We start from the raw sequence: 71,432 nt of genomic DNA, 5'->3' as shown, positions 1-71,432 counted from the left end.
TACTTGTGGCAACATCGTGGACTGAGCAGGGCCAGGGATAGATGTTCCACCAGAGGAGGTGACTTCTGTCCTGGAGACCTCAGCAGCAGTACCAGCGGAGACTTCTGAAAGAACAATACTTGCGTCAGTGGGAAAGCTGGTATTTTGGGAGATGCTGGTCTCCCTTAGTCCAGGAGTCAAGGAATATGTTGAATCTCTCTGAATTTTTGTAGTTTCAGAGGAAACAGACATTGATGTGGAAATAGTTGTATGCCCCATGGTGGAGGTGGTAACCATTGAAGCTGTGGCCTTGGGTTTTTCTGAGTCAGCTAGGACAGAGGATTGTGACTCATTTTCAGAACTGGTGGTTTCCACCTTAGTCACTGCTGTGCTTGTGAAGGGATGCATGTCTGTGGTGTCTTCATCTGTCATCAGTATCTCATTTGAGATACTGCTCAGATTTGGAGGTGAACTGGCTCTAGGTTCTGGGCTTGTGCCCAACATGTCCGTGGTCATCACTAGGCTGGAGGTGAGCAGTGAAGTCATAAGAGAAGAAGTGGTGTGAATGGTCTTTGGTAATGTTGAGGAAACAGGAGAAGGTGAAGTCATGGCAGGTAAAGACATCAGGGAAGAGGAGAAGCTTGTTTTTTCTATAGAAGGAGAGACTGTCTGTGACAGAATCTTGGGATGCTTGTTCATGAGAGTGTCCCTCTCTGAGTGTGGAAATTCCTGATTGACACCTGAGTGTGTTTCTGCCCTGGAGGGTATAGTTGGTGTGTCCAAGATAAATATGCCCTGTGATGTAGATCCAAGAAGAGGGTCTGTTTGAGAGATGATGGTCATTTTTGCAGATTCTGTAATTCCAGGGGAGATAGGCAGCCTGGAGGTCACTTCAGTGGAGATGTCTGGTGACATGGAATGATCAGGGCTCGGAATGGATGTTCTTCTAGAAGAGGCAACTTCTGTCCTAGAACTCTCAGGCATAGCACCAGTGGTCACTTTGTAAAGGACAGCACTTTTCTCTGTCGATAAGATGGGCTCCTGGGAGGAGCTGGTATCCTTCAGCCCATGGGCCAGGGAGGATGTTGACTCCATCTCAATACTTATAATCTCAGAGGATCCAGGTATGGATGTAGAAACACTGGTGTCCCTTATGGTGAAAGAGGTAACCATTGGAGAGGTGACTTTACGTGTTTCTGAGTAGGCTGGGACAGACGAATAAGATTCCTTTTCAGATGTAGTGGTCTCCACCTTGGTTACTGCTATGTTTGTGGAAGGATACATTTTCTCTGTATTTTTAATGTCTTCAGAAGTAGTCGGTATCTTATCTGAGGTGCTGCCCAAATTTGGAGGTAAACTGGCCACAGATGCCAGCATATCTGTGGTCTTGACCAGGCCAGAGGTGGGAAGTGAAGTCAGATGAACAGGAGAAGAAGGCCTATCCACTTGTAATGTAGTTGGAATAGGGGAAGGTGAGGTTATTGCTGATGAAGACAGAAGGGAAGAGGGAGAGCTGTTTTTTTCCATAGAGGGTGGGCTTGTCTCTGACACATCTTCAGGAATTATGCTTGTAAGAGTGAACACATCTAATTGTGAAAACCCATGAGTCATAGCTGAATGGGTCTCTGCCTGTGAGGTTGTGATTGATGTGTCCCAGGTAAGGGTATCCTGTGATGTAGCCCCAGGAAGACCTGTTTGGGTGGCGATGGTCATTTCTTCAGATTTTGTCATGCCAGCAAAGGTAGAGAGCACAGTGACAGATCCTGTGGAGATGTCTGGTGACATTGTGGACTTTTCAGTGCCTTGGATGGATGTCCTGCTGGAGGAGGTGACTTCTGTTCTGGAGACCTCAGTAGAAGCGGCAGTGAGTGCTTCATCAAACACAGTGCTTGTGTCTGAGGATGAGTTGATTTTCTGGGAGGTGCTGGTCTCTTTCCTTCTAAAGATCAGGGAGGAAGTTGTCTCAGACTCAATCTTTGTCATCTCAGAGGATCTAGACATTGACGTGGAAACTATTGAGTCCCCCACGGTGGAAGTGATAACTACTGGAGATGTGGCTTTATATGGCTCTGAGTCTGGTGAGACAGTAAGATGGAATTCATGTGGTGAACTCGTTGTCCCCACATTGGTCACTGCTCTGTTTATAGAAGGATGCATTGTGTGTGTATCTGTGGTGGCTTCTGAAGTGGCTGAGGTGTTACTTAAACTTTGAGGTGAATGGGTCACAGGTTCTAAGCTTGTGTCCATGTCTGTGATCTTTGCCAATGGAGAGGTGAGTACTGAGGTCACAGAAACAGGAGAAGAGGTACTGTGCACTTGCAATGTGGAATTTACAGGAGAAGGTGAGGTCATCACAAGGATAGGTGCCTGAGAAGAGAGAGAGTTGGCTTCTTCTGCAGAGAAAGGGCTTGTCTTCGACATATCATTGAGATCATTGTTCAAGACAGTGGTTGTTTTTAAATCTACAAAATCCTGAGTTCCAGCTGATGGAGTCCCTGCTGGAGTGGCTATGGTTGATGTTTGCAAGGTCAATTGGTCAAGAGATGTCACCCTAGAAGGACCTGTTTGTGTGGTGATGGTCTTTTGTGTAGATACTGTCAAGGGAGAAGAGTTAGAATGTCTACTGCTAGCTTCAGGTGAAATGTCTGAGGACTTTGTTGACTGAGCAGAAGCTGGCATGAATGTAGAATCATAATAGGGGACTTCTGTCCTGGAGACCTCAGTAGCAGCACCCATGAACACACTGGAGAAAACAATGTTTGACTTTGTAGTTGAGTTCATCACCAGGGAGGTGGTGTTCTCTATCAATTCAGGAGTCAGGAAGGATGCTGACTCTCTGTCAATATTTGTAGTCTCAGAAAAACCAAGTGTTGACATGGTAACAATAGTGTCCTCTGTCATAGATCCAGTAACATTTGGAGATGTGGTCCTGGATGGCTGGGAGTGGACTGAGACATAGGAATGTAGTTCATGCATAAAACTGGAGGTCCCCATGTTGTTTTTTGCTGTGTTCTCTGAAAAGTGAATCGTCTCTGCATTTGTCGAGGCATCAGAAGTGGGTATCTCACCTGAGAAGCTACTTGCACCTGGTAAGGAGCTGGTCACAGGTTCTGAGCTTGCATCCAACATGTCTGTGGTCTCCACCCCGCCAGAGAGGAGAAGGGAAGTCACAGGGAGAGAAGAAACGGGGCTACTTCCTGAGAGTGTGGAATAAAGAGGTGAACGTGAGGTTATTGCAGGTAAAGGCACCAGCAAAGATGGAGAACTGGTTTCTGCCACAGAGGGAGGGCTTTGCCATGACACAGTCATAGTACCTCTGCTCCTAGTAGTGGTCTCCTCTGAGTGTGAAAATCTCTGAGTCACAGGTGGGTGAGTCCCTTCCCAGGAAGCTGTGCTTGATGTGTCCAGGGTAAGGGTAGCCTGTGAGGTAGTCCCTATAGGACCTGTTTGGCTGGTGATCGTCATTTCTGTGGATCCTGTTGTAACAGGAGAAGTGGAGAGGCTAGTGATGGTTTCTGTGGAGATATATGGTGACATTTTGGAATGATCAGGCCCTGAGATGGATGTTCTGCTAGAGGTGATAACTTCTGTCCTGGAGACCTCAGTAGTAGCAGTAGTGGGCACTTCTGAAAGGAAAGTGCTTGTCTCTGTCACAGTGTTGGTCTCCTCAGACATGCTGGTGTCCTTCAATCCAGGAGTCCAAGAGGTTGTTGATTCCATCTGCATTCTAGCCTCAAATAAAGCAGGAATTGATGTAGAAACTCTTGTATCCCGCATTGTGAAGGTGGTACCCATTGGAGATGTGGCTTTGGATGTGTCTGAGTCAGCTGAGACAGAAGATTGTGATTCATGTCCAGACCTGGAGGTCCCTACATTGGCCACTGCTGTGTTTGTAGAAGGATGCATGGCTTCGGTGCGTGCAGGGTCTTTGTAAGTGGCTGCTCTCTCATCTGCGGTGCTGCTCAAATTTGGAGGTGAACTGGTTACAGGCTCTGGGCCTGTTGTGCCCAGCACATCTGTGGTTGTCACCAGAACAGAAGTAGGAAGTACAGTCACAGGAAGAGGAGAGGAGGGGATGCTCTCTGGTAATGTGGAGGGAGGAGAAGGGGAGGTCCCGGCAGGTGAAGACATCAAGGAAGACGCAGAGCTGGCTTCTTCCACTGGGGAAGTTGTCATCCATGACACATCTCCAGAAGTTCTGCTCCTAAGAGTGGTTATCTCTGGGTGTGGGAATCCCTGAGATGCGGTTGAATGAGTCTCTCCCTGGAAGAGTGTGGTTGATGTGTCCAAGGAAAGGGTACCCTGTGATGTAGCCCCAGTAATAGTTGTTTGAGTGGTGATGGTCATTTCTGCAGATTTAGTCATGGTGGGGGAGGTGAAGAGCCTGGTGGTCATTCCTGTGGAGATGTCGGGTGCCACTGTAGACTGATCAAGCTCTGAGATGGATGTTCTGCTAGAGGAGATTTCTGTCCTGGAGGCCTGAGTAGTAACACCAGTGGGCACATAAGAAATGGCAGTATTTGTCTCTGTCGGTGAGCTGGTCTTCTCAGATGTGATGCTCTCCCTCAATGTAGGGGTCAGGGATGCCATTAACTCTGTTTGAATTTGGCTAGTCTGAGAGATATCAGGAGTTGATATGTAAACACTTGTGTCCCCCAGGGTGGAGGTGGTACTCGTTGGAAGTGTGACTCTCGATGTCTCTGAGTCAGCTAGGACAGAGGATTGTGATTCATATCCAGACCTGGAGGTCCCTACATTGGCCACTGCTGTGTTTGTGGAAGGATGCATGGCTTCCATGTGTGCAGCGTCTTTGTAAGTGGCTGCTTTCTCATTTGCGGTGCTGCTCAAATTTGGAGGTGAACTGGTTACAGGCTCTGGGCCTGTTGTGCCCAGCACATCTGTGGTTGTCACCAGAATAGAAGTAGGAAGTACAGTCACAGGAAGAGGAGAGAAGGAGATGCTCTTTGGTAATGTGGAGGAAACAGAATGAGATGTCATGGCAGGTGAAGACATCAGGGGAAACACAGAACTGGTTTCTTCCACAGGCGGATTTGTCATCCTTGACACATCTCTAGGAGTTCTGCTCCTAAGAGTGGTTCTCTCTGGGTGTGGAAATCCCTGAGATGCAGTTGAAGGGGACCCTCCCTGGAAGAGTGTGGTCGATGTGTCCGAGGGAAGGGTACCCTGTGATGTAGCTCCATGAGTAGTTGTTTGAGTGGTGATGGTCATTTCTGCAGATTTTGTCATAATGGGGAAGGTAAAGAGCCTCATGATCATTCCCGTGGAAATGTCGGGTGCCCTTGTGGACTGATCAAGGTCTGGGATAGATGTTCTGCTAGAAGAGCTTTCTGTCCTGGCAGCCTGAGTAGTAGCAACTGTGGGCACATAAGAAAAGGCAATATTTGTTTCTGTTGCTGAGCTGGTCTTCTCAGACATACCACTGTCCCTCAATCCAGGGGTCAGGGATGTCACTGGCTCTGTTTGAATTTGACTAGTCTGAGAGCTATCAGGAGTTGATATGGAAACACTTGTGTCCCCCATGGTGGAGGTGGTACCCATCGGAGATGTGGCTTTGGATGTCTCTGAGTCAGCTAGGACAGAGGATTGTGATTCATGTCCAGAACTGGAGGTGCCCACATTGGCCACTGCTGTGTTTGTAGAAGGATGCAAGGTTTCTGTCTGTGCACTATCTTTGTAGGTTATCAGTCTCTCATATGTGGTGCTGCCCAAATTTGGAGGTGAACTGGTTACAGGCTCTGGGCTTGTGGTGCCCAACACATCTGTGGTTGTCACCAGAACAGAAATAGGAAGTGCAGTCACAGGAAGAGGAGAGGAAGGGATGCTCTCTAGTAATGTGGAGGAAACAGGAGAAGGGGAGGTCACAGCAGGTGAAGACATCAAGGAAGAAGCAGAGCTGGTTTCTTCCACAGGGGGAGTTGTTATGCATGACACATTCTCAGGACCCATGCTCATAAAAGTGTTCACCTCTGAGTGTGGGAATCCCTGAGTCATGGTTGAATGAGTCCCTCCCTGGGAATGTGTGGTTGATGTGTTCAAGGGAAGAGTACCATGTGATGCAGACCCAGGAGGACTTGCTTGGGTGGCGATTGTCATTTCTGCAGATTTTGTCATAATAGAGGAGGTAAAGACCCTGGTGTTCTCTCCTGTGAAGGTGTCAGATTGCATTGTAGACCTATCATGATCTGGAGTGGATATTTTGCTAGAAGAGATGACCTCTGTGCCAGAGACCTCGGTGATAGTACCAGAGGGGACTTTGGACAGTAGAACACTCATGTCTGTGGAAAAGCTGGACTCCTTAGAGGTGCTAGTCTCTGTTAGTCTAGGAGTCAAGAAATATGTTGGCTCTCTCTTAATGTTTGTAGTCTCAGAGGAACCATGCATTGGCATTGATGTGGAAGGAGTGAGATCTCCTACAGTGGTGGTGATAACCATTTGAGTTGTGGCTTTGGGTGTCTCTGAATCAGCCAGTGTAGAGGAATGGGATTCATGTCCAGAGTTGTTGGCTTTCACGTTGGTCTCTGCAGTGTTTATGGAAGGATCAATTTTCGCTGTGCCTTGACCATCTTTAGAAGTAGCCAGTACCTTATCTGAGGTGCTGCTGAAATGTGGAAGTGAACTGGTCACAGGTTCCAAGCGTGTATGTAATATATCTGTGATCTTCACCAGGCCAGAGGTGAGAAGTGAAGTCATAGGAGAAGAGAGCCTATCCTCTGGTAAGGTAGAGGAAACCAGGGAAGGTGTGGTCATTGCAAGTAAAGACAGAAAGGAAGAGCGGGAGCTGGTTTTATCCACAGAGGGAGGACTTGTCCATGATACATCCATTGGAATTCTGTTCATAAGAGTGGTCCCATCCGATTGTGAAAATCCATGAGTCACAACTGAGTGGATCCCTGCCTGGGGGGTTGTATTTAATGTGTCTGTGGTAAAGGCATCCTGTGATGTAGCCCCATGAGGATCTGTTTGGGTGGTGATGATTATTTCTGCAGATTCTGCCATTGTAGGGGAGGTAAAGAGCCTAGTGATGGTTTCTGTGGAGATGTCTAGTGACACTGTGGACTGATCAGGATGAGGGATGGATGTACTGCTAGAGGAAGTGACATCTGTCCTGGATACCTTGGTGGTGACACCACTGAGCTCTTTGTAAGGAACAGTGCTTGTCTCTGTGGATGAAGTGATCTCCTGGGAGATGCTGGTCTCCCTCAGTTTAGGAGTCAAGGAGGAAGTTGTCTCAGTCTCAATTCTTGTAGTCTTAGAGGATCTAGGTATTGATCTGGAAATCGTGGTGTCTTCCATGGTGGGGGTGGTAACATATGGAGATATGACTTTAGATGGCTCTGAGTCAGCTGAGACAGTGGAATGCAATTCAAATGCTGAACTGGTGGTCCCCACGTTGGTCACGGCTATGTTTATGGAAGGATGCGTTGTCTCTATATCTCTGGTGGCTGCTGAAGTGGCCAATGTGTCATCCAAAGTGTGGCTCATACTTTGAGGTGAACTGGTTGCTTTTTCTAAGCTTGTATCCACCTTGCCTGGGATCTTTATCAGTGAAGAGGTAAGAACTGAGGATATAGGAACAGGAGAGGAGGTACCGTGCCATTGCAACGTGGAAGCAACAGGAGAAGCTAAGGTTGTGACAAGAACAGGTACCCGAGAAGAGGGAGAGCTGGCTTCTTCCACAAAGGGAGGGTTTGTCCGTGACATGTCCTTGGCATCATTGTTCATGGCAGTGGTTATTTTTGAGTGGGCAAACCCCTCAGTCACCACTGAGGGAGTCCCTGCTGAGGTTTCCAACGTTGATGTGTCTAAGGCAAGTGGAATCTTTGATGTAGCTCTGGAAGACCCTGTCTGGGTAGCAGTCATGTGGGTAGATATTGCCATGGGAGGAGAGTTTGAAAGTCTACTGCTGGTCACTGAAAAAATATCTGGGGACTTTGTTGACTTAGCATGAGTTGGTATAAATGTTGCATCAAAAGAGGAGACTTCCGTTTTGGAGGCTTCAGTAGCAGCTCCCACAGACACACTGGAGAGGATGATGTTTGACTCCTGGGTGGTGCTGTTTTCTCCTCGTCCAGGAGCCAGAAAGGATGTTGGCTCTCCCTCAATGTCTGTGGTCTCAAAATCAGATGTTGATGTAGAAACAAGAGTGTCCTCCATGGTGGAGGCAGGAATGACTGGAGATGTGGTTGTAGATGGTTCTGAGCTAGCTGGGAGAGTGGAATGCAATTCATGTGCTGAACTAGTGGTCTCCGTATTAGTCACTGCTTTGTTTATGGATGGATGAATTTTCTCTATATCTTTAGTGGCTTCTGAAGTGGCCAGTATCTCATTTGATGTGTTGTTCAAAGTTTGAGGTGAAATGGTCACGGGTTCCACGCTTGTGTTCAATTTACCTGTGGTCTTTATCAGTTCAGAGGTGAGAACTGAAGTCATAGAAACAGGAGAGGATGTACTTTGCCCTTGTAGTGTGGAAGTGGCCGGAGGTAAGGTTGGGACCAAAATAGGTGTCAGGGAAGAGGGAGAGCTGGTTTCTGCCACAGAAGGAGGGCTTGTCCATAACACATCCCTGGGACCTTTGCTCATGGGAGTGGTCTTCTCTGATTGCATAAAATCTGGAGTCACAGCCAATGGAGTCTCTATCAAGTAAGGCATGGTTGATGTGTCCAAGAGATATGGACCCTGTGTTGTGGCTCCAGTAGAATCTGTTTGGGTAGTGATGGTCACTCCCGAAGATTCTGTCATTATCAGAGAGGTGGATGGGTTGGTGCTCACATTTGTAAATGTGTTGGTAGAAGTTTTGAAGTGATAAGGGCTTGGGATAGATGTTCTGCTAGAGAAAGTGACTTGTGTCTTGGTGACTTCAGTAGGAGCATCACCAGTAGACACATGGGTAATGACAGTGCTTGTCTCTGTAGCAGAGCTGGTCACTTGGGATGTGCTTCTCTCCTGAAGTCCCAGGTTCAGAGAGGATGCTGTCTCAATCTCTGGGGTCTCAGAGGATCCAAACATTAATGTGGAAGCAGTGATGTCTCTCATGGTGTGGGAGATAACCATTGGAGATGTGGCTTTGGATGGCTGTGTATGGACTGGGACAGGAGAATGTTCAGAACTGGTTGCCTCCACATTTATCACTGCTGTATTTTCAGAAGGATGAATCAACTTTGTATCTCTGGTGGCTTCATAAGTGGATAATGCCTCACCTGCTGTACTGCCTAAATTGGGAGGTAAACTGGTCCCAGGTTCCAAGCTTATCCTTGACAAGTCGGTGGTCTTCCCCAAGCCAGAGGTCTCAGGCCAGAGAACTGAGGTCACAGGTGGAGTAGAGGAGGGACTCTGTCCTTGTGATGTCAACAAAGTATTGGAAGGTGAGGTTGTGGCATGGATAGGCTCCAGGGAAGAGAAAGAGCTGGTTTCTTCCTCAGAGGCAGGGCTTGGCTGTGATGTATCCTCAGGACCTTTGCTGAAGAGAGTGGTCTCCTCTGAGTGTGTAAATCTCTGGGTCATAGCCAATGGAGTCCCTGCCCAGGAGGCTGTGGCTGATGTGTCCAAGGTAGGTGCACTTAGTGATGTAGTGCCAGGTGGACCCATTTGCCTAGTGAGAGTCATTCCTCCAGATTCTGTCATGGCAGGGAAGTCAGACAGCCTGGTGATGGTTTCTGAGGGCCTGTCTGATGACCTCATAGATGGGGCAAGGAATGAGCTGGATATTCTCTCAGAGGAGGAGGTAATTTCTGTTCTAGGTCCCTTGGTGATGGCACTGGAACCTGGCAAAGAGATAATACTTGTTTGCATGGTTGAGCTGGTGTCCATGTAAGGGTTGAAGTCCCTCAGTTCAGTAGTCAAGGAGGAATTAGGCTCTGTTCCAGCCCTTGTAGACTCTGGCCATGTAGTCGTTGATACAGAAAAAATGGCTTGTCCCCTGGTGGAGGCAGTAACCACTGGAGATGTGAACTTGGATGACTCTGAGTGGGCTAGGACAGTGGAATGAGAAGGATGTTTGGAACTTGTGACCCATGACGTTGTCTCTACTATGTTTGTAGAAGGGCCAATTGACTCTTTGTCTGTGGTGGACTCAGAAGGGGCATATGGGCTCTCATATGGGCTGCTTTTCCAATTTGAGGATGAAGTAATTGCAGATTCCAAGCTTATGTCTGATGTATCCGAGGTCCTTAATAAACTGGAGGAGCTGGTAACCTTCATGGTCTCTTCTGGATGTGTAGAAGTTATGGTGGGAAGCTGAGTAGAACTCTGCTCTGCCTTTTTGCTTGTGAAGTCTGGTCTTGAAAAAGTAACTCCAGAGCTCCTTACCATTGCAGCTGGTGTGACTCCACTTGTAACGTCTCCTGTAGAGAAGAGCAGCTGTGAGGTAGTTGGGCTGATCATCATCTCCGAAGTCAGTTCTTGAGGAGTTGTGGCCCCATGAGGAGCCGAGGTAGTGACTGTGGCCGATGACAGAGATTTCCCAGTGTCCCAATCAAGAGTGGATAGAGAATCAAACAGAAAAGTGGACAGGGGCATATTTGGGCCAGTCTTTGTACTGGCATAATTAGTAGAAGCCATTGAAACAGGCACATCTCCTGTTTCTGTTCTACTGGGAGTCCAACTTGTACTTGAAATGTCAGCAACTGAGGTGCTCTGGATTTGAGAAAAATTTGAGATGTGAGTAGACACAGTTGTAACTGAAGGACTCAATGTTATTTCACGTGTACTGCTCTCTGTCTTTATGGCTGAAGCATCAGAGGATGGAGTGACCAGCCTGGTTCCAATGATAGTAATAAGGCCATTGGGAGTAGACGTGGGGTCCAATTCAGTGCTTGAGGCTAAGAATGAAGTTGTACGCATTGTAGAAGTTGTTCCAGGAGAACTTGTCACTTTCAAGTTTGAAGCCATGTCTGTGACAGTCCAGGAATCTGATGCAGCTGTGGAGGACCAGGTGGGAGTGTGCTCTGTAGATGTGCTCCTCTCTGTGGCCAGGGTGCTGTCCATGGTACTCACACTCCCTTCTGGGCTAGGTGTAGTAGTAAAGATTGAGTTGGTTCCTATGGTAGTGATGGTGGTGGTGGTACCTGGAGTAGGAGCTGTGGCTACACCAGTGATGCTCACTTCCACAGGAGAGGAGGTCTGGGATAGTTGCCCAGCAGTAGGGGCAGTGTCACTAGTCACTACACTTATGATGGCCATCAGAGTCTCAGGCCCTGTTGAAGGGGATGTGACAGACGATGCAGAGCTTGTTTTTCCTCCTGAGGCATTGGTGAGGCTGGTAATGCCTTGGTCTCCAGAGAGCAGAGATACTAGTGAGGTGGTTTGTGCTGTGGAGGTGATGTGTAATGTGTTTGTGACATCAGGAGATGCACCAAGGGTGCTGTCACTCCCAGATGTCTGATATGACAATGAGCTAGTTGATGAAAAAGCCTCATCCACAGATGGACTTGTCTGTTGTTCAGCTGCCATTGTCTTGTTACTCAGGACAGTGGAGGGAATAACTGTGGTGCTGACCCATGTCTTAGTTTTAAATTTGGAGTTATCTACCACTGAGCTCACAGAGTTTGGGCTGGTTAGAGGGTCTTCAAGGATATTGGAAGATGTACTCAGAGAGACATGTGTGTCCATTGTGGCCCCTCCAGTAGAGTCATGCCACACAGAGAAATCCATTCCAGTCATCTTTGAAATCAGTTCTGGACTGCTTTGCTGACCAGTTCCTGTGGTGCTTCTAGCAGTTGGTGACTCTAGGGAGACAGGGGACATTGTGGCCAATGACTGCCTGGTCCCTCCTGGAGTTCCAGAATAAAGGTTGGTCCAAGCCTCAGGTGGGGATGGGGAGAGTGAGACCCTGTCTGTGGCCACCATATTTTCTATTTGTGACTTGGTTGGTGATGTGGCTTCTGTGGGCAGATGAGAGAGGCTGGTGCTACCACTTCCAAGGTCTGTGGACTGAAGAGTGACTGGTTCCACTGTGGTTTCCATGGGAACAGCTGTTTCTGGAGTCTTCCAAGGAGAATTGCTTGCAGTGGACTTAATCTCTGGGCTGATGCTGAGTTCCTTGGAGCTCACGGTTTTGAGGGCTGTAGACATTTCTGGGCTTCCTGGGGATGTGCCTGTGATTAGAAAGTGAGTTGGTGGGGTATCTGCAAGTGGTACAGAAGATGAAGCTTTTTTTGTTTGTTTGACACTTTCATTATTACCTCCTGGAATTTCAATTAAAACTATTTCCTCCTTCCATGGGAAACAGAATGTTGAGCTTTTAATTCTCACACTTTAAGCCTCTGGACACCAGGGAAATACAGTAAACATTCCAAGGGAGATGGTAAAGTTAGAGCTTTGACCATCTAGCTTGCTCAGGAGAAACTGTCACCTAGAGCTCAGTTTTTACCCATGCTCCATGTCAAAGGGCTCTTTGTATAAGGGAGGATGTGATGAGCCAGGTCTTCGCCCATGCAAGAGGCTACCACTAAATTATTTCCACTTTTCTCTTTGGAACTTGCTCTTGCTAAACCAGTTTCAGCTTAAAACTTTCAGCCTCCTCTAGGAATCCCCAAATCTTAGTTCACTGCAAAGCTACTTAAGGATTTAAGAAGAAAGGGGATGGGGGAGATGAGCTCATTCTTTCTCTTTACCTTCATTTTCTTTCAAATTCATTCTTCCCTCTTAATCCTTTCCCAGTCCTTCAGAAAAATAACAGGAGTAAGAAAAACCTGACATCCCAAGAGCACTCCTGGGGACCTTTTTTCACATTTTTCTAATTTGGCACAGCCAAGGACTTCAATTCATAATCCTTTCCTCTGTAGTAACAAAGAAAGGCAATATTTGCCATCTAAAGTTTACCTGTGTCCTCCCTGTGAACACAGCGATGGTCTCTGATTTAGAAAGATCCTTCACTCTGGAGCAGAAGCAAGTACAGAGAGAATTAACTCTGTAGCATTCTCTCCTGCTGAATTACTTCGCTATTGATCATGTAAGTTAGTAAGTTGAAGCAACAGAAGTGTTCAGTTAATACATCCATGGGGGAAAAATGATCAATATCCTCAGAGAAGAGTGGCAAGAAATCAATGGAACCTATTTTAAACCTAGTTCTTGCCGGGTGTGGTGGTGCAAGCCTGTAATCTCAGCCTTAGGGAGGCCCAGGTGGGTGAATCACTTGAGTCCAGGAGTTTGAGACCAGCCCAAGCAATATAGCAAGACCCATCTCTACAAAAAAATTTAAGAAACACACACACAATTAGCCAGGCTAATTGGTGGTGGGCACCTGCAGTTCTAGCTGCTGAGGGAGGCTGAGGTTGGAGGATCACTTGAGCCTGGGGAGGCTGAGGCTGCAGTGAGCCATGATCATGCCTGGGCAACAGAGGGAGACCCTATTTCCAAAAACAAAAATGCTGTTTAGGCTGGGCACAGTGGCTCACACCTATAATTCCAGCATTTTGGGAGGCTGAGGTGGAAGAATCTCTCGGAGCCAGGAGTTTAAGACAAGCTTGGGCCAGATAGTGAGACCCCACTCTACAAAAAAAAATTAAATAAAACACAATAAGCTGGGCATAGTGCAGGCCTGTAGTCCCAGCTACTCAGGAGGCTGAGGCGAGAGGATAGCTTGAGCCCAGGAATTTGAGGCTGCAATTAGTACAGTGAGTACTGCAGTGAGTACACACCACTGTACCCCAGCCTGGGTGACAGAATGAGACCCTGTCTCAAAAATAAAAGAAAGAAAGAAGGAGAGAAAGGGAAGAGAAGGGGAGGGGAGGGAAGGGGAGGGGAGGGGAGGGGAGGGAGAGGGGGAGAAGGAGAGGAGTGGAAGGAAAAGAAATGTTGCTATCAATTTACTTATAAAATAATGAAACTGAAGCCTTGTCTATTTTTCTTCCCAGAATCGACAAGCAGCAATTCTAGTTAGCAGCAAGCTATCCTCCCACCTCACTCTTACGAATAGCTCAGACTACAGGACTGTACTATGCCCAGCTTATAGTTTTTTAAAAAATTATTTTTATAGAGATGGGGTCTCACTACGTGGCCGAAACTGGCCTTAAGGCTTGGGTGAAAAACATAAAATTTAAAAATATTAAAAAATTTAGGGGAGAGGAATTTCAAAAGAATGAGAACCAAAAAAAAAAAAAAGAAAGAAAAAGAAAATGAAAGGAAGGAAGGAAGGAAAAAGGAAAGAAAAGAAAAAAGGCTTGGGTGACATTAGCAGAGCAGGAATGGAAACAAGATCTGTATTTACCTGCTGGACTGGTCCCTGTCCCCTCTGATAGGGAAGGCCATGTGGAATTTCCTTGTGCTGGCTGGCTTGACATCTTTGTGGTGGGCACTAGTTCATCAGTTGCTGAAAGAAAAGGGCAGTAGGAAGGTTCAGCTCTCCATTATCTCAGAATGCCAGTTTATGCACTTTCTTTTTCTTTTTCTTTTCTTTTCTTCTCTCTTTCTCTCTCTTTGAGATGGAGTTTCACTCTTTTTACCCAGGCTGGAGTGCAGATGGTATGATCTCTGCTTACTGCAACCTCCACCTCCCAGGTTCAAGTAATTCTTCTGCCTCAGCCTTCCAAGTAGCTGGGATTATAGGTATGCACCACCACGCCCAGCTAATCTTTTGTATTTTTAGTAGAGATGGGGTTTCACCATGTTGGCCAGGCTGGTTTCAAACTCCTGACCTCAGGTGATCCACCCTCCTTGGCCTCCCAAAGTGTTGGGATTACAGGCGTGAGCTAGTGCAATCGGCCTTATGCACTTTCTTTACATTGACTGATGTTCCTATTTTGCTTCAACTCAGAGGCTCTAGAGCCCAGTGAGTGAGCTGGACAGCTGCCCAGGTGACCTTCCATCAAACCTTCTAACAGGACATGGTAGAAAACAGACATCAGGCACTGTCACGGGAAAGACTGACAGATCTCAGATGGGAAGGGGTTCATTTTACAAGTAATCACAAATTAAAATGTGACAAGTGGCCAGGCACAGCCGCTCACCTCTGTAATCTCAACACTTTTGGGAGGCCAAAGTAGGAGGATCACTTGAGCCCAGGAGTTTGAGACCAGCCTGAGCAGGATAGCTCGATCCCCTCTCTACAAAATAATTTTTTTAGTTAGCTGGGCATGGTGGTGTGCACCTGTAATCTCAGCTTCTAAGGAAGATAAGGCAGGAGAATTGCTTGTGCCCAAGAGTTCAGGGTTGCAGTGAGCTATGATTGCTCCACTGCACTCCAGCCTGGATGAGAGAGTGAGCCTGTCTCTTTAAAAATAAATGAAATAAAATGGAGTAACATTCTGTTTAGAGCATGAATTCTTAACCTCTTTTTACCATAGGCCCCTTTGACAGGCTTGTGAACCATATGAATTCCCTTATAAAGTAAAATAAAAATATAGAATAAAACATTAAATAACAGAACAAAATATTAGATTACAAAGGAAATCATTGTGGATAAAGAAAACCTGGTACACATACACCTTGAAGTACTATGCAGCCTTAACAAAGAATGAAATCGGGGCTGGGTGTGAAGGCTCATGCCTGTAATCCCAGCACTTTGGGAGGCTGAGGTGGGTAATCAAGACTATCAAGGTCAAGAGATCAGGACTATCCTGGCCAACATAGCAAAACCCCATCTCTACTAAAAATACAAAAATTAGCTGGGCGTGGTGGTGTACACCAGTAGTCCCAGATACTTGGAAGGCTGAGGCAGGAGCATTGTTTGAACCCAGGAGGTGGAGGTTGCAGTGAGCCAAGATCGCACCACTGTACTCCAGCCTGGACGACAGAGTAAGACTCCATCAGAAAGAAAAGAAAAGAAGAGAAAGAGAGAGAGAAAGAAAGAAAGAGAAAAGGAAAGGAAAGAAAGAAAAGAAAAAAGAATGAAATCATGTTCCATAAAGCAACATGGATGGAGCTGAAGGCCATCATCCTAAGCAAAATAACTCAAAAGCAGAAAATCAAATACTGCACGTTCTCATTTATAAGTGGGAGCCAAACACTAGGTACATGTGGACATAAAGATAGAAATAATAGACACTGTCACTCCAAAAGAGGGAGGGGGAGCTGTAAGTAAAGAGAGATAGTCCTAAAGAATCTAGATTTGACTAAAGAAAGATCACTATAATATGCTTCAGATAATTTTGACCCAAAATAGGTTAATACATATATATGCTATATGGGGAAGTATCTAAAAGTCGACGTCATCTCAGGGTTTCAGTCAGCTATTTGGTTATTGAATGTTTCTAGAAAAATAATGGGTCATTTGAAGACCTAATGATTTGAGTTTTGTTTGGCAGAGTTAATGTTCATATGTTGTTGATGTGATCATTTAGCTTATACTTCAATTACCAGGGGGCTCTATGAACTGTTTTGTAAATTTGGAGATAGTTACTTTGATGCAGCTGTAGAATAAAACAGAATACCTAACTAAATAGACTTTCATCTTTCCTTCAAAGCAAGAAATAAAAATAATCATTGCAAAGAAAAAAAGGGAGGGGGGCTGCAGTGAGTACAGTGAGTAATGAGTGAGTACACACCACTGTTCTCCAGCCTGGTTAGTGAAAAACTATGGGATGCAATGTTCGCTATTCGGATGATGGGTTCACTGGAAGCCAAAGCTCACCACTATGCAATATATCCATGTAACAAACCTGGACATATACCCTGAATCTAAAACTTAGAAAACAAAGTTATATTGAAATGTTGTTATCGAGATCTTAATAAATATAATAATAGAGACACTTCTTTTACTAACTCATTAAATAAGATCTATTGAAAAGCCTAATAACAACCATAATTATGAATAAAGTCATACATGATATTTAAAAGTGTCTGCAAGGCCAGGAGCAGTGGATCACGCCTGTAATCCCAGCACTTTGGGAGGCTGAGGCGGGTGGATCACCTGAGGTCAGGAGTTCGAGACCAGCCTGATCAATATGATGAAACCCCATCTCTACTAAAAATACAAAAGTTTGCTGGGCATGGTAGCATGCACCTGTAGTCCCAGCTACTCAGGAGGCTGAGGCAGGAGAATTGCTTGAACCTGGGAGGCAGAGGTTGCAGTGAGCTGAGATCACGCCATTGTACTCCAGCGTGGGCAACAGAGTGAGACTCCATCTCAAAAAAAAAAAAAAAAGTGCTTGCAACAACTGCAAGAGGATGTAAAAGTGTCTGGAATTTTTATTGTTAGCAAAGGCACAGGCACTGCTAGGATTAATGTGGTTTGTTTTGCTACCTCTACTCATCAATAAAACAAATGCTAAATTTCAGTTCAAGGTTAGGAAAAATAAAGATGTAATTTACAAATACCACATGTTCTCACTTATAAGTGGGAATTAAACTTTGAGTACACATGGAGAGTGGAGTATACATTGAGGGTGGAGACTGAGAGGAGGGAGAGGATTTAAGAAAAAAAAAAAAACCTGCTCTTCCCTTTTGCGGCCATCAACTAAGCAGGAGCTGCCAAAATGAAGTTGAATCCCTTTGCCTGCAGGAATGACAGGTTCCCTTGTATTTAGTCAGAGTTCTGATAACTCAGAGACAGCAGCTTTGATAGACTCATCAGCTGGGCTTGAGAGGGCATCTGTGACAGGAAGCCAGGGTTTGGCCAGCTCTGGAGGAATCAGAAGTGGGTCCACTCACTCAACTGGAACCAAAACATTTTCTTCTCTCCCTCTGACCGTGAGCCCAAGTGAGGTTACAGCGATGTCTGAAATCACCAGGAACAGACTGACAGCTACTCAATCAACAGCACCCAACGGGATAACTGTGAAGCCCACTAGGGCTGAGTCAGGGCTTCTAACACCTGTCTCTGCCTCCTCAAGCCCGTCAAAGGCCTTCTCATCACTGACTACAGCTCCCCCAACTTTGGTGATCCCACAATCCATCTTGACCTTTGATTTTTCTGAGGTCTCAAGTTTGGATACTTAGTATGCTTCTTTACCAACTCCTGGACAGTCCCTGAATACCATTCCAGACTCAGATCTTTCCCACTGTCCAGGTCTCCAGAAAAAAGCCCAAGAGCAGGGATGATGACTTCCACAAAGGCCATAAGTGCAAGCTCAGTTCAATCAACAGGTTTTACTGAAATCCCTGAGGGATCTGCCTCTCCTTCTAGGCAGGGCATAAACCCAGAGTCCCCACCTCAGGAACAGGTCCTATGGTGATCGAACCTTCATAGGTTGTGTTCCGTGGAGTAACAATCTTAGAGGAGGAAGTGGAAGATTGGGGTGGACTTTCTGCTACTCCTTGGGTAGTGATTCCAGGGATGCTCCTATCTGGGTTACTTTCTGTCTAAAGAACCAGTGCATCACCATTTTCGGTCTCTGACATGGTCAGCATCGTCTCTAGGTTTGTGCTGAGTCTATCAGAAGCTATAGTTACCAGTGGGGTGGAATCAAAGAATGTAGCTAATGAACTTGTTGGCTCAGTGGCAGTGAGTGGGATGGCTGAAGTGTCCTGTAATAAAGTAAGGAAGAAAGCTCCAGAGACAGTTCCTATAGATAGAAGTTTAGAAAGTGGTGTGGACACAGATGAAAACAAGATGGTATCTGTGACTGAAATCTTTGAGGTGAGTGTTGTGTCTGAACTCTCAGTGATCACCAAAAGGCTCTCAGGAGTAGCTAAAGTTTCCTAGATTGCTCCAGATGTAGTTGGGGTCTATGGTGAAGAATGAATGGCTTTGCTTTCACTAATAGTGAGAAGACTGGCTTCTGATGTAGCACTGGATCCAGTGACCACTGCTGCTGAAAGATGGGGAGTGAAGGCAGTGGCTGATCCAATATTTGATGCTGAAAGTGAGCGTGTCTCTCCTTCAGGACTTGTCTGGAGAAAGCCCATGGCAGGTAAGTCAGTAGTACTGCCTACACTGGTCCATGTGCCTGATGCTGGAACAGAAGTGACCACAGAGTTGCTAGAGGTAAGATTTTCTCAGGCAGCAGTGCTGGTGCTGACCACAGTGCTAAAAGTTTCTACTGGACTAGACCAGGCTAATGGGGCCAAGCTTGTCTTGACAGGGTAGGTGAGTGTAAAGAGTGGTAAAGTGGATGGACAGCCACCCACACTGAAGCTCTCATCAAGAGAATAGGTGTTACTGGAAATAGATGGAGAGGTGGCTGTATTTGTCTCTATTGTAGATATGGGAACCTGGGGTCTATCTGAAGAAAAGAGAGATGGGGAGGAAGTTGTGTCACTCCTGAGAGGCTAGTGGGACTGATGGAGGCTGTTTTAGTGACATCCATAGTTGGAGAAGCTGTGGGGGTATTGATCAGATCAGAAGAAGAAATGCTATCTGAAGGAAGCTGATTTTTTTTGTCCATGCCTCAAGGTTATCTGAGGTTTTTACTGTAGTTACACTATCCGGTGAAACTGTGCTGGTCTCTGTGAAACTGGCAGTGAGAACTAGGGAGGAAGTGGTTAGAGAAGCAGAGGTGATTGTCCTCTCTCCCAGTGTAATGGAGGAATTGGTTCCTGTGGGTTTTGTGGACATAGCTGAACTGGACCAATAATCCCCAGGAGTAGGTGTCACTTTGGAAGTCAACTCAGGAGTGAAAATGGTTCTAAATGAATGTGTTGTCCTTTCTGGGAAATGAGAAATAGTTGTGGCTTCAGTCTCAGGGGAGGAGGAAAAGGAGGCACTGGAAATACTCTCACCCCCATTCGAAGGTGTGACAATTGCATCTGATGCTACTGTGGACAAGCCAGGTGGACCTGCGCTGTTTACTGGGATGCTTGTTTCTGTATTAGTAGTTGCATGGGACCACAAAGGGATTGACACTGTCCCTGGATCCTTGCTCATTCTAAAGGAAACCAAAGACTCTGAGATGGGCAGGGATATTGTCCCACTTAATTTGCTCCCTGCTTAAGAGGCTGTGCCTAAACTCGGGTTAGGAGTACTCTCAGATATAAAACCAGAAGCATCTGATCTAGAAGTTATAACTGTTGAAAGTGGAGCTTCAGAGCTGATACTTGCCCCTGCAGAAGTCTCAGAAATACTTGTGCCCGAGGATGCATCAGTGTCCAAAGTACTTGGGGCTGTATTCTGGGGGCCATAAGTCTCTGTTTCTGGATTTCTTTGCTTAGCAACTGATGTGGATGCAGCTGAAGAGTGTAAATTCAGTAGTGGTTAAACCTGAGTTTGAAGCCCCAGGATGAGCTGAGGATGGTGCCTTAGATAAACTGGTACTTGGCCAGGTTGTAATAGGGAGCGATATAGTGAGTTCCCACAGCCAGGAAGTGATTTCTGTCCTCTTACTGATTGTGGAATCCAATGATTCAAGTGAGGCTGGAGAATATGGAGAGGATGTGCTGCTTCCAGAAGAGACTGAATTCTCATGGGTAGGGGAAGCAGACAGTGGCACAGAGTGGACATATGGACTTGACTGTGTCTGCCCCGAAACTTTTTCTGAAGAAACTGCATGTAATGGTTGAGTGGACTGTTCAATTGTGCCTGTACTGGTCCATGCAATTGTTGGTGGGGTGATGGGAGTATGTGTCACTGGTGCTGCGTTGATGTCTGATCCTGAGGTTATGACTATAGAAATGACTTCTTCCACTGGAATGGATGAAAAAGGCAACATTAAGCTTATGGCCCTGTCTCCAGGAGTTGAAGTCAAAATGGTGTCTCCATCAGGAGTTGAGGTCTCAGGTGGGGGACATATTGAAGAGGACACTTCACTCCTGTCTGTGTAAGTCATGAATGTGTGAGTGCTGGCTCCCACAGATAGGGACTTAGAAGAGGTATTGGAGTTGTTTTCCAATCTGGAGATAACAGTATTCAATGGCCTGTCAGTGTCCAAAGTTCCTGTAGAGCTCGTATGCACCTCATGGCTGAGGTCAGGTGAATCTGTGGTCTTGGTGATGTCTCTCAGAGTGAGAGGACTCCATGGTGTCACCTCCATTGATAGAGTTGGAGATGAAAGATCCATAGAGGCAGTTCTGGGTTTTTCTTTTTCTGTATTTTCAGTGCTTCTCAAAGCTGTGGACAGAAGGGTAGCTAAGCTGGACTGTGTCATTGCTGAAGGCTTGGAGATATCTGAGGTCATAACTTTGGTGACATCCTTGGTCCAAAATGTGCTTCTCCCTGTGAATTCTACATCAGGAGTTGGAGGATATGAGGGTAGATGGATGCTTGTACTCATCTGGCTTCCTTGAGCAGAGCTGAGTTCAAGAGAGGAGGAGGGAGCTGTATTTCCCTGTGTGCTCAGCCTTGGTCTGCTTCCCTTACTAGAATCTGTGACTCCTTCAGTGGTTGATTCAGAAAGCACAGAGGAAATTCTTCCTAATGACTGGTTGATGCTTCTTCCTGGGGCACTAGTAACTAGGAGTCCCACTGTCCCAGCCATGGAGACAGTGGCTGTAGCACTTCCTCTTTCCAGTGCCATGTCTGTGGATGTCTCAGCTGGGGAGGATGTTCCTATGGGAAGGTGGGCTGTGCCCAGGGCAACTCCACTACTGCTACTCCCTGCTGTTGTGGTCTCCACAGGTGGAGTGGATTGAATGTTTGCTGCACCAGGCTCAATCTCTATAGAGAGTGTGTCTGTAGATAGTTTGCAAAAAGTGGTTGCTTTGAGGAAGCTCCTCCCTTGTGTCCTGAGCTCAGGGTCTACTTCAGTAAGATGGGGAGGGGATGCTGAGGCTGGTATAGATATTTGATCTTTGAATGACTGTGTAACATGAGTAGGACTCATCGTTGCAGAATGGGTGTCCTGTGCTTGTGTGGAGTGTTCAATCACACTGGTCCAAGTGGTTGTCAGTGGGGTGATAGGAGCAGTTGTTATGTAGGAAACTGGGCTGGTATCTAATAATGCAGTGTTGCCCATGGAAGAAACTTCTCCCACTGGAATGAATGAAGAAAACAGATTGGAGCCTGTTGACCTCCTTGCAGGAATAGAATCAATAATGGTGCCTCCTTCCGGACCTGAGGTCTCAGGAGATGAATGTGGTGAGAGGACATTTCACTGTTTTTCATGTCAGGGGAGTTTCTGAGTGTAAGGAAAGTTTGGTTTTGCTCTTTAATGACTGGATTTGTAGACTGATGAAACAAGAGTGGCTCTATCTTCCTCTTCTGCAGTGCTGACTGGTCCCTTTTTCAGAGATGTGAAGTGAAGTGTATATGAGCTGGCTTCCATACTTGCTGTGGGTTTTGATGTGTGTGAAGCCATTCTTGATGTAGACATCTGACTTTTATACGTGCTGATCCCTGTGACTTCACCATGGCCTGGTGAAAGAGTAAAGCTCTCTGCAACAGAGTTCAGGTGAGGTGGGAGTCCCTGCTGTCTGTGGAGTTAGTACAGAGCCAGTTATCTCTGTACTAATGGGTGATTCCTCCTGAGGTTGAGTGTGGGAGGTCAGAAGAAGTGGTCTCAAATGATTGACTTGTCATCAATGCACAAACAGAGCTAGGGACTGCTGTGCTCTCGCTTGGGATAGCGGAGACCACAGCATTTAATGTAGCCGATATCACTCTTGTAGATGCCTTAACTGGTGATGTGCTTCCTGGGGTCAAACTGCTTCTACTTTTGCTACCCCCTGCTGTTGTGGCTTCCATGGGAAGAATGTGCTGAATGGTGGTTGGGTCATGTGCAGAAGTTTTCCAGAGAGCAGTTCCCTCAGAGATGCTTCCCACTGTTGATCTGCCTCTTAAATTCATCTCAGTACCAGAAGCAGAGGAGGCCAAGGAGGTAGGTGATTTTTGTCTCTGCTCTAGGATTTATACCTGCAGAACTAGTATTCCACAGATGAGTTGACTGTTCAACTGGACCCAAATGGCTGGACCCAGTGGCTCCTGTTGATATGGTTGGAACGGGGGTTCCAGGGAAGACTGAACTCCCAGGGGCAGTGGATCTGGTGTCTGCTGCTGCAGAGATGTCTGTGTTAATGACCGTTCCTACTGAGATAGGTGTTGAAACCAGAGTTGAGCTAGTTGCCAAGGTGTCAGGTATGGGATTGCCAAAATTTGGGGATGAGGTGCTACCCCAGAAAGTTTTGCCTCCAGCTTTATGGATCTCCACTGAGGCCTGGACAGACAGGTTGCAATCTCCTTGGATCTGGTTTCTGAACTCATGGTGGATCCCACAGAAGGCAAGTGGATAGATGAGATGGGGTCGAGATGAGATGGTTGTCCCCTCTGAAACGCTTATAACCTCGATGATGTCTGCACTCTCTGACAAATTAGAAGCCACGTGTTTAGAGGAACTAGTGAGTGCCCTGGGACTGATGCTGGATACATTTGTGGTCTCAGTGGAGGTGCTGAGAGTGAGGACATTCCCTGGTGCAACTTCTGTTAAGGGAAATGAAAATGGAAGGTCCCTGGAGGTAGCTTCACCTTTCTCCGTTTTAGCATTTAGACTGAGGCTAGTATTCAGAATAGAAGAAAGCACAGAGGAGGACAACTCAGTCTGTGCTGTGGCCTCGGATTTGTCTGAGGCAATACCTGGAGAAACCCTCTGGGTCCAGACTGATGGTCTCAGTGGCTGCACTACTAAGAGTTGAAGAAGATTAGGACAGAGGGATTCCAGTACTTCCCTGGGTTCATCCAACAGAGCCAGGATTAAAAGAGGGTTAGGCATCACTCTCCTGTGTGGTCAACGTGGGGCTGTCTCTGTCCTTGGATTCTGTGACTCCTCTAGAATTTGACTCAGGGAGGGCAGAGGAAACTGTTGCAAATGATTGTCTTGCCCGTCTTGGAACACTTGATCCCAGGGCAGTACTGGAGGTAGAAAGTAGGAGAGTTTCCATATCCATAATTGTATTTATGGATGTCTTAGCTAGAGCCTTGATCACTGCAGGAAGTTGGGTTGGGTCTACTTCTGCTGTCTCCTCTCATTGTGGGCTTCATGAGGGAGGTAGATGGAAAGATGTCTAGTCCAGTTGTGGCCCCCGTGGATGTCTCCTTGGAAGAAATTCCTTCTAGAATGCTGGTCATTGAAATGGTGACCCCAGGGGACCACCAGAGTAGCATGAGGAAGGGAAGAAGAGGCTGGAACCATGGTTGATTTTGGGGGAGATTGTGTCTCGCCTCCAGGACCTGTCTTTTCTGAATCTGTGTTCCGGATCTCAGTGCTGGCCAATGATGTCATTACAGCAGAGATAGGAGCAGAAATTCTCAGAACATCAGAGACTCCAGGGACACGTTCACTGGGTCCTGTTCTTTGGGGGCTGTCTGTGACTCTGAGCAATTCCTCTGGGATGGATGGCAAGACTGAAGTCAGGCTCCTTGTCCTACTGCCAGTAGTAGTGAAGCCCCAGCTGAGGTCCAAAGAGCCATCCTAGGCTAGGTTGTCTCTCTTGATGGTATTGACATATTCACTAAGGTTCCAGATTCAGAGTTGGTCTCACCTGTTTTGCTTATGGACACAAGAGTGACAGGCACCAGAGAGGGAGAGAGGACAAAAGAAGTAGTCCTGGTGAAGCTGGTGGCTTCAGGACTCATTGATATATCAGAGGTCAGAGGATTGGGTAGGCTGTATTTGAATGCTCATGTTGGGTCTATCTGAGGTCCCAGATCTCCCTTTCCAAGTCCATCAGCAGAAGGGATATCAAGGGGAGGTGCTGAGGAAGAACCACCCCTTGATGTCCCTTCTGCCGACGGATTTGGAGATGGAGGATTTAGAGTGGCAAATGTACTGTCCTCTGTTTCTGAGTTGGTAGCACTATTGCGCAAAGAGATGGTAGAAAGAACAGCTGAGCTGTACTCTGCCCTTGCTGTGACTTCATGTGTGCCCAAGGCTATGCTTGTGGTGGCTCTCCTGGTAGATGATGTATTAGCTCCTGTGATAAGAATAGAAGGAGATGAGACCACAGGGATCCCAGTGTCAACCTTAGAACTTGTCTCTGGGGAATAAAGACAGAGGTGAAGTCCCTTGTGGAATCACAGTGGCTGTGTTGAGTCCTGCCCCAAAATCCATGGTTACTTTAGGAGTTGACTCAGGAAAGATAGAGAAAACTGTCGCATGTGATTGGTCAGTTCTTTCTAGAATGCTTCCCTCAAGGCTGGCCTTATTCTTACCTGGAAAGGTAAAAAATGGGACCATTTCTGTGTCCACTGTTGTATCTACAGACCTCTCCTGGGATCCAGGTTCCTTTAGGTGAGTGAGTGGTACCCAAGATGCTGTCATTGAGAAGATAAATGTGGCAGTTTTAGCTTTCCTGATGGCAGTCACTGTAGCTGTCTATCTGAGAGAAACCCCCTCCTCATATTGATCCCTAACGTGAAAAGCACCCTTATAGCTTCCAAATGTGGAAGATATTTGCAGGATATGTCACTGGGCTTCTGCTGGGAAATCCTGCAACTATAATGGGTAGTTGTTGAAAGAGGAACAGCATGCAGGGGAGACCTCCTGACTATTCCCAATTTCTCATGGGACATAGATTAGGACTTCAAAGCCTCCCCTACTGAATGAAATCTACAGATGATGCTTCATCCCCAGAATGCCGTCTTCCCATACCAGGCTGTCAATTTTGAGGATGTAAATGACGATCAGGGAACTTCCATCCTATCCATGAGTAGCAATGCTTGCTGGCTGCCTTTCAGAGTAACTCTCAAGCACAGAATTACTCATGAAGAGAGATTTTCAAATTGCAAACTGCAAAAGTTCTCATCCAAGGCACAGTCTGATACAACAAGGAGTCTCTAAGACTGCAAAGGGATTTTCTTGGTTTTTATCCTTTTACTAAAGATCAGTTAAGTACCAAATCAATATGTCTGACTGTGTGACTTATTGGATGGACTAATAAATGAATGAAGAGAACTTCAGTGTTTCTCCACCCTCATCAAAGATCTAATTTGGATGAGATGATCACACAACACTTTCTCCTAATATATGACTTGTGAGACGAAGGAGAGAAATCAAGAGGGCATCTACTTTTCCATCTACCAGGAGACAGGCTCGCTTAAGGCAACCAATCCTTCTGCTCATGATAAACACATGGAAAAATTGTCACCAGGACAGGTTCAATTGGAATTACAAAGAGGAAGTAAGGATGAGACATCCTCATACCTGTTGTAGTGGCAGGTAACCTGGATTCTAGAGAATCACTTGTTGACCACGGAATGAGACTCTTAGCTGTTGAGCCTGGGGTCCTGCTGGAAGGCTCCACACTCCCAACAGTCCCTGTTGGAAAAGATGAAGAAGGTGATGTGATCAGTCATTTTAGAGAAAAGAGGTACACACAGAGATCACATACTTCTCTTCTCACCATTCTTACTAAGTAACACCTTCAATCAAAGATATTTAGGGGAGCTCCTAGTTTCATATTCATGGTGGGCTGGTTCCAACTATCAATTAGGGAAAATGGCAAAAGGATGATAAAAATAGGTCACCCTACAAAGAAGTTGCAAATCCTAAATATAAAAATGGCATTATACCATATGATCTGTTAAATTTCACTTCTCGTTGTTTATCCAGAAGAATCAAGAGCAAGGACTTGAATAAAACATTGGTTTTATACAAATGTTTATAACAACATTATTCACAATAACCAAAATGTCCATTTATGTATGAATATATGGACAAAATGTGATATATCTATACAATGGCATATTTATTATTCAGCTTTAAAAAGGAAAGAAATTCTGATACATGCTACAACGTGATGAACCTTGAAGACATTATGCCAAGTAAAATAAGTCAAACACAAAAGGGCAAATATTATTTGATTCCACTTATATGAGACACCTGGAATAGTCAAATTCACAGAGACAAAGTGGCATAGTGGTTACCAGGTGCTTGGGGGAGGGAAAAATGGGTATCATTGTTTAACGAGTATAGAATTTTAGTTAGGGATGATGAAAAATGTCTTGAGATTGATGGTGGCAATAATTACACAACAGCGTGAATGCAACTAATGTCACTGAATTATACCCTTAAAATAAAGTGGTGACAAGTTTTATGAGAGACACATTTTACCACAATTTAAAAAGTTTTTTTTTTTTAATGTGGTATTCCTTAAGGATGGCTACAAACCAGGATGTGGATCTTTGCTCCCATAACTATGGACAAATGTAGGTGACTTCTACAGTAAACTAAGAAACCACACATAGGGAATAGCAGTGGCCACCCTAGCCAGTTAGACATCTCCCATCATCTAGAACCCTGAAGCAGTACAAGTAAGAGACTTTGTGAAACAAAGTGAAAGATTCCTCACCATCACCAATGACTACCCAACCAAAGACCAGAAACCCATTTCCAAGAAGGAAGAATCATCAGGTCCTTACTTGTGAACGAAAGTGAGCTGTCAAGATGAGGAGCATAGGTGCTTCCTGACCCAGTACTCTGACTTTTATTGGTTGTATCCTCTGCCGGTGGAGAAGTGGCTGTCCAGCGGGGGCCACTGCCAGCCTCAAAGGAGGTGGATACTCCTGATGAAGTTTTGGCTGAGCCAGTCTCCACTCCTGGGCTAGTGTGCTCCAACTCTGGGCTTCCTGAGGAGGAAATGGCCTCAGCAGTGTGGCTTGTCTGTGCCAGAAGGTTGGTAAATGCTGATGAAGAGATCCAGGTTGGGATTGTGGAATCCAGGGAAGATGCCCTGGGACCTTCTCTGGTAGACAGATCAAAAGAAGCAGGACTGTTGTGAACGACAGAGGACATATGAATGGAGGAACTTATTTTGCCTTTAGAAGAGGAGCCGGACCATGAAGTGGTTGAGCTTGTTCCTGCATCCTCTTCAGTGCCGATGGAAGATGTGATCCCAGAGAGCACCATGGGAGATGTTGTGCCTAGTAGTCCAAGGGCCAAAGAGGAAACTGACACTTTCTCAGTTGACATTTCCTTAACTTTAGGGAAGAATAAAGTAGAACCTGCAGTTTCACCCACTGTCGGGGGAACAACCAATGAAGTGGTCCCATCAGGGGAAACAGAGGAGGCTGAAGAAGGAAATTCTGACCCAACCCTTCTCATGGTCACTGATGACTCTGACCAGGGGTCACTTTGCCTTCTGGAAGTGGTTGCCTCAGAGGAAACTGAGGCCCCAGCAGTGCTTGAGGTCAAAGGCATAGATGAACTCCATTCAGCAAAACTTGTTCCCAAATCTACTCTGGGTTTTCCATAGCCAGATGTCTGTGTGACCCCTCTGTCGGTTTCTGTAGAGGTGAAAATGGCAGCAAGACTTTGCACCTCTGTTGACTGCCCTGGAGAAGAGCTTGTAACATCTTGAGATACAGAGTTGACTGGTGGTGTTGCCTCTGATACGAGTCTCCTCCTGGTTGAATGGGGACTTTGTAGCAAAGTGATCAGTACTGCTGAGGATGTGGGTTCTGCAGATGGGAGAGTAGAGGTTGGAAGAGGTGATGAACTCTTCTTGGCTTCTGTGCTGGGGAAGCCTGGAATCCTAGATTCAGGTACATCAGTGCTGTATCTAGCCGCTGAAGATGTGACACCTGTGGTTGCAGTGTCTGTGGATGAATACATTAATGAGATGGATGTTCTTGGTTCTGGGCCCATGCTGGATTCCTGGGAGACCGTGACTGAGAGAGGAGTTAAGTCCCCAGTTGTGCCCAAACTCCTGAATCCTAGATGCTGATCCAACATGATTGAACCTGTATTTTCAATGGCACTGGTATCTGACTTTGAAAGTTCATAAGAAGGTGTGGACACAGGTGAAAAAATAGCAAATGTTCTCGTGGGTGAACCTGGACTTGAAATGTCAAGGTCTGTTGAAGCCATTTCTTCTGTCAGACTGGTACTCTGCCTTGTTGCCATGGGGAGAGTGATTGTGGTCTGCTCACTGGTGGTGAGGACCATGGGTTCCTTTGGGACATCAGAAGTCAGTTCCAATGTTCTGCTTCCAATAGTAGGGGATGCAGAGATTACTACAGAGGCAGGTCCTGGGGTTGACTGCGTCTCAAACCCAGGTGATTTTTCTGCCAAATTTGTGTGATGTAATTGAGTGGAGTATTCAATTGTGTCAATGTTGGTCCATGCTTTTGTGGCTGGGTTGGTGAGATTGAGTGGACTTCCAGAGTAAGCAGCTGGGCTGGTGGACTCTGTCTTTGGATGATTGTCTGTGGTTCTGAGCATCCTCACTGAGTGGGGTGTAGAGACCTGAGCTGAACTTATATCCCTAGGATCCGTAGTGGTGATGTAGTTTGTGGGGGCCCAGGTACTACTAGTGTTAGTCTCTCCAGGAGCTGTCATCTCAGGTGAGGACCCAGAAGAGTAAGCAATTTCATTTGTCTCCATTCCGGCTGTTGACACATGAATGTTGGTCTCTACTGAGGGGAAGGTGAGAGGTGTGTAAGAGCCAGTTTTTACTACTGAAGCCATGGGAAGGTTGATGGTGCTAGGACTTTCTGAACCAGTGTGTACTCCGAGGTGGATGCTGGATGTGTTCGTTGATTCAGGGTAGGTGCTGAGGGTCGGGAGTACCCCTTCTGATGCCTCTGTTGATGTGGCTGGAGAAGGAGGGTCCAAGGGAACCAGGGTGCTTTTCCCCATGGCAGCACTTGGTGGAATATTACTTGGTGTCAAGGAAGTCATGGAAAGCAAGTCAGGTGTATTCCATTGACTCATTTCAACTGTGTCCTTTGTCATGCTTGTGGTGACTCTCTGGGTTGAAAAGGTGGAGCTCATTGTGACTTTGGAAGTAGGAGCAGGAGGAGACGTGACTTTGAGAGTAGGAGCCAAAGGAGATGAGGACAAGATGTCAAGCCAGGCGCTTCTAGCAGAGCCATGCTCAGGAGATGGAGGGTGGGTTGCAGTCATTTGTGGAGTTGAAGCTGAGCTGGTTCCATTTCTAGATATGGTAATTTCTCCAGACGTTAAATGATAGAAGTCATCAGAAAATGTGCCAACCAATTGGCTTGTCCTTCCTGGAGTGCTTGAGCCAGCAGCATCCATAAACTGAGATGGAGATACTGACATTGAGACACTTTCTTTGGCCATGGTAAAATCTGTAGATATCTCAGAGGAAGCTGTGGTTCCAATGGGCAGGTGGGTTGTGGCCAATCTTCTTTCGGTAACATAGCCCCTTACAATTGGGATGTTGGTAGAAGCCATAGCATAAACAGCGCCTGGGCTGCTTGTGGTCTCTGTTGTGAGCATGGTTGTTGATAGTTCCCTGACAGAAGTTGCTTCCATGGAACCAGTTGCTGGAGAAGTGAACACACTGGTTGATGCTGGGAGTCTCTCCATTTCCATGCTAGGACTTGTCTCCACCCACTGTGTGTGCTGGGGTTCACTAAAGTGCTGAGCTGTGCTTTCACTGGTCCATGAGGATGCTGGTGAGATGCTGGAAGTGGTTGCCCTCAAGATGTCAGAGCTTCCGTGAGCAGCTGTACTGAAACTGTGTCTCCCAGAGGCGCTGCCTGTGGGGCTGAGCTCTCTTGTTGGGTGGGATAAAGAAACCTGAGATGGACTTCTGATCTTCCTGTCAAGGGTGGTAAAATTTGGAGTGGGGCCCAAGGTGGCAGTCATTTCAGTCTCCTCTCCAGGAGCAGAGGTCTCAAGTGGAGTCATAGATGCATTCAAATTTCCTTCTGTTTCCTTTCCATGTGTGGAGTAATGGGTGTCAGTCTCCCCTGAGACTAAAGTGGTAGATGGAGATGTGGTTGTCAGCACCGAATTGCTGGTGCCACTGAGGGCACCTGGACTCCCTGACCATTCTGAAGCCAAAGTCTTGGTTGTGTGGGTGCTGGGTATATACGTGGTTTCAGTGAAGGCATGGGAGGTAAGGACACTCTCTGCTGTCTGCTCTGTGGATGTAGATGGAGTCCCCAGAGAAGAAATTGTATCTCGGATCCTTTCAGCACTTGTTTCTGCATTGCTTAGTGTCATGGAAAAAGGGATCACTGAGTTGGGCATTGCGCTGGTTCTGGCCTCAGGCATCCCAGGAGACATAGGGGAGGTGATACTCTGGCCGAAGAATATGCTGGCCTCTGAAATTTTATTATTGAAAACTGAAGCAGATGACAGCAAAGGCGCACTGGTACTTATTCTGCTGTGTCCTGGGGAGCCAGGTTCAGGAGAGGAAAAGAGATATCCCGTGGTTGATGGAGTCAGTTCCAGGCTTGTCCCGGCTCTGGAATTTGGGGTCCCTCTAGATGATAAGTCAAGAAAGGAAGAAGAAACTGTCCCAAATGATGGGTTTGTCCTTCCTGAAGTATGTGGGTCTGTAACTGTGGTCTCAGCTGGAGTCATAGACAGTGGGACACTTTCCCTGGATGCAGTTGAATCTGCAAATGTCTTCATTAGAGATGTGATTTTTGCAGGAATATACCTTGTGTTCCAGGGGGTCCCTGTGCTGTCACCTTTGGTTGTTGAGGTCTCAGTGGGGGCTGTGTACCTTTCAGTGACGGGGCCTTTTGTGGTCTCTACAGTGAGTGTGTATGTCGATGCTTCTTTGGTAAAATTTCCTTCTGTGGAACTGGTCCTGGTGCTTGGGGAACTCAATCCTGAGACCACGCTTGTAGCAAAGGAGTTCCCAGAGGGAGTTCCATTGACCTGGGGACTTGGTGATGGGCTGGTTCTTTGCTTGGAGTGTGTAATTCCTCTAGAGGTTGACTCAGAGAGAGCAGAGAACAACACGCCCAAAGACTGGGTGGTTCTTCCCACAACTGAAGATGCAGGACTGGCCAAGGTCTTAGCTGGGAAAGTAAAGGGCAGAGTATGTTCCATCACCACAATCACACCTGTAGATGTCTCATGTGACAAAATGGCTCCTGTCAGCCCTGACTGTATTTCTGGTGTGGCTTTAGTGCTACTGTTCCCTGCCATCCAGGAGTGGGTGGGAGAAGGTGACCTAGGAAGGCCTGTGGGTTTCAGCATGGATGGGTCAACATTTGCCTCTAGATAGAGGTCTAAGAACAATCCCTTCAGAGAAGGTGGCCTCTGCAGAGCTCCTGGGCTCCCTGAAACTCCAAAATTTCTCAGGGTGGGAGATATGGCTGGGGTCCATGCATTTCTCCTGGGAAAGCCTGTGTCTAGAAGAGCTGCTGTATGTATGGGAGGTTGGGGGAATTGTGCAATCCTGCTGATTGAGAAGACCAAATCTCAGCGAGAGAAAGGAAAGGATAGTACAACCACAGACAGTTTCCCGAAATAAACAACTGACAATCTCAGTTCTTCCCTTCAAGCTTTTTTTTTTTTTTTTTTTTTTTGAAACAGAGTCTGGCTCTGTTGCCAGGCTGGAGTACAGTGGCAAGATCTCGGCTCACTGCAACCTGCGCCTCCTGGGTTCAAGCGATTCTCCTGTCTCAGCCTCCCGAGTGTCTGGGACTACAGGTGCACACCACCATGCTTGGCTAATTTTTATATTTTTAGTAAAGACAGGGTTTCACCATGTTGGCTAGGATTGTCTCGATCTCCTGACCTCATGATCCACTCATTTTGGCCTCCCAAAGTGCTGGGATTACAGGTGTGAGCCGCCACGCCCAGCCAGAGTAATGAGATTTTTAATGAAGAGCAATTTCCACTGATTGCTGAGTATGCATCTGTTGGCTCTGACCGGAACAGAAGTGCTGTGTCTTTTCTGACCTCCACTTCTCAATTCAAGAGCCTCCCAGGTTCAAGCGATTCTCCTGCCTCAGCCTCCCAAGTAGCTGGGATTACAGGTGTGCGCCACCACACACAGCTAATTTTTCATATTTTTAATAGAGACAGGGTTTCATCACATTGGTCAGGCTGGTCTTGAACTCCCAACCTCAGGTAATCCACCAGCCTCGGCCTCCCAAAGTGCTGGGATTACAAGCGCAAGCCACCACACCTGGTCTTTTGCCCACTTTTTAATGGTTTTTTGTTGTTGCTGTTGTTGTTTTCTTATAAATTCATTTAAGTTTCTTATAGATGCTGGATATTAGACCTTTGTCAGCTGCATAGTTTGCAAAACTTTTCTCCCATTCTATAGGTTGTCTGGTTACTCTGCTGATAGTTTTCATTGCTGTGCAGAAGCTCTTTAGTTTAATTAAGGGCCTACTGGGGGGACGGTGGAGGGAAAGGATTAGAAAAAATAACTAATGGATACTACGATTAATATCTGAGTGATGAAATAATCTGTAAAACCAAGCCCGATGACAAAAGTTTACCTATATAACTGCACATATACCCCTAAACTTAAAATAAAAGCTAAATTTAAAAAAGATAATAAAAGCCTTCTGGTCCCAAATAGAACAACTTAGATGCAAAAAAGTGCTATGAGACATATGCATGATTAGCTCACTCTTCTTCTGAATTAAGAATTCCTTCCAAGAGAGTTCTGAGATGGGCAAATTACTTGAGGTCAGAAGTTCAAGACCAGCCTGGCCAACATGGTGAAACTCTGTCTCTATCAAAAAATACAAAAATTAGCCGGGTGTGGTGATGGGTGCCTGTAGTCCCAGCTACTCAGGAGGCTGAGATATGAAAATTGCTTTCCCCCACTCCCCGACTTTCTTTTTACAGCAGAAAATCGCTTGAACCTGGGAGGCAGAGGTTGCAGTGAGCAGAGATTGTGCCACTGCATTCTAGCCTAGGTGACAGAATGAGACCCTGTCTCAAAAAAAAAAAAAAAAAAAACAAAAACAAAAACAAAAACAAACAAACAAAAAAAAAACAGGAGTTATAGGCTGGGCTTTCTTTCCCCCAACTACTCTGGAATGGAATCTCAAAACAAGATAAAGATTAGAGTTGTATACTTGTACATGGTCATAAAGCTAGAGGTTAAATTAAAAGTTAGGGGGCCCTGTAGCTGGGGAGCAAACTCCAATACAGGCATCCCTTTCATTTCCCTTTATGGAAAAGATCAAAATGTTAGTCTCCAAAGAGATTAACAAAGCTCCAGGAGACCATAACAATGTGAAGGAGATAGGAATTGGAGCTTACCAGCAGGACCAATTGTTGATTTTTCCACCAGAGGGCTGCCCGTTGGCCGCACTGAGGTTCCATGTGGGGATGCTGAACTCTCCCTAGGCTTGTGAGTTCCTGTGAGAGAAGAGGATGGAAACAGCGCCTAAGCAAGGAAGCTCAGAACAGAGCATGACGGTTCACACCTGTAATCCCAGCACTGTGGGACGCTGAGCAGGAGGATCACTTGAGGCCAGGGATTCGAATCCAGCCTGGGCAATATAGCAAGACTCCATCTTTACCAAAAAAATTTTTTTAAATTAGCCAGGTGCGGTGGTGCTCACCTGTGGTCCCAGCTACTCAGGAGGCTGAGGTTGGAGGATCACTTGAACCAGGGAGGTCGAGGCTGCAATGAGCTATGATTGGACTACTCTTGCCTGGGCTACAGAGTGAGATGAAAGAAAGAAAGAAAGAGAAAGAAAGAAAGGAAGGAAGGAAGGAAGGAAGGAAGAGAGAAAAGAAAAGAAGGAAGGAAGGAAGTAATCTCCGAAGGAAGACATATGAAGAAAATCTACTATGTATACCCCTTTGCTGACCATTCTATTTCCAAGGACGTTCTAGTGAAATATTCCTCATCCTTGAGCCCAGGAGCTCAAGACTAGCTTGGGCAACATAGTGAGATCCATGTCTACAAAAATACAAACAAAAAATTAACTGTGCATGGTGGTGCATCCTTGTGGTCCCAGCTACTTTGGGGGGGGGCTGAAATGAGAGGATCTGCTTGAGCCTCGGCGGGGGGATCAAGGCAGCAGCGAGTTGTGATTGCACCACTGCACTCCAGCTTGGGTAACAGAGGGAGACCCTATGTCAAAAAGGAGGAAGAAGAAGAAGAGGAGAAGGGAAGAAAGAAAGAGAGAGAGAGAGAAAGGGAGGGAGGGAGAGAAGGAAAGAAAGAAAAAATGAACAAAGAAAATATACCCTAGTAAAATACTACTGATAGAGCGAGATCACACCGAACTTCTGTTCCATGGATGATCTATGTTCTAATACTTAATGGAATACAGATCAAAGGAAGCCAGAACTAGGGAACTAGGGATTCTGAGAGAAGGTGTCAGATGCTGAAGAAGTGTTCTCTCTGATGGAGCTCATCATGGGAGCAACAAGAAGGAGGAGAAGGGAAATCCTTGAGCGAAAGATTCTCAAAGTTCTCTGGGCATGGTGAATAGGTCTGGACTTTCAAGAAAGCATAATTTGGCCAGGTGCGGTGGCTCATGACTGTAATTCCAGCACTTTGGGAGGCTGAGGTGGGCAAATCACATGAGGTCAGGAGTTCGAGACCAGCCTGACCAATATGGTGAAACCCTGTCTCTACTAAAAACACAAAAATTACCCTGGCATGGTGACAGGCACCTATAATCCCAGCTACTTGGGAGGCTGAGGCAGGAGAATCGTTTAAACCCAGGAGGCAGAGATTGCAGTGAGCTGAGATTGTGCCATTGCACTCCAGCCTGGGAAACAGAGCAAGACTCAATCTCTAAATAAATAAATAATAATGGCCGGGTGTGGTGGCTCATGGCTGTAATTCCAGAACTTTGGGAGGCCAAGGCAGGAGAATCACCTGAGGTCAGGAGTTTGTGACCAGCCTGACCAACAGGTTTTAGTAGAAACCTTGTCTCTACTAAAAAATACAAAAAATTAGCCTGGCATGGTGGTGCATGTCGGTTGTCCCAGCTACCCAGGAGGCTGAGGCAGAAAAATCTCTAGAACTCGGGAGGTGGAGTTTGTGGTAAGCCCAGATCGTGCCATTGCACTACAGCCTGGGCAACAAGAGTGAAACACCACCTCAAATAATAATAATAAATTAGCTGGGTCTGGTCGTGCCCTATGATCCCAGCTACTTAGGAGGCTAAGGTGGGAGGCAAAGGCTGAATGAGCTGAGATGGCACCATTGCACTCCAGCCTGGATGACACAGTAAGCTCCTTCTCAAAAAAAAAAAAAAAAAAAAAAAAAAAAAAAAAAAAATCCATTGTGGGGATGGACCACATTATTTGTATCCATTTATCTGCCGATGGACATTTGGATGGTTTCCACATTTGGGGCACTGTAAATAATGCTGCTATGAGCTCTGGTGTATAAATATCTGCTTGAGCCTCTGCTTTCAATTCTTTTGAATCTATACCCAGAAGCAAGATTGCTGGATCATCTGGTGATTTTATTTCTAATTTTTTTTTTTTAGGAAGCACCATGTTCTTTTCCGCAGTTGCAGCACTATTTGCATTCCCACCCACAGTGCTCAAGTGTTCTAATTTCTGCACATCCTCAGCAGCATTTACTATAATATGTTTCTGGCTTTCTCTGTTGCTTTGTTTGTTTTTATAACAGCCACCCTAATGGATGTGAAACTTACAGCTCTCATATGGTGAACAATCTGTCCCTTCAGCAGTCACACTTAACTAGTTAATGCAAGTTGCATTCACATAGGATGCACATCGATTTTTTAGAAATAATTCCAGTTTAGGCTGGGTGAGGTGGCTCACACCTGTAATCCCAGCACTTTGGGAGGCCGAGGTGGGTGGATCATGAGGCCAGGAGTTCAAGACCAGCCTGGCCAAGATGGTGAAACCCTGTCTCTACTAAAAATACAAAAATTAGCTGGGTGTGATGGAGGGGTTCCTGCAACCCCAGCTACTTGGGAGGCTGAGGCAGGAGAATTGTTTGAACCCAGGAGGTGGAGGCTGCAGTGAGCTGAGATGGCGCCAATGCATTCTATAGCTTGTGTGACAGAGCAAGATTCTGTCTCAAATAAAAAAGAAAGAAAGAAAGAATTCCTTGGTTGGTTCTTTACTAGTGAGTGTAGAAAAAAAAGAAAAGAAAGAATTCCAACTTTCCCCAGGGGTAGGAAGAGGGGCTTTACTATGTGTCACTGGCACCCACCCTCCTATTTCTGACAACGAAAAATGTCTCCAGATATGACCAAAGTCTCCCAGAAGACAAAATCACATTCAGTTCATAACCACTGTTTGGAAGCATCATCTACTTCAATTTAGATTTTATAGTTACTCAGTCACATGGGGCATTTATTTCCAAGACACTGGAGGCTCAGAGAGGTGGTTTCTTCTTTTATCCACAAAGTAGCAGAGGTGGGATTTGAACCCAGGCTGTCCAATACCAGTGCTTCCTCTCTTAACTGCTCTGTTGTGCTGCTTATACAGTGATCATAGAATCGCTTGAACCGGGGTAGCGGAGCTGGCAGTGAGCTGAGATCGTGCCATTTCACTCCAGCCTGGGCAACAAAAGTGAAACTCCATCCCCTCAAAAAATAAAATTAAATTAAAAATTAAAAAATAAAGTCATCATCCCAATACAAGGCTGGGCACAGTGGCTCACACCTATAATTCTAGCACTTTGGGAGGCTGAGACAGGTGGATCACTTGAGGTCAGGAGTTCAAGACCAGCCTGGCCAACATGGTAAAACCCTGTCGCTACTAAAAATATAAAAATTAACCTGGTGTGGTGGTGTGCACCGGTAATCCCAGCTACTCGAGAGGCTGAGGCAGGAGAATCACTTGAGCCTGGGAGGTGGAGGTTGCAGTGAATCAGCTTCACACCGCTGCACTCTAGCTTGGGCAACAGAGCAAGACTCTGTCTCTCAAAAAAAAAAAAAAAGTCATCATTCAAATACAGGGAACAGAACTAGACTCCGAGGAAAGGGAGAACCTATCACCCAGAGGCAAGGAGCAGGAGGCAGCAGAAAAAACCTCGACAGGGCTCATGCCTTGAACCCCCTCTCCCTGCCTGGGCTGGTCCCCTCCAAGGAGATACCTGGGGAATCAGCTCCCAGCAATAGGCAACCTGCCTGTTTAGGTAACAGGATTGGTGGTTATACCCACAGCAACCCCATCAATGCCATCTGCCTCTAGGATACTGCAGATATGGAGAGAGAAGGTGGGCAGTTAGATGAGAGGGTTGGAGGGAGAATAAGGACCTGTCTGTCTCTCCTGCCTACTCTTGAGGAAGCCAATGTTTGCTTTTTTTTTTTTTTTTTTTTTTTTTTTTGAGACAGTCTTGCTCTATTGCCCGACTATAGCGCATTGGGGCAATCATGGCTCACTGTGGCCTCCAATTCTAGGCTGAAGCAATCTGCCCACCTCAACCTCCCAAGTAGCTGGAACTATAGGTGCATGCCACCATGCCCAGTTAATTTTTTTTAATGGAGATGGATTTTCACCATGGTACCCAGACTAATCTCAAACTCCTGGGCTCAAGTGATCCTCCTTGGCTTCCCAAAGTGCCGGGATTACAGGCATCAGCCACTGTGCCTGGCCTGTTTTTGTTGTTGTTTTTTTTTTTTTTGGTTTTTGAGACAGGGTCTTGCTCTGTCACCCAGGCTGTAGTGCAATGGTGCAATCATAGTTCACTGCACTCTCCAACCTCTGGGCTCAAGCAATCTTCCTGCCTCAGCCTCTCGAGTAGCTGAGACTACAGTTATGCACTGCCATGCCAGGCTGCCAGTATTTGCCAGTAAGGCAGAAGACAGAGGGTCTACCTACACAGGCCTCAGATTCAAATCACATCTCTTTTTTTTAGATGGAATCTCGCTCTGTCACCCAAGCTGGAGTGCAATGATGCAGTCTCGGCTCACTGCAACCTCTGCCTCCTGGGTTCAAGCAATTCTCCTGCCTCAGCCTCCTGAGTAGCTGGGATTACAGGTTTGCACCACTACACCTGGCTAGTGTTTGTATTTTTAGTAGAGATGGGGTTTCACCATGTTGGCCAGGCTGTTCTCAAACTCCTGACCTCAGTGATCCTCCCGCCTCATCCTCCCAAAGTTCTGGGATTACAGGCGTGAGCCACTGTGCCTGGCCCAAATCACCTCTTGAAGACTCTTTTTCTTTTCTTCCTAAAATCAAGCCAATGGCAATCTTCCCAGAGCAGGAAACAAAATGCAGAGTGGGAAGAAAATGGAAGAATTGGACTCCATTGGATTCAAGTCCCAATTATTCACTGTGTGATCTAGGGTAAGTCACTTAACCTCTCTGAGCCTTGTCTTCTCACATGCCCAATGGGGATAACAGCACAGGGCTGTTGTGACGATGCAATGAAGTGATGCACCATGCAGAGTGAGGGAATAAGGACTTCATAAACTCCTCCTACTGGTTTTTATTATTACCTACCCACAGAGCTGATGAGTGATGCTTGGGAGGAAGGGTCAGGTGTCAACTGTCTGGGGGCTCCAAGTGTTCCTTGGTCTGTGGTTTGGGCAAAGACCACTGCATTGAAAGGCAGCCCTGTGGAGGAAGAACCAGGTTGGTTATCACAGCAGGAAGTAGAACGGAAAAAACAAAATATTTTCTTCTGAACTTGCTCTTCTTTCCATAGGAATCTCTGCACGATTCCTTCATTTACCATTTCACTTATTTAATATTTCGTCCAGACCCTCAGTCACTCCTTCATCCAACCAGCAAATATGTCTTGAGTGCCTTTTATACGACACCTTATTTTGAAACCAACCCAATAGTCTTATAGACAGTATATATATAAGTGTATATATATATATATATATATATATATATATTTATTTATTTATTTATTTATTTATAGGTATATGTATTTTATATATAATATATAGGTGTATATATAAGTATATATATTTATATATGTATATAAATATTTATATATATTTATATGTATAAATACCTGAAACTGACATTTGTTATTGTTTAACTCTTATTTTAGGTTCAGGGCTACATGTGAAAGTTTGTTATATAGGTAAACTCACGTCCTGGGGAGATAATTTCATCTCCCAGGTATAAAGCCTAGTACCCAAAAGTTATTTTTTCTGCTCCTCTGCCTCCTCCCAAAGTTTACTGTTAAGTAGACCTCAGTGTTTGTGTTCATGAGTTCTCATCATTTAGCTCCCACTTATAAGTGAGAACATGCAATATTTGGTTCTCTGTTCCTGGGTTAGTTTGTCAAGGATAATGGCCTCCAGCTCCATCTATGTTCTTGCTAAAGACAGGTCCTCCTTTTTTGTGGTTGCATAGTATTCCATGGTGTATATGTATCACATTTTCTTTATCCAATCAGTCATTGATGGGCATTTAGGTTGATTCCATGTCTTTGCTATTGTGAATAGTGCTGCAATGAACAATCACATGTATGTGTCCTTATGGTAGAATGATTTATATTCTTCTGGGCATATATCCGACAATGCAATTGCTGGGTCAAATGGCAGTTCTACTCCTAGCTTTTTAAGGAATTTCCACACTGCTTTCCACAATGGTTGAACTAATTTACACTCAGACCAACAGTGTATAAATGTTCCCTTTTCTCTACCACCTGTTTTTTTTTTTAATTTTTTAATACTAGCCATTCTGACTGGTGTAAGATGGTATCTCATTGTGATTTTGATTTGTATTTCTCTAATGATCAGTGATAGTGAGCATTTTTTTATATGCTTGTTGGCTGCATGTATCTCTTCTTTTAAAACATGTCCTCTGCCCACTTTTTAATGGTGGTGTTTGTTTTTCTCTTGTAACTTTACTTGAGTTCCTTATAGATGCTGGATATTAGATCTTTGTCAGATGCATGGTTTACAAATATTTTCTCCCAATCTGTGGGAAACTTACATTCGTTTTATCTGAGTTCCTTCCGCATTACAGGTCTCTCAAATAGTATCAAAGAACAGAAATTTAGCAGATTATCTCACCCAGACGATGAGATGCTAGACCCCTCATTCATCGTGACTGCTTCCTTACCCCTCCTGATTTCCTGCTATGCTACACATAATCACATTTCTTCCCCGCTATATAAACCTCTAATTTTAGTTGGTCAGGAGATGGATTTGAGACTGATCTTCCGCCTCCTTGGCTGTAGCCAAGGAGATTAAAGCAATAATTGTTGTCTCAGTGATTGACTTTCTGTGTGGTGAACAGCAGGACCTAGCCTGGAACCCTGGTGTTTTAGTAACAATTCCAAGTCTGGGGAACAGAGTGAGGAACAAGACAGATATTTACTCCCTCAAGAAGTTTACATCATAGTGGAGAAATCAGTGATTCATACAATAGATAAATAAGTAATGTCCTTGCAGAGAGTGAAGGGGATTTTGAAGTAACTCTACTAATGGGAGACAAGCATAATTTTCCATAGAGTCATCAGGGAAGACTTCTCACAGGAGGTGATATTTAAGGAGGGCCCTGAGAGATGAGAAGGTACTTATCACAGGGTAAGTGTGTTCGTGATGGAGGGAACAATATATGCAAAAGCCCAGAGGCTGGAATAAACCTGACCCACTTGAGGAATTTCAAGAAGGCCAGAGTGGCCAGAGCACACTGAGAAAGCATGGCTGGAGTGTAAAGTGAGCCCAGCCAGGTAAGCAGAGGTCAGACCTAACAAGAAGAAAGAAGAGGAAGGGTTATGAACCAATGATGTATGAAGTTTAGATGTTCTTGGAAGTGCAATGGAAAGTCACTGGAGGATTTGAAGCAAAGGGTGAGGGTTGTGACCAGGTTAGCATTATTAAGAGGTAATTCTCCCAGAAAGCAAGGAAGTACTCAAAGACTAAGAAGATGATGTTACAAGGACAATGAAGAGGCTATAAAGTTCTCAAGATCGGCAGAGCATGGTGGCTCATGCCTGTAATCCTAGCACTTTGAGAGGCTGAGGTGGGTGGATCACCTGAGGTCAGGAGTTCCAGACAAGCCTGGCCAACATGGTGAAACCCCATCTCCACTAAAAATACAAATTATCTGGGTAATCCCAGTTACTTGGGAGGCTGAGGCAGGAGAATCGCTTGAACTTGGGAGGTGAAGGTTGTGGTGAACCGAGATTGCGCCACTGCACTCCAGCCTGGGTGACAGAGCCAGACTCTATCTCAATACATACACACATACATACATACATACATACATGCATACATACACAAACAAAATCAGAGGCTTTGATTTCAAACTATATGACAAGGCTATAGTAACCAGAACAGCATAATACTGGTACAAAAATGGACACACGGACCAATAGAATACAATAGAGAGCCCAGATATAATGCCACACACCTACAACCATCTGATCTTCAAGCTGTGATCACCACACTGCACTCCAGCCTGATGACAGAGCGACAAAAACCAGCAATGGGGAAATGATTCCCTATTCAATAAGTGATACTGGGATAACTGGCTAGCCATATGTAGAAGACTGAGACTGGGCCCCTTCATTATACTACATATGAAAATCAAGTCAAGATAAAGACTTAAATGTAAAACCTAAGACTGTAAAAACTCTGGAAGATAACCCAGGAAATGCCATTCTAGACATAGGACCTGGCAAAGATTTCATGACAAAGATACCAAAAGCAATCACAGCAAAAACAAAAATTGACAAATGAGACTTAATTAAACTTCAAAGCTCAGCACAGCAAAAGAAACTATCAACAGAGTAAACAAACAACCCACAGAATGAGAGAAAATAATTGCAAAGTATGCATCTGACAAAGGTCTAATATCCAGAACCTGTAAGGAACTTAAATTGACAAGCAAAAAAACAAACAACCCTACTAAAATGTGGGCAAAGGACATGAACAGACACTTTTTGTTCCTTAGACAAATGATGATGGCTTAAGCCCAGGAAGCAGAGGTTGCAGTGAGTTGTGATCGTCACACTGCACTCCAGCCTGGGTGACAGAGCAAGACTTTCTCTCAAAAAAAAAAAAAAAAAGTGTATGGCACCTCCAACCGCTTTCTCTTGCTCCTACATATGATGTGCTGGCTCCCTGCTTGCCTTTGCCATGATTGTACATTTCCTCAGGCCTCACCAAAAGCCAAGTAGATGCCACCATGCTTCCTGTACAGCCTGTGGAATCATGAGCCAATTAAATCTCTTATCTTTATGAATTACCCAGTCTCAGGTATTTCTTTGTAGCAAAGAGAGAATGGATAAATTCATCTATAAAACCTCTGATCTTAAAGGTAATACTATTTAGGATAAGGCAATCATAAGTACTTATATAGCTATTGAATATAATAGGTACTTTAAGAAATGAGCTAATTTAAAGAAAAGCTTTAGATTCATAATATGCAGGTGCTACAAGAATATTTTAAAATGACCATGAGGCAGGGCACTGTGGTTCATGCCTATAATCCCAGCACTTTGGGAGACTGAGGCTGGTAGGATCGCCCGAGGTCAGGAGTTCCAGAGCAGCCTGGTCAACATGGTGAAACCCCATCTCTGCTAAAAGTACAAAAAAATTAGCCAGGCATGGTGATAAATGCCTGCAATCCCAGCTACTTGGGAGGCTGAGGCAAGAAAATTGCTTGAACCCGGGAGGCAGAGGTTGCAGTGAGCTGAAATTGTGCCATTGCACTCCAGCCTGGGCGACAGAGTGGGACTTGGTCTCAAAAAAAGAAAAAAGGAAAAAAGATCATGGGATGTGAATGACTGAAATTGAAATTTTGAATTTGAGGGAAACTTTTCTCAGATGTGTATTTTCATAGCTACAGTCATCACCAAGAAACACACACACACACATACACACACACACACACACACACACACACACACACAGAGAGAGAGAGAGAGAGAGAGAGAGAGAGAGAGAGAGAGAATCCTACTAAATGGCAGTAAATTTTTCATATACTCCTGATACATTATTTTACTCCCTTCAAACTTCTGAGATGGAAGAAGCCAGCTTCCTAGGACTCCAGGGAGGAGAGGAATTTACAATAAGATAGAGCAATCCCAGTTTCTTAGACTAACTAGCCAAACCCCTGTCAACCAACATAGCAAAGAGAGAGGAGCTCTCTAAAGGAAAATATGCTCATTTGGGAATAGAACATTGCAGTGGGAATGTGCATTCCACTGTAAATTACGTGCATATTCAAGAAGGTAAAGGAAGACAAAGCTTTTTCAAGGAAACATTGAGGAGAATTGCATAATAGTTTTGAAATATTTGTCCTTGGCTACAAAGATCCGTAACAAGGGTGACGCCTTTTCTGTGGAGATGGTGTCTTGGGTTGAAGCCATCCTCCTGCCTCAGCCTCCCACACTGCTGGGATTACAGGTGTGAGCCATCGTGCCAAGGTTCCTGGCCAGGTGCACTTGCAGGAGTATTTTTGTGTAAGGTTGAGATGGCCGTTGTACAAGGTTGTGGCTTTTGGAGTCTTTTGTGATCATCATTATCAGGCATAAAAGCATGAGAACCCTCCCTTCGTGGCCTTCCCCAGCTCTATTTGCTCCCTTCATTCATGCCACACATATTTCTTGCACAACTACTGAGGAAGGAGACCTAAGCATCTAAGACCACCTCCCCCTTGACTTCCACCCTGCATTTCAATAGGAGAAGTAAAGGCTGGCAGACTGGACGCCACCTTTAATTGCCCTCCTAAAGATCACAGGTATGGTATGGAGGAATCTTTCTGGAAGGCATTGTTTTTACTTAAACAGGATCAAACCCCCACCTAAGCCACATACCCCATGCCTACTTCATGGACCAAGACCCTTTCACATGTAATTTCTTGAAAATGCAAAAAAATTAGACAGGCATGGTGACGGGTGCCTGCAATCCCAGCTACTCAGGAAGTTGAGGCAGGAGAATTGCTTGAAGCTGGGAGGTGGAGGTTGCAGTGAGCTGAGATCATGCCACTGCACTCCAGCCTGTGCAACAGAGAGAGACTCCATCTCAAATAAATAAATAATTATATATAAAATATAAATTAGCTAGACATGGTGACACATACTTATAATCCCACCTACTCAGGAGGCTGAGACAGGAGAATCGTTTGAGCCCAGGAGGCGGAGGTTGCAGTGAGCTGAGATCGTGCCACTGCACTCCAGCCTGGGTGACAGAGTCAGTCTCTGTCCCAAAAAAACAAAAACAGAAACAAAAATATGGTAGTTGGCTTGATTTAGTCATTATACATTGTATATACTAGAACATCACATTGTAACCCATAAGTATATACAATTATTTTTTGTCAATTAGGAAAAAGTATTTTCAGGCCAGGCATGGTGGCTCATGCCTGAAATCCCAACACTTTGGGAGGCAGAGACAGGTGGATCACCTGAGGTCAGGAGTTCGAGACCAGCCTGACCAAAACAGTGAAACCCCATCTCTACTAAAAATACAAAAATTTACCAGTGTGGTGGCACATGCCTGTAATCCTAGCTACTTAGGAGGCTGAGGCAGGAGAATTGTTTGAACCCAGGAGGCGGAGGTTGTAGGGAGCCAAGATCGTGCCATTGCACTCCAGCCTGGGAAACAAGAGTCAAAGACCATCTCAAAGAAAAAAGAAAAGAAAAGAAAAAAGTATTTTCGTCATGCATCTATAAGCAAAACTGCAATGTATTTCTTACCATGGATCCCAGTCTAAAAAGACTACATTAGCTCCTGCATGTGATAGTTGTCGTTAGCTCTACCTGCCTTCTCTACCTACCCAGGAGGTGGAGGGTGCAGTGAGCCAAGATCGTGCCATTGCACTCCAGCCTGGGCAACAAGAGTGAAACTTCATCTTAATATATATATATATATATATATATATATAAAATAGGACGTACCTCGTGTTATCCTCCAAGTTGTTATGAGGATTTAATGAATTCATACCTGCAAAGAGCTTAAAAGAGTGCGCACCAGGCGTGGTGACTCACACCTGTAATCCCAGCAGTTTGGGAAGCCGACGTGGGTAGATCACAAGGGCAGGAGTTCGAGATCAGCCTGGCTAACATGGCAAAGCCCCTGTCTCTACTAAAAATACAAAAGATTAGCCAGGCATGGTGGTGCACGCCTGTAGTCCCAGATACTCAGGAGGCTGAGGCAGGAGAATCACTTGAGCCCAGTAGGTGGAGGCTGCAGTGAGCTGAGATCACACCACTCCACTCCAGACTGGGTGACAGAGCAAGATTCCATCTCAAAACAAAAAGAGTGCCTGGCACATGTTAGTGTTCCCTGTTAGCTGTTACTATTATCCCGCCTTGCTCTAGAATAGCACTTATTCCAGAGTGTCATTCTTTTCATTATTAGAGGAAGGGAGCCATATGGGTTCAGAATCATTGAAAAGGGGTGGATCAGAACCAGAATAATGACAGGAAGCGAAATAATGACAGGCTCAGATTCACTGCATGTTGGGGGCAGGGTTGGCAAAGCTACAAGCACTAGGACGAATGCTCCAGAACAGGTCTGACGAAGGGTTCAATGAAGCAGATGGGATTGTTCAGGGTGGGATGAAAGGTCCAGGGAGGGTGGGGACAACCAGGCAGGCTGCCTCCCTGCACTGCAGTGTCTGTTTCATTGACAGGTAGGAGGCCCAGCTCCATTCAGGTATGTGGCCAGACCAGCCAGGGCAGCCCCCAGACCTCTCATCCCAGGCAGATGAGAGAGGGACAGGGTGGGGCCCAACAGCCCAGAACGGGCCCGGCTCACCTCCTCTCTCCCACCCAGGAGGGGCTAAGCCACCTTGGACAACAGGCTGAGTCCCCTGGCCCCACTCAGCCCCCCTGGCCCAGCCTGTCCCCACAGGGACTGCTGGAGGTCCTCGGAGGATGTTGGTACCAACTACTCCTTTGTCTTGCTACCTACCCTAGAAAGAGCAAACTGGCAAGGCACAGTGGCTCACACCTGTAATCCCAGCACTTTGGGAGGCTGAGGCAAGTGGATAATGAGGTCAGGCATTCAAGACCAGCCTGGCCAACATGGCAAAACCCTGTCTCTACTAAAAATACAAAAATTAGCTGGGCATGGTGGCGCATGCCTGTAGTCCCAGCTACTTGGGAGACTGAGGCAGGCGAATCACTGGAGCCCGAGAATTGGAGGTTGCAGCGAGCCCAGATGGTGCCACTACACTCTAGGTGACTATTCCTCTACCTCCCTCTCACATGTAAATTGTGTATTCACTGAAAGGCTGATCAAAGACTCAAAATGATGCGACCATTTGTCTCTTATCTACCTACAACCTGGAAGCCTCCCCAACCCCGCCCCCCGCAGCACTTCAAATTGCCCTGCCTTTCCAGATCAAACCATTATATGTCTCACACATAGTGATTGATGTCTCATGTCTCCCTAAAATGTATAAAGGCAAGCTGAACCCTGGCCACCTTGGGCAAATGTCATCAGAACCTACTAAGGCTGTTACTAGCGTGTTCTCAAAATAAACTTTCTAAATGGATGGAGACCTGTCTCAAATACTTTGGGTTCACCATCCAAATAAAATCAAATCAGTATCTCCAAGAGACATCTGCACCCGCTCCACATTCATTGTAGTCTAATTCACAGTAGTCAAGGTATGGAAACAATTTAAGGGCCTGGTGTGATGGCTCATACCTATAATCTCAGCACTTTGGGAGGCTGAGGCCAGTGGATCACGAGGTCAAAAGTTCAAGACTAGCCTGGCCAACAGGGTCAAACCGTCTCTACTAAAATTACAAAAATTAGCCAGGTGTGGTGGCAGGCACCTGGAATTCCAGTTACTTGAGAAGCTGAGGCAGGAGAATCACTCGAACTTGAGAGGCGGAGGTTGCAGTGAGCCAAGATCACGCTACTGCACTCCAGCCTGGGCGACAGACCGAGACCCCATCTCGAAAAAAAAAAAATTTAAGTGTCCACCAATGGATGAACAGACAAAGAAATTGTAGTTGATGTAGAGTGGAATATAAAAGAAAGAAATTCTGCCATATATGACATCATGGATGAACTGGAGGACATTATGCTAAGTGAAATAAGCCAGTCACAGAATGGCAGTTACTGCATAATCTCACTTGCATGTGGAATCTAAAAAAGTCAACCTCAGCTCACACTGGGCAGGGTGGCTCCACCTGTATCCCAGCATTCTGGGAGGCCAAGGGAGTTGGATCACCTGGGGTCAGGAGTTTGAGATCAGCCTCACTGAAACCCTGTCTCTACTACAAATACAAAATGAGTCAGGTTACAGGTGGTGCACACCTGTAACCCCAGCTATTTGGGAGGCTGAGGCAGGAGAATTCCTTGAACCTGGGACGCAGAGGTTGTGGTGAGCTGAGATGGTGCCACTGCACTCCAGCCTGGACACAAGAGCAAAACTCCATCTCAATCAATCAATCAATCAATAAAAACAGAGAGTAGAAATGGGGCCGGGCGCGGTGGCTCACGCCTATAATCCCAGCACTTTGGGAGGCCGAGGCGAGTGGATCACGAGGTCAAGAGATCGAGACCATCCTGGTCAACATGGTGAAATCCCATCTCTACTAAACATACAAAAAATTAGCCGAGCACGGTGGTGCGCGCCTGTAGTCCCAGCTACTCAGGAGGCTGAGGCAGAATTGCTTGAACCCAGGAGGCGGAGGTTGCAGTGAGCCAAGATCACGCCATTGCACTCCAGCCTGGGTAACAAGAGCGAAACTCCGTCTCGAAAAAAAAAAAAAGGTGGTTGCAGGTGACTGTGGGGGGTGGCAGATGTTGGTGAAAGGGCATAAAGTCTTTTTTGTTTTTTAAGACAGAGTCTTGCTCTGTCACCCAGGCTGGAGTGTAGTGGCATAATCTTGGCTCATTGAAACCTCTGCCTCCTGGGTTCAAGTGATTCTCCTGCCCTCAGCCTCCTGAGTAGCTGGGATTATCCAGCTAATTTTTGTACTTTTAGTGGAGGCAGGGTTTTCACCATGTTGGTGAGGCCGGTCTCAAACTCCTGACCTCGTGATCTGCCCGCCTAGGCCTCCCAAAGTGCTGGGATTACAGGGGTGAGCCACCGCGCCCGGCCGTGGTGGTATTTGTTTTTTCCCAATTCGCGACCACTTTATTGTTTTACAATCGCCTCCCACCCTTCTCGCATGCACCTCACGCTTTCCACCAATATCACACCCGTGCCCATTCACATCTCTTACTCATGCACCCATGCTGTCACCTAATTCCTGTTACTAATTCCTGGTGCCCTCAGTGGTCAAGACTCTCCACCTCACTATTGTCCACGTGCTGGCACTAACTGAGACTCAAACTCCTCATCGTCCTATTTGTCCGAACAGTAAACTTGTTTGTGCGACTTGACTGCTCTATCTGCGAGCCTTCAGCCCCAAGCCGCCAACCTCTCAGCAGCTCCCAGCAGCATGCGGTTATAAAGTTTAGTTACGCAGGATAAACGAGTTCTCGAGACCTAATACACAGCATGGGGAGTCTAGTTAGTAACACTGTATTGTATACTTGAAATATGCTAAAAGAAGACTGGGCGCAGTAGCTCATGCCTGTAATCCTAGCACTTTGGGAGGCTGAGGCGGGTGGATCACCTAAGGTCAGGAGTTCGAGACCAGCCTGGTCAACATGATGAAACCCCATCTCTACTAAAAATACAAAATTAGGCCAGGTGGTGGTTTACATCTGTAATCCCAGTACATTGTGAGGCCGAGGTGGGTGGATAACTTGAAGTCAGGAGTTCAAGACGAGCCTGGCCAACATGGTGAAACCCCGTCTCTACTAAAAATACAAAAATCAGCTGGGTGTAGTGGCATGCACCTGCAATCCCAGCTACTTGGGAGGCTGAGGCAGGAGAATCAGCTTGAAGCTGGGAAGCAGAGGTTGCAGTGAGCGAGATCGGGCCACTGCACTCCAGCCTGGGCAACAGAACAAAACTGGGCAACAGAGCGAGACTCCATCTCAATAAAACACAAAATTAGCCTGTAGTCCCAGGTACTCGGGAGGCTAAGGCAGGAGAATCGCTTGAACCTAGGAAGCAGAGGTTTCAGTGAGCTGAGATCATGCCACTGCACTCCAGCCTGAGCAACGCGAGTGAAACTCAGTCTCAAAAAAAAAAATAGATATAGATATAGATATAGATATAGATATAGATATATATGCTAAAAGAGTTTATCTTAAATGTTCTCAAGACATTAAAAAAAAAATGATATGAGGTGATGATGGGTATGGTTTTTCCTCTGCTGCTTTTTTGTTTTTAAGATAGAGTCTTGCTCTGTCGCCCAGGCTGGAGTGCAGTAGCACAATCTCGGCTCACTGCAGCCTCTGCTCCTGAATTCCAGTGATTCTCCTGTCTCAACCTCCTGAATAGCTGGGATTACAGGCACTCGCCACCACGCCCAACTCATTTTTTGTATGTGTTTTTAGTAGAGACAGGGTTTCGCCATGTTGGCCAGATTGCTCTCAAACTCCTGACCTCAGGCAATCTGCCCACCTCAGCCTCCCAAAGTCCTGGGATTACAGGCGTGAGCCACTGCTTCTGGCCCTTCCTCTTTGAACTTCTGTCCTCTCATCTGTAAAATGGGGACAGTCATCTGGACCACTGAATCTATAGTCAGCATGAGTGCATCCCTGGATAAACCTATGTCTGGCCTTCTGGCCCTTGGGTCTCCAGGGAGGTAGGAAGAGTCTCCTTCACCTGCTCAACCCACCCTGGGAGAACCAAGTGACCAGAAGAACCCATTGAGCATAAAGAATGCCCAGGCCAGCTGGGCACCGTGACTCAGGCCTGTAATCCCAGTACTCTGGAAGGCTGAGGTGGGCAATCACTAGAGGCCAGGAGTTTGAGAACAGCCTGGCCAACATGTTGAAACTCCGTCTCCACTAAAAACAAAAATTAGCCAGGTGTGGTAGCACACACCTGTAATTCCAGATACTTGGGAGGCTGAGGAAAGAGAATCACTTAAACCCAGGAGGCAGAGGTTGCAGTGAGCCAAGATCACACCATTGTGCTCCAGCGTGGGCGACAGAGTGAGACTCCATCTCAAAACACACACATGGCCAGGTGCAGTGGCTTACACCTGTAATCCCAGCACTTTGGGAGACCAAACCGGGTGGATCATCTGAGATCAGGAGTTCAAGACCAGCCTGGCCAACATGGTGAAATCCCGTCTCTACTAAAAATACAAAAATTAGCCAGACGCGATGGTGGGTGCCTGTAATCCCAGCTACTTGGAAGGCTGAGTCAGGAGAATCGCTTGAACCTGGGAGGCGGAGGTTACAGTGAGCTGAGATTGCACTATTCCACTTCAGCCTGGGCAACAGGAGCAAAAAACTCCATCTCAAAAAAAAAAAGAAAGAAAGAAAGAAACACACAGAAAGGGAGAGAGAGAGAGAGAAGAGAGAGGGGGGGAGAGAGAGAGAGAGAGAGAGAGAGAGAGAGAGAGAGAGAGACAGAGCACATCCAGGCCTACCCCTCCTGGACCCATCTTCTTCCTTTGTTACCCGTAACTGGGAATAGAGGTAACTTTATCTTTCCAGGATTGGAGGAAACAGTAAGCAAACCTTTCTGCTTCTTGGTGACCCAAAAGTGATGAAAGATAAACTGCAACTCTGGCAAGAGTAGGTTAGACTCAGAACCCACCTCACAGTTCCAATCACCCCCAGTACACACACCCACTCCCACCAATGCCCCCTTTCCTTGATAATCCACCTCCCGGACTTCACATCCCCCTGGCCAGGCATGGGCTGGGACAACCACCACTGTTCTGGGACCCAGGAAGGGGCTCAGCAGGGCTCGGTGAGATCACCCTATGTTCTGTGGCTTCCCAGCCCTGCTGCTGGGACGGGCAGTACAGGACTCATTTCCTTAGCAGGCCAGGGGGAGACTCACATACCCAGAAACTGCCCGGAGAGTAAAAATCTTCAACCTTCGGTCTCTTCCCAGGCAAAGGACAGAAACCAGCGTTTAGGAATCATCTGGAAACTGGGGTTGGAATCCTGGCTGGGTGACTTTAAACAAAAGGCTTAACCTCTCTGAGCCTGTTTTCTCTTCTGCAAAATAGGGGGTAACAGTGCCCCCATGTTCACCCATCAGGCATGTTCAATTGAGACAATGCAGGTAAAGCACAGGCACATATTATATAGAAGGTGTACCATATAAAATGATGGTGGGCTGGGTACAGTGGTTCACACCTGTGATCCCAGCACTTTGGGAGGCCGAGGCGGGTGGATCACGAGGTCGAGAGATCGAGACCATCCTGGTCAACATGGTGAAACCCCGTCTCTATTAAAAATACAAAAAATTAGCTGGGCATGGTGGCACGTGCCTGTAATCCCAGCTACTCAGGAGGCTGAGGCAGGAGAATTGCCTGAACCCAGGAGGCGGAGGTTGCGGTGAGCTGAGATCGCGCCATTGCACTCCAGCCTGGGTAACAAGAGCGAAACTCCGTCTCAAAAAAAAAAAAAAAAAATTAGCCAGATGTGGTAGCAGGTACCTGTAATCCCAGCAACTCAGGAGGCTGAAACAGGAAAACTGCTTGAACCTGGGAGGCGGAGGTTGCAGTGAGCCGAGACCACGCCACTACACTCCAGACTGGGCAACAGAGCAGGACTCCATCTCAGATAAATCAATCAAGAAAATGGTCACAGAGGTCCTTTGGGCTCTTGGAGTTTCTCGGCCACAGGGTGGATGGAGAGGCAAGTGGTAGGTGGATTTCCCCCAGCTCTGGAATCCTTTTAAAAATTGCTTTCTGGGGAGAAGGAAATTCAGAGAAGTTAGGTGTGTGGCCCAAGGACACACAGCTTGCCAGCAGTGGACTCAGATTTACAGCCAGAGATTAAGAGAGCCTTCTCCAATATTTTATGTCAAAAATCCTACATGATGTCTGGATTGATTCCGGGGGAATCCCCTGGGGAGGGACTGATGTGGCTGGAGTGGGGTGTCCTCCCTGGGACAGGAGCAGGGATCTACCCAATGCAAACAGCCCCCAGCATCAGACCCTGAATGAACCTTGAGGACAAATGCCATTAACAGCCTCTGTTGGTGGTGACCTGCTCTGAGTACAGGTCGGGGGACACGCCCCACTGGAGGTGGTGGGGTTGTCCGGTATCAACCCGCCCACCATTCAGGCCATTGTGTGGAGGCCTCACAATGGTGTCTCACAAAGCTCTCCCTCCTTCCTGGGCTGCCCTGGGCTGCCCGGCCTCTGGTGACTCAGGGCTGGGGGACTGGGGTGCCTTCCCCACCTGCTCCTCAGGCTAGCTCGGGGGCCTAGGTGGGGAAGGGCATGGGGGCAGGTGAATCACAGGCTGCCTGTAGGCCCCTCGAGGCCTCACCTCTGTTTCCAGGCCAAGCCACGAGAAACAGCCCTTCCTCCTCCTCCTGTAAATGAACAGCAGGCAGCTCATCATAGCTCTCCCCATCTGCAAGCCTGTTTGTCTTGGACACCAGGGTTGTTCGGTGAAAAACCCGAAACTTCTTACCTCTGGAGGTAACCAGCGTAAAAGGAGTCCGGGGTGGGTTTGGGCAGCCCTGGGTCCAGGTATGAACGATCTTGAAACTTCTCTGTGGGGAAGAGACTGGCTCCCTCAACCCAGCAACAACACACAGAAACACCAAGCTGGATGCCAGCCCTTCCCTGAGCCCGGGGTCTTTTCTCCGGGCAGTAATGTCCAGCCTAATCTCCTAAAATGACCAACAGCCCTGAAAGACCCCTTTGGCCCCAGGAACATGCCTCCCACAACCTCCCACGCTGCCTTTCTGCTTCCAGTCCTTCCCTCAGCGTCTCCCGGTCACACAGCCCGGCCCATATACACACAACTCACTCAAAACGACCCAGACACACCTGACGGCTCCTGCCTCCTGGCCCGTGCCCACTCCGCCCCCCGTGCCGGAATGCCCTTCTCTTTTGCTGCTAAGTCTGCCTGTAAAATTCCAATCCTGTATAACTCAGATGCCACTCTTTAGTTTAAGAAACCCCTCCCCCCTCACCCTCACCCCATCAGTGCCTCTTAGCAAAGTTCCTGCTCAGCCCTGTACCCCAAGGGACTGGACGCCCCAGTCTCTCTCTCCCACCAGACGGGAGCTCCTGGAACCCTGCAGTGGGGACCTGCTTATTTCTCTCCCTGAGGGCTGGGCACAGGTCCTGGGACTGGAGGTGTTGCCAAAACCCCCTCAGGGAGTGAGTGTGTGAGGAGTGAGCCCGTGATGGATGAATCCCGGGGCGGTTCCACACCCATCTCGGCAGATACCAAATCCACAATGCAGCGGTTTTGCGAACTCGCCCACATCACTACAGAAAATGCAGATTCATTGGGTCGGTGGGGGGGCGGGGGGAGCCGGGGGTGGAGGAGGCATTTACAGGAAAGGAAAAGCAACAGAAGACCTCCCGGCTGTTCTGGCTGGGGCTTAGGAATCGCCAGGCACCTGTCCTGCCAGCCTCTCTCCTGGAGGAATCCGTCCAGCTCCTCAGTGAGCCCCAGCCCAGTCCCGCTTACCTGGCCTGCAGGTGAGGAGGAGGCTCACGGCCAGCGCTAGCAGGGGCCTTCGTCGGTGCCCTGGGTGTGCAGGGCCCTCCCGGCCCATCCTCCTGCCCGCCCAGGCTGTGATCCTCAACCCCCGAGAGAGTCCCTGAGACTGAACCCAGCCCAGTCTGGCCCCGGCTGCAGGGAGGGCGGTGAGAACACACCTTGCTGACCTTCTCAAGAGGGGCAGGGCTTGCCCCAGAGGGAAACAGTGGGTGCCTTCCTGGCAAAGGTCAGCTGGCATGATTCACTGCACTCGGTGACTGACACCCACAGGCTGGTGCCCTCCGAGAGCAGTGGCCCGAGGGAACCCCCGCCTCGGGCAAACAGAGCCTGACTCCAGAGTCTATTGCCAAACTGGGGGTCCCTCTGGGCTTGAAGGAAAACAGGGACCCAGGCATAAAACGGTCCCGTTCTCCAAAACCCCCAGCTTCTACCTGACTCCCTCCTGCGCAGGGACTGGCACCGCCAGACTAGAGTTGGGTGGACCCTCCCCGGGGGAGGCACGGCTGCCTCTGGAGGGTTCTGGAATGTTCAGGAGTGTAGGGGAGGCTGCATTCCCACGCAAGAACTCCCTGGCTGCCAGGGGAGCTGAGGGCCGGCCTTCTCGTACCTTTCCAAAGCTCCACGGAGCCACACCCACTCTGAGCCCCGCTCTGAGCCCCACAAAACCACCTTGGGGGCTGCAGACCCTCACTCCCCAGTCAGGCTCTTTAACTGCCCTTGACAGCAGCAGAGAGGCAAGGAAAGGGCTAGCGGGGGATACAGGGAGGGGTGTGGACGTTCTTCCTCCTCCTCACCAGTACTGTAACCTCCAGCGGCTTCTTAGCACCCCAGGCCTGAGTGATTACAACAGTCATCCCAGAAGCAGGCTCTACCCCACAAATCCGCCCAGCACAGATTACAGGATAATTTTTTTTTTTTTTTTTTTTTTTTTTTTGAGACAAAGTCTTGCTCTGTCACTCAGACTGGAGTACAATGGCACAGTCTTGGCTCACTGCTACCTCCACCTCCCAGGTTCAAGAGATTCTCCTGCCTCAGCCTCCCAAGTAGCTGGGATTACAGGTACCCATCACTATGCCCAGCTAATTTTTGTAATTTTAGGAGAGACGGGGTTTTACCATGTTAGCCAGGCTGGTCTCAAACTCCTGATCTTGTGATCTACCTTCCTCGGCCTCCCAAAATGCTGGGATTACAGGCATGAGCCACCGTGCCCGGCCTCAGGGCGATCTTTCTTAAGTGCCATGCTCCTCAAGCCATTCCCCTGCAGTCCACTTGGTCCAGGCACTCAGAAGACTCCCACCTCTCCAGCCTGTAACAGGCAGAGGAAGTGGGTTTATCACCACCCATCTTTTTTTTTTTTTTTTTTTTTTTTGGATAATGATAAGGTTTGGGCTTCTAGTGAACCCATCACCCAAACAGTGAACATTAATAGAAAATTTTTCTTTTTTGAGGTGGGGGGACAGAGTCTCACTCCGTTGCCCAGGCTGGAGTGCAGTGGCACAATCTGGGCTTACTGCAACCTCTGCTGCCTCCTGGAGTCAAGAGGTTCTCCTGCCTCAGCCTCTCCAGTAGCTGGGATTATAGGCGTGTACCACCATGCCCAGCTACTTTTTGTATTTTTAGTAGAGGTGGGGTTTTGCCATGTTGGCCAGGCCGGTCTTGAACTCCTAACCTCAAGTGATCTACCTGCCTCGGCCTCCCAAAGTGCTGGGATTACAGGCGTGAACCACTGCACTGGGCCTGTCATCATCCATCTTCAAAATGAGGAGACACCTGCAGGTGCCCAGTGTGAAGGAGGCAGGCAGTGGGATTTGGACTTCAGCATGCCAGACGTACCACAGGGCCACCCACTTCTCCTGGGTCTTGTACCTGGAGCCAAACTCCATGGCCCCATGGCTGGGCTCAGGGAAGTCTGTCAGCAACCCCTGGGGCTTGTGCTCTGGGCAATTTCCTATTAACCAATTCTCTTCTTTCCTTGCTCTTCTTTCCTACCTCTAAGCAGAGACATACCTTGAGCCCCAGACAACACCCTGGGCATGCAGTCTGGCCAAAATGGAGAAATGAACAAGTACAGGTGATCAAGCTGGAATCCAGAGGTAGGTGGGAGATGCCAAACCCAGACTGGGAGGAGGCAGGGAATCTGGGAAGGCTTCCTGGAGGAGGTGGTCTGGGCATCAAGATAGGCTGGAGTCCTACAGACCAGGGGAGGTGAAGAGAAGGGAAGGGAAGGGAGTTTCCCAGGGAGGAGACAGTAGCTGGAGGCAACAGAAAGGAAGGCAGGAAGGGGAAAGTTGAGCCTGAGTTTTGTCTAAACTCCCACCCTAGTTAGTCAGGCATAGTGGTGCAGGCCTATAATCCCAGCTACCTGGGAGGCTGAGGAAGGAGAATCACTTGAACCCAGGAGGTAGAGGTTGCAGTGAGCCAAGATTGCGTCATTGCACTCCACCCTGGGTGACAAGAGCAAAACTCCATTCAAAAAAAAAAAATACCAGGACTTGCAAGATCAGCGACAGAGCTGGAAACTGGCCCCAGGACTCTACCATGCTCGGCTAATTTTTGTATTTTTAGTGCAGACGGGGGTCTCACCATATTGGTCAGGCTGGTCTTGAACTCTTGACCTCAGATGATCCACCTGCCTCAGCCTCCCAAAGTGCTGAAATTACAGGAGTGAGCCACCACACCCAGCCTGCATAATATTTTTTTTCCTTCTGAATAATGACAACACCATGTTCACTCAGTGCTTCCCTTTTTACCCTCTCCCAAACCATTCTCTGCGGTTCACCTGTTCAAAACCCTCCAATGACCTCGCATTAGGAGTACAATCCAAATTCCCCACAGTGACCTTCATTGCTCTGGGCTCTGGTTCCAGCCACCTCGAAGAATTCTTCTCTCTGCAGTCTTTTTTTCCTTTCTCTCTGCTCCACCAGACTGGGCTCTTTGTTGGGCCTTTCACACAGAGACGTAGGCTCTGCCCACCCCAGGCCCTTTGCACGTGCAATGTGGATGTTCGTGACAGCACTATTCACACTAGCAAAGACATGAAACCAACCTAAATACCCAAAGAAATATAAATTATTCTATCAAAAAGATACCTTCATGTGTATGTTCAATGCAGCACTATTCACAATAGCGAAGACATGAAATCAACCTAAACGCCCATCAACATTGGACTGGATAAAGAAAATGTGGTGTATATACACCATGGTATACTATGCAGCCATAAAAAAGAACAAGATTATGCACTTGCAGCAACATGGCTGGAGCCAGAGACCGTTATCGTAAGTGAAGGAATGCAGGAACGGAAAGCCTAATACCATGTGTTCTCACTTATAAGTGGGAGCTGAACATTGAGTACACATAGACACAAAGAGGGAAATAATACACAATGGGGCCTACCTGAGGGGGAAGGGTGGGAGGAGGGTGAGGACTAAAAAACTACCTATCAGGTACTATGCTTATTAACAGAGTGATGAAATAATCTGTACACCAACCCCCTGAGACATGCAGTTTGCCTATATAACAAACCTGGGCTGAGCGCAGTGGCTCACGCCTGTAATCCCAGCACTTTGGGAAGCTAAGGTGGAAGGATGGCTCGAGCCCATGAGTTTGAGACCAGCCAGAGCAACATAGCAAAACTCCCATCTCTACAAATAATTTTTTAAATGATCACGGTGTGGTGGTGCACATCTGTGGTTTCGTCTACTAGGGAGGCTGAGGTGGGAGGATCTCCTGAGACCAGGAGGTCTAGGATGTAGTGAGCCATGATCACACCACTGCACTCCAGTTTGGAAGACAGAACAAGACCATGTATCAAATAATAATAATATTTTGAAAAAATTAATTTAAAAAAAACAACAGGTCAAACTGAGTGGCTCACACCTGTAATCTCAGCACTTTGGGAAGCCAAGGCGGGTGGATCACCTGAGGTCAGCAGTTTGAGACCAGCCTGGCCAATACGGTGAAACCCAGTATCTACTAAAAATACAAAAATTAGCCTGGCATGGTGGCACATGCCTGTAATCCCAGCTTCTTGGGAGGCTGAGGCAGGAGAATCACTTGAACCTGGGAGGTGGAGGTTGCAGTGAGACAAGATAGTGCCATTGCACTCCAGCCTGGATGGCAGAGTGAGACTCCGTCTCAAAAAATAATAATAATAATAATAAACAAATAAATCAAAATAAAAAACAGAGAAACCTGTACTTGTACCCCTGGACCTAAAATAAAAGACAAAAACAACAGTAATAATGAAATAAAATAAGAAAGTTCTGGGGTTTCTTCAACGGGGTTGAGAAAGCAATTCTATTCCATTTAATTTAGCTCTCTGAGGGCCATCTAGCCTTCCAGGGCACATTCTGCAAAACGCTGTCTTGGACCCCTTTCCCTTCCGGAATCTTCTAAGTAATTTTTTTTTTTTTAAACGAAGTCTTGCTCTGTCACCCAGGCTGGAGTATAATGGCACAACTGAAGCTCACTGCAACCTCCACCTCCCCCCACCGCCACCGGGTTCAAGGGATTATCCTGTCCCAGCCATTTTTTAATTTATATATATATATATATATTATATATATTTTAGTAGAGACGGGATTTCACTGTGTTAGCCAGGCTGGTCTTGAACTCCTGACCTCATAATCCACCCACCTCGGCCTCCCAAAGTGCTGGGATTACAGGAGTGAGCCACCGCGCCCAACCCCGTCGCAGTAATTCTTGACTCTGCCCACCGCCTCACCTCCGTTCATGCCTTCATCCCCTCTCTGTGCCTGATGTTCTGAAACAGCTCCTTTTCTCATCCTCATCTTCTACCACCAGGTCCACCCTCCTCCAGTTCCCCTCTGCCCAGCCAACAGAGTGACCTTTCAAAAATGCCGCACCGGCCATGCCTCACCCCTGGTCTGAACTCTTCAGTGCCTTCTGACTGCCCTCAGGACCAAGTCCAAACCTTGCAGCCTGGCGTTCTAGGCCCACCTTGAGCCAGGACCCGCCCTGCGCTGGACTAACATATGACTTCGCTTCTCACCTCGAAGCCTTTGCCTCCACCGTTCCCTGTGCTGGAAGTGCCCTGCCTCCCTTTACCTGACTCTGTGTCCCCTAATTCTCTCCAGGCCTCCCTCTCCTGCCTCCCTCCCCAGAGAGAAGGCAGAACTCCCCTCCCTGTTCCCGAAGCACCTCCTTGTAAAATTGCACTCCAGCCTGGGAAACAGAGAAAGACCTTGTCTCAAAGGGGAAAAAAAAAGAGGTGAGAGAGAGAGAACAAGATTCAGGAAGCTGTTGGAGGAGGATCTCTTTGAGGCCAGGAGTTCAAGACCAGACTGGGCAGCATAGTGAGACCCCATCTCTAAACAAATTAAAAACTTAGCCAGATGTGTTGGCACCAGCCTGAAGTCCTAGCTATTTGGGAGGCTGAGACAGGAGAATTGCTTGAGCCCAGGAGTTTGAGACCAGCCTGGGCAACATAGTGAGATTGTCTCTACAAAAAAATAAAAAATTTGGCCAGGCATGGTATTACCTGTAGTCCCAGCTACTTGAGAAGCTGAGAAAGGAGGATCGCTTGTGCCCAGGAGGTGGAAGCTGCAGTGAGCTATGATTGCACCATTGCACTACAGCCTGGGCAACGAGGCGAGACCCCATCTCTTAAAACAAGCAAAAAAAGAGAGGTGAACAAGGCAGATGCGGTATATTTTCTGTACTCCTTTGTTTTTGTTTTGAGACCGAGTCTTGCTCTGTTGCCCAGGCTAGAGTGCAGTGGCACAATCTCAGCTCACTGCAACCTCCACCCCCTGGGTTCATGTGATTCTCCTGTTTCAGCCTCCAAAGTAGCTGGGGACTACAGGCACCAACCACCACACCCAGCTGATTTTTGTATTTTTAGTAGAAACAGGGTTTCACCATGTTGACCAGGCTGGTCTCAAACTCCTGACCTCAAGTGATCTGCCCGCCTTGGCCTCCCAAAGTGCTGGGATTACAGGCTGAGCCACCGCGCCTGGCCTAGCTGTACCCCATCCCCCTTCTGACCTTGGTGTGTATATGACCAAGGTCCTGACCCTTGTATATGGGGTGCAGGACCCCTTGATAGGACCCAAGCTGAGTCAGTTTCCATCTCCAGACACATGTGCTGTTCTGGAGGATGGATGGATTGGAGGAGTTGAGGTCTATTAATATCAAGTTTCTCCATCTTGGCACCACTGACATTTTAGGATAGATAAGTCTTTGCTATGGGGGTGCAGGCGCTGTCCCATGAGTTGCAGGGTGTTAGCAGCCTCTCTGGCCTCTACCCATGAGATGCCAGTAGCCTCGCTCCACCTCCCAGGGTGACAACCAAAATGTCTCTAGATATTGCCAACTGTCCCTGGGGCCAAAATGACTCCTAATTGAGAACCACTGATTTATGTCAATACCAAAGAGTCGGTTTTTTTGGTTTTGTTTTGTTTGTTTGTTTGTTCGTCAACAGGGTCTCACTCTGTCCCAAAGCTAGAGTGCGGTGGCATGATCTCAGCTCACTGCAACCTCCGCCTCCCAGGTTCAAGTGATTCTCCTACCTCAGCCTCCCAAGTAGCTGGAATTACAGGCTTACACCACCACGCCCAGATAATTTTTGTATGTTTAGCAGAGACAGGTTTTCACCATGTTGGCCAGGTTGGTCTTGAACTCCTGACCTCAGGTGATCCACCCTCCTCGGCCTCTCGAAGTGCTGGATTACAGGCGTGAGCCACCGTGCCCAGCCAAAGGAGTCTAAAAAAAAGTCCAGCTGTCAAGAAGAGAAGTGACTTCAAGTATAGTCCAAGGATTAAAAGCTATGGCTCTCAGAACAATTCATTGACCACTTAAGATGTGTGGATTTTAGTGAGTATAAGTTATACCTCCACATAAAGCAAAAAATGGAGGACAGTATTTTCTATATCTTCCTGGGGTGATGCTGCTGCTCTATATCTCGGTAGGGATTTGGATTAGACAGATGCATTTATATGCATTTGTCCAAACTTAGCCAACGTACACTTGAGATCTGCGTGTTTAATTGAGTGTAAACTTGACCTCAAAAGATAAAATTCTATGCATGAATATTGCCCTCTAGTTAATGCTCTGCATGAAGAACTTTTTATTTACTTTTATTTTTATTATTTGTTTGTTTGTTTTTAGAGACAGCATCTTGCTATGTTGGCCAGGCTGGCCTCGAACTCCTGGGCTCAAGCAATCGTCCTGGCTCTACCTCCCAAAGTGCTGGGACTACAGGCATAAGCCACTGTCCCAGGCCCCCCAATTTTTTTTTTTTGAGACAGAGTCTTGCTCTGTCACCCAGGCTGGAGTGCAGTGGCACGATCTTGGCTCACTGCAACCTCTGCCTATGGTTTCAAGCGATTCTTATGCCTCAGCCACCTGAGTAGCTGGAATTACAGCTGTGCACCACAATGCCCAGCTAACTTTTGGTTTGGTTTCTGCTTTTTTCAGTAGGGTTTTGCCCTATTGAAGACAGGGTTTTGCCATGTTGGCCTGGCTGGTCTCTAACTCCTGGCTTCAAGTGATCGGCTCACCTTGACCTCCCAAAGTGCTGGTATTAACAGGCGCGAGCCACTGCACACAGCCCGCAGGAAAAACTATTTAGAAAAGGATGGTACTGATGAATGCAGCTGCCTTGAAATTCAACCTAAGAATGGTTGAATAAGGCAGGCAGAGGAATGGGCGGATGTGAAGGTGTGCGGTAAAGCAAGTTTGACAAAATGTGAATAGCAGAATCTAGGGGATGGGTAGATGAGAGTTCACTGCAAAATTAGTTGTCTCCTTCTCCTTCCCCTTCTTAGACAGAGTCTCATTCTGTTGCCCAGGCTCTGGAGTGCCGTGGCACAATCATAGTTCACTGCATCCTTGACTTCCTGGGCTCAAGCCATCCTCCCACCTCAGACTTCTAAGTAGCTGGGACTAAAAGATGGAGAGATGAGGTCTGCTCCATTGCCCAGCTTCCCCCTTCTTCTCCTTCTCCTTCTTTGCTTCTTCCTATTCCTCTTCTTCTTCCTCCTCTTTTCTTTTCTTCTTTCTTTTCTTTATTTTCTTTTCTTCTTTCTTTTTTTTTCTTCTTTTCTTTCTCTTCTCCTTCTTCCCTCCTCCTCCTCCTTCTTTTCCTTCTTCCTCCTCTTTCTGCTGCTGCTTTCTTCTTCTTCCTCTTCCTTCTTTCCTCCTCCTCCTCCTTTTTTGAGACAGGGTCTCGCTCTGTCACCTGGGCTCTGGAGTGCAGTGACGCAATCATAGTTCACTGGACACTTGACCTCCTGGGCTCAAGTGATTCTCCTGCCTTGGCCCCCCAAAGTGCTGGGATTACAGGCATGAGCCACTGCACCTGGCCGGCAAAATTATTTCAATTTTGTTTTATGTTTGAATTCTTTCGTGATAAGATTTTGGGGGAAGGCTGGGTGCAATGGTTCATCCCTATAATCCCAGCACTTTGGGAGGCCGAGGTGGGCGGATCACAAGGTCAGGAGTTCCAGACCAGCCTGGCCAATATGGTGAAACTCTGTCTCTACTAAAAATACAAAAATTAGCCAGGCATGGTGGCAGGTGCCTGTAGTCCCACCTACTCAGGAGCTGGGACAGAGAATTGCTCGAAACCAGGAGGTGGAGGTTGCAGTGAGCCAAGATCACGCCATTGTACTCCAGCCTGGGTGACAGAGCGAGGCTCCATCTCAGAAAAAAGATGGGAACAATAGACGCTGAGGACTCCAAAGGCAGAAAGGGGGGCAGAGATTGAAACACTACCTATTGGGTACTGTGCTTACAACCTGGGATGGATTCACTGGAAGCCCAAACCCCAACATCACATGATACATGCTTACAACAAATCCCCACATGTGCTCCCTGAATCAAAAATTAATTCAATTGTATTTATTTCTTTTGAGACCAGGTCTCGCCCTGTCACCCAGGGTGGAGTGCAGTGGTTCGATCATGGCTCACAGCAGCCTTGACCTCCTGGGCTCACGTGATCCTCCCATCTCAGCCTCCCGAGTAGCTACAAGTACAAAGTACACCATCATGCCTGGCTAATTTTATTTATTTTTTTGTAGAGACAAAGTCTTGCTGTGTTGCCCATGCTGGTTTCGAACTCCTGGACTCAAGTCATCCTCCTCCTAAAGTGCTGGGATAGCAGGTGTGATCCCACCTCTTCCTCCTAAAGTGCTGGGACAGCAGGAGTGATCCCACCTCCACCTCCTAAAGTGCTGGGATAACAGGAGTGATCCCACCTCTACCTCCTAAAGTGCTGGGATAACAGGTGTGAACCACTGCACCCAGTCTCAATCCAAAATTAAAAAAAAAAGAAAGAAAGAAAGAAAAGAAATTCTGGGAGGCCAAGATGGGTGCACCATGAGGCCAGGAGATCAAGACCATCCTGGCTAACACGGTGAAACCCCATCTCTACTAAAAATACAAAAAATTAGCCAGGTGTGGTGGCACCAGCCTGTAGTCCCAGCTACTCGAGAGGCTGAGGCAGAAGTGTTTGAAGCCGGGAGGTGGAGGTTGCAGTGAGCCAAGATTGCTCAATTGCACTCCAGCCTGGGTGACAGAGCAAGACTCCATCTCAAAAAAAAAAAAAAAAAAGAAAAAAGAAAAAAGAAAAGAAAAAAATGATAACTCCACCACTTCCCGGGTGTGCAGTCTTGGACAATGAGTTCATTCTTTTGTGCATCTGAAATAGGTAATGACAGCACGTACTTTGCAGCATCACTATGAGGCTGAAATGAGGACTCCCAGTGCCCTTCCAGCAAAGCTGGAGAAGTGGCATCAAGCATGCTTACCTGCGAGACAGCTGGAGACGCCCGCAATTGCACTGAGGGAGACAGGGACTTCAGAAAAGCGGGAGGGGAGCAGGGCCAAGGAAATGTTTTCTTGCAGTTACTTGGAATTACTAAATCTGTTTCCTTTTATCTTTGCCAGGCGATGCAACCTGAAACACAGAGGTTTCAAAGGCACATCTGGGCTGGCACGGTGGCTCATGCCTGTAATCCCAGCACTTTGGAAAGCCAAGGTGGGAGGATTAGTAAATCCAGGAGTTTGAGACCAGCCTGGGCAACACAGCAAGACCCTCGTCTCTACAGAAAGTTAAGAAATTAGCCTGGCGGCCAGACACAGTGGCTCACACCTGTATTCCCAGCACTTTGGGAGGCCAAGGTGGGTGGATCACAAGATCACTAAGACCATGTGAAGATGACGGCAGAGATTAGAGTAAGGCTTCCACAAGCCAACGAACTTCAAAGATTATCAGCAAACGAGGCTGGGCATGGTAGCTCACACCTGTAATCCCAGCATTTTCGGAGGCCAAGGTGGCCAAGGCTTGAGGCCAGGAGTTCAAGACCAGCCTGGTGAACACTGAGAAACCCCATCTCTACTAAAAACACAAAAATTAGCCAGGCATCATGATGGGCGCCTGCAATCCCAGCTACTCTGGAGGCTGAGGCAGGAGAATCACTTGAACCCAGGAAGTGGAGGTTGCAGTGAGCCAAGATGGCACCACTGTACTCCTGCCTGGGCAACACTCTGTCTCAAAGAAGAGTCGGACGCAGTGGCTCCTGCCTGTAATCTCTGCACTTTGGGAGGCCGAGGTGGGCAGATCACCTGAGGCCAGGAGTTCGAGACCAGCCTGGCCAACGTGGTGAAACCCCATCTCTACTAAAAATACAAAAATTAGCCGGGCATCATGATGGGTGCCTGTAATCCCTGCTTTTCGGGAGGCTGAGGCAGGAGAATTGCTTGAACCCAGCAGGCGGAGGTTGCAGTGAGCCAGACTGCACCACTGCACTCCAGCCTGGGCAATAGACCAAGACTCTGTCTCCAAAAAAAAAAAAAAAAAAAAAAAGATTGTCAGCAAATGACCAGATGCAGACACAGGGAGAGAGACATAGGACAGATTCTGCCTCCCCAGCCCCAGAAGGAACAGACCCTATCCACACCTTGACCCAGGACTTCTGGCTTCCAGAACTGTGAGAAACTACATTTCTGTTGTTAAAGCCACCCAGTCTGTGATACTGTGTCACTGCAGGCGTAGGAAATTAAAACACACTGTAAATAGTAACCAGGAAGCTGGCGGTGGGTGGGAAGAAGGAGCAATGACTCATTTCGCACTGTCAGATTTTTGCTGGGGGCTGACAAGTACCAGGGAGAGTGTCAGGTATGAGGATATGAGAGTGAGTGACAGTCACAGCCCCTGCTTCCAGGGGCTCATAGTGACACTGTTGAGACAAGCGATGAATAAGAAATAGACGCATGCCCCTTAGATGACCACAGTGGGCGGTACCCACAAGCAGGGGGTTTACTCTGATCTGGGGCGCAATGCAACCTGAGGGTGAATGCCTAAAAGGTGAGTCGCGTTGGCCAGGTGCAGCGTCTCAGGCCTGTAATCCCAGCACTCTGGGAGGCCAAGGAGGGAGCCGTTGCTTGAGCTCAGGAGTTCAAGACCAGCCTGGGCTAAGTGGCAAAACCCTGTCTCTACAAAAAAAACACACACACACAAATGATCTGGGCATACGGGTACCAGCCTGTAGTCCCAGCTACTTGGGAGGCTGATGGGGGAGGATCGCATGAGCCCAGGAGTTCGAGAATGCAGTGAGCTATGGTTTTATCACTGCGCTCCGGCCTTGGTGACAGAGCAAGATCACATCTCAAAACAAACAAAAATGCTTAGGTGGAACTACACAGTCCCCTAGGGCAGGGTCCCAACTCTCAGGCCTTCCCGAACCAGACAGGTAACCTAAGGGAGGAAAGGAGGTGGGCGGGGTTTTGGCAGCCCCACTGGGGAGAGCTTACTGCATGAATGCTGTCATCCCAGCACTTTGAGAGGCCGAGGTGGGTGGATTACCTGAGGTCAGGAGTTCAATACTAGCCTGGCCAACATAGTGAAACCCTGTCTCTACTGAAAGTACAAAAATTAGCTGGGCGTGGTGGCACACACCTGTAATTCCAGCTACTTGGGAGACTGAGGCAGGAGAATCACTAGAACCCAGGAAATGGAGGTTGCAGGGAGCCAAGATTGTGCCACTGTACCCCAGCCTCAGCAACAGTGCAAGACTCCATGTCAAAAAAAAAAAAAAAAAAGAAAAGGAGGGTAGATCTTTCTGCTCCTTCCAGAGATCACTCCCTTGTGAGAATGAGGTGCAAAGTGGCTCAATTCCCCAAGTTTTCAATTGTCATAAATTTCCGTAATTGCAGTTTCTAATTTCATAAATGCGATTGTCTTCCTTTCCTTTCCTTCTTTTTTTGACTGCGTTTCACCTTTTATGCCCAGGCTAGAGTGCAATGGCATGATCTTGGCTCACCACAACTTCCACCTCCCAGGTTCAAGCGATTCTCTTGCCTCAGCCTCCTGAGTAGCTGGGATTACAGGCGTGCATCACCATGCCTGGCTAATTTTGTATTTTCAGTAGAGACAGGGTTTCTCCCTGTTGGTCAGGCTGGTCTCGAACTCCCATCCTCAGTTGATCTGCCTTTCTCAGCCTCCCAAAGTGCTGGGATTATAGGTGTGAGCCACTGTGCCAAGCCTCATAAATGCAATTCTCATAGGAAATATCCGCATTCTTAAATAGTTGTAATTTACTCCCTTTTCAATATCTTATGAACCCAGTAAAATAGGCATACACTGGGTGCTAATTTATACTTCTGACCTAAGCTATCAGGAAAAAGCCACTTCCTCTCTGAAAAACAAGCTTATCAAATGTGCACTAAATGTAACTTTCTAGAGGAGAAAACTGGTGGAATCACTTTAACTTAAAGATCAAGGTTCACATCGCCGGTGATCTAATGTGATTAGAAGGGCTCTTCACTTCTGTGATTTTTTTTCCTTCAAAACCTTTGAAAATTGAGACAAACCCAAACTGAGGAACCTTCTACAAAATACACGACCAATACTCTTCCAAAGTAGAAAGATTACGAAAAGCAAGAAAAGATTGAGGCTCTTTCACAGATTGGAGGAGATTAAGGAAAAACATCTAAATGCTATATGGGATCATGAATTGGATCCTGGACCAGAGAAAGACATTGGTGGGATTTCTGGTGAAATTCAAATAAAGTCTGTGGTTTAGTTAGTGGTATTATGCCCATGTTACTGTCTTACTTCTGAAAAGTACTCCATGTTTATGGAAGATGTTAACATTAGAGGAAGAATAGATGACAGGGTTGGACAAACTACAGTCCACAGGTCAAATATGGCCCCTTGCTTGTTTTTGTCAGTAAAGTTTTATCAGCACACAGCTATGTTCATTCATTTATGTGCAGTCTATGGCTGTCTTGATGGTACAACGGCACCTCCCCTCTACCTACCATGCCTTGCTTCTGCTTTGGCCATGAGAAGTGCCTGCTCCCACGTCTCCCTCTACCACCAGTTAAAGCTCCCTGAGGCCTCCAAGAAGCAGAGGTACCATGCTTCCTGCACAGCCTGCAGAACCGTGAGCCAATTAAACATCTTTTCTTCTAAATTACCCAGTCTGCAGACCAACCTGGCCAACAGGGTGAAACCTCATCACTACTAAAAATACAAAAATTAGCCTGGCATGGTAGCGAACACCTGTAATCCCAGCTACTCGGGAGGCTGAGACAGGAAAATCGTTTGAACCCAGGGCGTGCACGTTGCAGTGAGCCAAGATTGTGCCACTGCACTTCAGCCTGGGTGACAGAGCAAAACTCCACCTCAAAAAAATAAATAAAAATAAAAATAAATTACCCAGTCTCTGCTGGGTATGGCAGCTCATGCCTGTAATCCCAGCACTTTGGGATATCGAGGCCAGAGGATCACTTGAGGCCAGGAGTTCAAGACCAGACTGGCCAACATAGTGAAACCCCGTCTCTACTAAAAATACAACAATTGGCTGCGCTTGGTGGTGCATGCCTATAATCCCAGCTACTCAGGAGGCTGAGGCAGAATTGCTTAAATCCCAGAGATGGAGGTTGCAGTGAGCTAAGATTACACCACTGCACTCCAGCCTAGGTGACAGAGTGAGACTGTCTCAAAAAAATAATAATACAAAATAATAGTAAAAATAAAAGGCTGAGTCTTAAATTTTATTTTAAGGAATCTAAATTTCAAACATACTCAATCCCATTATTAGAAAACTTTTTTTTTTGAGACGCAGTCTCACTCTGTCACCCAGGCTGGAGTGCAGTGGCACAATCTCTGCTCACTGCAACCTTCACCTCTCAGGTTCAAGCAATTCTCCTGCCTCAGCCTCCTGAGTAGCTGGGATTAACAGGCATGAGCCACCATGCCCAGCTAAGTTTTGTATTTTTAATAGAGACAGGGTTTCACCATGTTGGTCAGGCTGGTCTCAAACTCCTGACCTCATAATCTGCCCACCTCAGCCTCCCAAAATGCTGGGATTACAGGCATGAGCCATCATACCCAGCTGGAAAACTTTTAAGTATGTTTGGGACAACCTGAGTATGTGAATCTACTCTTTCTATTGTAAAGTCAAGTATTGCCAATAAAAATGCTGTTAGTCCAAAATGAGATGTGTTCTTAGTGTAAAATATGCACCTGTTTGTTTGTTTTTTTTTCTTTGGTGGGGAATAAGGTCTTTCTTGGTTGCCCAGGCTGGAGTGCAGTGGTGCAATCATAGCTCACTGCAGCCTCAACCTCCTGGGCTCAAGTGATCCTCCCACCTCATCCTCGAGAGTAGCTAAGACTGCAGGTGTGGGCCACGATGCTAGGCTAATTTCTTTTATTTTTGTTTTTTGTAGAGATGGGGTCTCACTATGTTATCCAGGCTGATTTTGAACTCCTGGCCGCAAACAATCTTCCCCATCAGTCTCCCTAGTAGCTGGGGCTACAGCTGTCCACCGCCATGCCAAGGTTACACCTGATTTTGAAGACCATATGAAAAAAGGAATGTATGTAAACTGTCTCATCAATACTTTTTTATTTTGACTACAAGTTGAAATGATAATGTCTGGCATAATTTGGGCTAAAGAAAATATAATGTTAAAGTTATTTTCACCTGTTTCCTTTTACTTTTAAAATATATGTAGCTATTAAGAAAATTCAGGCCGGGAGCAGTGGCTCATGCCTGTAATCCCAGCATTTTGGGAGGCTGAGGTGGGTGGATTATGAGATCAGAAAATCAAGACCATCCTGGCCAACATGGTGAAACTCTGTCTCTACTAAAAAAAATACAAAAATTAGCAAGGTGTGGTGTTGGACGCCTGTAATCCCAACTATTGGGGAGGCTGAGGCAGGAGAATCACTTGAACCTGGGAGGCAGAGCTTGCAGTGAGCCAAGATCACGCCACTGCACTCCAGTGTGAACAGCAGAGTGAGACTCCGTCTCCAAAAAAAAGAAAAGAAAATTAAGGGCCAGGCACTGTGGTTCAATGCCTGTAATACCAGTACTTTGGGAAGCCAAGGCGGTTGGATCACTTGAGGTCAGGATTTCAAGACCAGCTTGGCCAACATGGTGGAACCCCGTCTCTACTAAAAATACAAAAACTAGCTGGACGTGATGGTGGGCAGCTGTAATCCCAGCTACTTGGGAGGCTGAGGCTGCAGTAAGCCAAGATTGCACCACGCCGAGATTGCACCACTGTCCTCCAACCTGTGTGACAGAGCAAGACTCTAACTCAAAAAAAAAAAAATTAAAATTACACGCATGGCTCACATCATATTTCCACTGGGCACTGCTCTCTTGTGAGATTGTATGTTTTACAAAAAATACAATTGAGGCACAGAGAGGCTAAGTAAGTTCCCAGTGTAACACAGCAGCTTAGTAGTGCAGCTGGGACTTGAACCCAGACCATGTGTCTTCAAAGTCGGAGGACTTAGCCACTAGGCTACCCAGCTGAGTGCTATGGTCTGCATATCCATCATACATCATTGTGGGAAGGGGTAACTGAAGATCAGGTACCCACTCCCCAAGGAAGCCCTTTCCCCTCGATTGTCCACCTGGACAGGAGTTAAGCAACATGTTCGGACTTGTCTGCCTCTCCCCTACAGATTCTCAACCAGGGCGGATAACACTCTTCTTCATTCCTGTCACACAAGCAAGAGGAAAGTATTTGTGAGCATCAGGTGGAAGAAAAAGTAAGGTGTGGAACAAAAAAACAATTGTATTTCTGGATGGTTGCGTTTCAAATAAACGAAACTCACTCTCTGTGAGTGTGGCCCAAGGGACAGAACCGGGGCCACCACCTGGCTTCCAGAAACACCTATTTCCAGCAGAAGGACCCTCAATGGATCAGAGTCACTGGGACTCAAGACTTGGCTCTTTCCTGGGACTTCAGGCGCTGGCCTCCCAGGGAGAAGACAGCAGAAAAAGGTGAGCTCTTTTCTTTGCCTTTAGAACACTTCTACCTGGAGCCACACACCCCTGTCACTAACGCCACACTGACCCATGGTCAGAGTTACTCATGCTCAGACTCAACCACCCAGATAGAACCTATCCTACACACCCAGATGTAGCCCTCACCCACCGCTGGTATTCTCCCTCAGGGAAGTGCAGGCTCAGAGATAGACTCCAACCGTGTCTTCACACAAACCCCCAGACCCTCTGATACCCACTTATTTTTAAACATACCACTAGTTATTCGGCTCTACAACAGAATCATTTTCTTTTCTTTTAATTTAATAATTGCAGGGGAGTTTTATAGGTCCGTTTCTAGTCATGTATTTCCTTGAAAATCATGCTGTCCTCAAGCCTCGAATCCCTGTACTTTAGGAGGCCAAGGTGGATCATGAGATCAGAAAATCAAGACCATCCTGGCCAACATGGTGAAACTCCATCTCTACTAAAAAAATCACAAAAATTTGTTCCCATGGCTGAAAGCTGATGCTGGCTGTTGACTGGGGCTGTGGACTTCAGCTGTTGACTCTCCTCCACATCGTTTGGGTGTCTCACAGCATGGCAGATGGATTCCTAAAAGGAGCATTCCAAGCCCCAAAAAGGGGAAGCTCCAGATGTCCTCAGGCTCAACTTCAGAAATCCCACAGGACCATTTCTACTATGTCCTGAGGATCACCTGAGGTCAGGAGTTTGAGACCAGCCTGGGCAACATGGTGAAACCTTGTCTCTACTAAAAGTACAAAAATCAGCCGGGCGTGGTGGTGGGTGGCTGTAATCCCAGCTACTCAGGAGGCTGAGGCAGGAGAATCGCTTGAACCCAGGAGATGGAGGTTGCAGTGAGCCAAGATCACACCACTGCCATCCAGCCTGGGCAACAAAGCGAGACTCCATCTCAATACAATAATAATAATAATAATAATAATAATAGCCCAGCGCTGTGGCTCATGCCTGTAATCCCAGCACTTTGGGAGGCCGAGGCGGATGGATCATGAGGTCAGGAGTTCCAGACCAGCCTGGCCAAGATGGTAAAACTCTGTCTCTACTAAAAATACAAAAATTAGCCAGGTGTAGTGGCAGGCACCTGTAATCCCAGCTACTCCAGAGACTGAGGCAGGAGAATCTCTTGAACCCGGGGGGCAGAGGTTGCAGTGAGCCGAGATCATGCCACTGGACCACAGCCTGGGCCACAGAGCAAGACTCCATCTCAAAAAAATAATATATAAATAAGTAAATAAATAAATAGGCCAGGCGCAGTGACTCACACCTCCCAG

At 46.9% G+C, this 71,432-nt stretch overlaps 1 protein-coding gene across 1 annotated transcript; it reads right to left on the bottom strand.

The window, feature by feature from the left end:
* Nucleotides 1-26,005: 26,005 nt before the first annotated feature.
* LOC141581152 (mucin-16-like) lies at nucleotides 26,006-53,924 on the bottom strand. The gene is made up of 5 exons (XM_074385698.1): nucleotides 53,837-53,924; nucleotides 38,874-38,987; nucleotides 33,738-33,836; nucleotides 29,803-31,525; nucleotides 26,006-26,057 (listed from the first exon to the last, which is right to left on the bottom strand). Exons 1-5 carry the CDS (start codon nucleotides 53,922-53,924, stop codon nucleotides 26,006-26,008), a joined length of 2,076 nt encoding a protein of 691 aa, XP_074241799.1.
* Nucleotides 53,925-71,432: the final 17,508 nt, after the last annotated feature.

The sequence above is a fragment of the Saimiri boliviensis genome, chromosome 14 (assembly GCF_048565385.1).
Source record: "Saimiri boliviensis isolate mSaiBol1 chromosome 14, mSaiBol1.pri, whole genome shotgun sequence".
Lineage (NCBI taxonomy): Eukaryota > Metazoa > Chordata > Mammalia > Primates > Cebidae > Saimiri > Saimiri boliviensis.
Note: the sequence above shows the minus strand (reverse complement) of the source record. Positions and strands in the feature narration are given on the sequence as shown.

Excerpts from the sequence above, each read along its gene's own strand:
- LOC141581152 (XM_074385698.1), bottom strand. The coding sequence starts at position 53,924 with ATGGGCCGGGAGGGCCCTGCACACCCAGGGCACCGACGAAGGCCCCTG. Across the intron at positions 33,837-38,873 it reads ATCACTCATCAGCTCTGTGG|GAACTCACAAGCCTAGGGAG; the intron begins GTAGGTAATAAT and ends CTTCTCTCACAG. Across the intron at positions 26,058-29,802 it reads GCCAAAGAAAGTGTCTCAAT|GGACTGTTGGGAGTGTGGAG; the intron begins GTCAGTATCTCC and ends CTTTTCCAACAG.